Source organism: Tachysurus fulvidraco, chromosome 4 (assembly GCF_022655615.1).
Source record: "Tachysurus fulvidraco isolate hzauxx_2018 chromosome 4, HZAU_PFXX_2.0, whole genome shotgun sequence".
Taxonomy (NCBI): domain Eukaryota; kingdom Metazoa; phylum Chordata; class Actinopteri; order Siluriformes; family Bagridae; genus Tachysurus; species Tachysurus fulvidraco.
This window is the reverse complement of record NC_062521.1, coordinates 31,119,454-31,191,033: the sequence shown is the minus strand read 5'-3', so window position 1 is coordinate 31,191,033 and position 71,580 is coordinate 31,119,454. Positions and strand designations below refer to the sequence as shown.

General features: G+C 37.9%; 1 protein-coding gene across 50 annotated transcripts; it reads right to left on the bottom strand.

Annotated features, from left to right (window-relative positions):
• Positions 1-11,488: 11,488 nt before the first annotated feature.
• Positions 11,489-66,200, bottom strand: LOC113646538 (uncharacterized threonine-rich GPI-anchored glycoprotein PJ4664.02-like). Of its 50 annotated transcripts, none has more exons than XM_047812312.1 (186): positions 66,069-66,199; positions 65,511-65,563; positions 65,284-65,323; positions 64,889-65,164; positions 64,641-64,795; positions 64,388-64,506; positions 64,067-64,128; positions 63,899-63,978; positions 63,680-63,773; positions 63,171-63,343; positions 62,475-62,590; positions 62,299-62,360; positions 61,800-62,203; positions 61,594-61,715; positions 61,319-61,383; positions 61,130-61,230; positions 60,982-61,036; positions 60,475-60,653; positions 60,274-60,395; positions 60,101-60,162; positions 59,854-60,003; positions 59,547-59,698; positions 59,310-59,431; positions 57,733-57,794; positions 57,564-57,634; positions 57,367-57,433; positions 57,114-57,265; positions 56,877-56,998; positions 55,301-55,362; positions 55,132-55,202; positions 54,935-55,001; positions 54,682-54,833; positions 54,445-54,566; positions 52,870-52,931; positions 52,701-52,771; positions 52,504-52,570; positions 52,251-52,402; positions 52,014-52,135; positions 50,438-50,499; positions 50,269-50,339; positions 50,072-50,138; positions 49,819-49,970; positions 49,582-49,703; positions 48,006-48,067; positions 47,837-47,907; positions 47,640-47,706; positions 47,387-47,538; positions 47,150-47,271; positions 45,573-45,634; positions 45,404-45,474; positions 45,207-45,273; positions 44,954-45,105; positions 44,717-44,838; positions 43,140-43,201; positions 42,971-43,041; positions 42,774-42,840; positions 42,521-42,672; positions 42,284-42,405; positions 40,678-40,739; positions 40,509-40,579; positions 40,312-40,378; positions 40,059-40,210; positions 39,822-39,943; positions 38,155-38,216; positions 37,986-38,056; positions 37,788-37,860; positions 37,535-37,689; positions 37,297-37,418; positions 37,097-37,161; positions 36,927-36,997; positions 36,731-36,803; positions 36,474-36,628; positions 36,236-36,357; positions 36,047-36,111; positions 35,877-35,947; positions 35,680-35,752; positions 35,427-35,581; positions 35,189-35,310; positions 35,000-35,064; positions 34,830-34,900; positions 34,633-34,705; positions 34,378-34,532; positions 34,140-34,261; positions 33,937-34,001; positions 33,767-33,837; positions 33,571-33,643; positions 33,316-33,470; positions 33,078-33,199; positions 32,889-32,953; positions 32,719-32,789; positions 32,522-32,594; positions 32,268-32,422; positions 32,030-32,151; positions 31,827-31,891; positions 31,657-31,727; positions 31,461-31,533; positions 31,206-31,360; positions 30,968-31,089; positions 30,779-30,843; positions 30,609-30,679; positions 30,412-30,484; positions 30,158-30,312; positions 29,920-30,041; positions 29,717-29,781; positions 29,547-29,617; positions 29,351-29,423; positions 29,096-29,250; positions 28,858-28,979; positions 28,655-28,719; positions 28,485-28,555; positions 28,288-28,360; positions 28,034-28,188; positions 27,796-27,917; positions 27,607-27,671; positions 27,437-27,507; positions 27,240-27,312; positions 26,986-27,140; positions 26,749-26,870; positions 26,560-26,624; positions 26,390-26,460; positions 26,193-26,265; positions 25,938-26,092; positions 25,700-25,821; positions 25,497-25,561; positions 25,327-25,397; positions 25,131-25,203; positions 24,876-25,030; positions 24,638-24,759; positions 24,435-24,499; positions 24,265-24,335; positions 24,069-24,141; positions 23,813-23,967; positions 23,575-23,696; positions 23,386-23,450; positions 23,216-23,286; positions 23,019-23,091; positions 22,764-22,918; positions 22,526-22,647; positions 22,323-22,387; positions 22,153-22,223; positions 21,957-22,029; positions 21,701-21,855; positions 21,463-21,584; positions 21,274-21,338; positions 21,104-21,174; positions 20,907-20,979; positions 20,653-20,807; positions 20,415-20,536; positions 20,212-20,276; positions 20,042-20,112; positions 19,846-19,918; positions 19,591-19,745; positions 19,353-19,474; positions 19,164-19,228; positions 18,994-19,064; positions 18,797-18,869; positions 18,541-18,695; positions 18,303-18,424; positions 18,114-18,178; positions 17,944-18,014; positions 17,747-17,819; positions 17,493-17,647; positions 17,255-17,376; positions 17,069-17,130; positions 16,899-16,969; positions 16,708-16,774; positions 16,451-16,605; positions 16,213-16,334; positions 16,024-16,088; positions 15,854-15,924; positions 15,657-15,729; positions 15,403-15,557; positions 15,165-15,286; positions 14,979-15,040; positions 14,809-14,879; positions 14,618-14,684; positions 14,361-14,515; positions 14,123-14,244; positions 13,920-13,984; positions 13,736-13,806; positions 13,505-13,535; positions 13,091-13,269; positions 12,782-12,909; positions 12,576-12,637; positions 12,208-12,463; positions 11,489-12,085 (listed from the first exon to the last, which is right to left on the bottom strand). In XM_047812312.1, exons 1-186 carry the CDS (start codon positions 66,095-66,097, stop codon positions 11,990-11,992), a joined length of 18,630 nt encoding a protein of 6,209 aa, XP_047668268.1. In that variant the 5' UTR covers positions 66,098-66,199; the 3' UTR covers positions 11,489-11,989. The 50 variants fall into 50 exon arrangements, with proteins under 50 accessions (XP_047668268.1, XP_047668276.1, XP_047668272.1 ...); XM_047812320.1 differs by having other exon boundaries at positions 18,803-18,869; XM_047812316.1 differs by having other exon boundaries at positions 19,852-19,918.
• Positions 66,201-71,580: the final 5,380 nt, after the last annotated feature.

The following is a 71,580-nucleotide window of genomic DNA, read 5'->3' as shown; positions in this document are numbered from 1 at the left end:
GCACTCGAGTCAAAGACCACTCGGATCTGGGATGGCTTTTTTGGATGGTATATGCCAAAAGAAGATAAATACCAACACTGTTCATTGGGACCAACTGAAGGAGCTATTTCTGCATGGTCTTTCCATAAAGGATACAAAGTTCTTTTTCATCTCGGGCTTCCTTCTGAAAGATCATAGAAGTGAATTGAAATGTTCCACAGCTTGTGGACGATTGTTCAGGATATACTGCCTTGGCTGTCTGAATGGGAGTGCCCATGAGTTTTCCTCATCTTTATAGACTTCTCTGTCCATGATCTGCAGAACCTGTCTGTCCTCTATTGACAGAGCTGTTTTCTCATCACCTTTTTTTCTCTGAAATACATCCAATTATGTTAGTCCTTGAGTTTCCTCCTTGATAAGGGACTTGGTGAATGAAACGCTTTGGAACCTATTCTTTACCGTGTAATTCTTAGGACACGGGTGAAAATATGTAGACTGACCGTTTTCCATAATGTTGGTGTGGTAACTTTGGATGAAGGTAGGCTTATGAACTTTCCCGATGCACATGTCTCCAATGATAACCCATCCTATGTCCAACCATTGAGCAAATGGAGCATTTGGTGGGCTGTTCACCTACTTAAGTGCTTTGTGGACTCTGATCATATCCCTGTCTAACAGGAGAAGAATGGGAAAATGATGATCTGGCTCTGGAATGTACCTCGCAAGATGTTTTAGGTGTCTGTGGTTACTAACCACTTTTGGAATGAGGATTTAAGAGCAATTGTCTTGAATTTCATTACACTCAAGAAGCACTGGTAGGGGCAAGACTAAGCTTCCATCAAAGGATTCTACTTGAAAGCCTTGTGCTTGTCTGCCTTCTGTTTCAACTGTGCCTGCACAAGGTTTGAGAGTATAGGCTACACTACACTATTTTTGTAATGCCAAACAGATCAAAGAATTCTGATCTTGCGAGCGATCTGTTACTTTGATCATCTAATATTGCGTAGATTTTGGCTGCTTTCTCACGGTGGCTTTCAGGAAATATTTTCACAAGACAAACCTTGCAGCATGAGCATGGACATTGACTGTCTCCCCATACCTCCATACAAGCTGAGGAAACCTCGGATTCCACGGGGAAGTCCTCACTCACTTTGTGGTCTTCTGAAGTAGGAGTCATTGTGGTTCTCTGGTCCATGGTGCTGGACCTGGATGGAGTGCTGCCATGTGGGAAACGCTGCCACATTCTGAACAATTGACAGCCTAATCACAGTTCTTTGCCATGTGTGCTATGGAGCTGCAACATTTGAAGCATATGCCTTGTTGTTTAAACAATAACTTTCTCTCTTCCATAGGTTTCATCCTGAATCCTCCACATCTGGACAGAGGTTGAGGCTTATTGTGTATAAAGCACCGTTTAGCTGGGTTTACTTTATTTTTTAGTTCACTGGCAGCTGACAAACTATCAGAAGAGGCCTGAGTCTTGTGTGTGGCGATGGCTCTTCGGAAAACCGTTTTGTTTGATTGACTGTTTGGTTTGCATGATTCTTCCTGTACTGCTGTGAGAAAGAAGCTTGGATCGTTGTGCACTCTAGCTTGCTGGCACACAAAGTCTACTAGAAACTTGAATGGTGGAAAGGAGACTCTGTAGTCCTTTTTGTACTTAGATCCCACTGTGAGCCATTTTTCTTGTAACTGTATGGTCATTTTTGGGTTATCAGATTCACTCCCAGTGGTGTGTCTAGACAGGAAAGACCCATCAAATCGCCATTCTGCTTAGCTGCTTGGATTGCCGTGAGAAGATATTCCAGCTCGTGCAATGAGCCCTCCAGTTTCCCAAATAGAGCACTTTCTACCATTTTTGGCAAGCCATATGTTTCATAAAGTCTGTCCCAAATCAGACTGAGCCCATGCAGTGGATGGTTAATGTGCACAGCTCTGATCCATTTTACATGTTCAGCTGACTCGCATCCCAGCCATCCCAGCAAGTCCATCTCCTCACTAGGTGAGAGGTTAAGTTCTTTAGTGACATTTATGAAGGATGCCCTCCATGTTCTGAAAGTCTCTGGACGATCATTAAACTGTGTTAGGCCGGCGGACACTAATTCACATCTTGCAAGAAACTTCACGACATCAGATATTTTGGTTACTTGCATGAGGATTGCTACGGTCCAACTTTTAAGGGTGTAGCTGACTGGATTGGAGAATAGTCGAATGTCACTCATCGAAGAGGTTTTGTTTTACTGTTCATGCCCTTTATCTCAAACACCTTGCTTGAGTATGCAGTCAGATAACGCCCCCCAAAGACGACAAACTCAGTAATGGTTTTCAAGATTTACTGCTGTCCATGGAGAAACATAAAACTGTAAAAGTACAAAATAAATAACTCTAAGCATACATATTCAAAAATATGTTCACATAAACACAACAAAGGCTCTTCACATTCCTTGTAGCTAGCATCCACTATTTCTAAAAATAGATTGTGCCATTCACAAAAAACAAAGAGAGATAAATGAACATCTGGCATACAAAATATAACAATTTACTGTAAATATGCATGGAAACTATGATGTACCAATATCTAAATCATATCTACTTAAATCAAGGAGCAGTAGCCATGACTGCATGCTCTTCGTTGCTGCTGCTGACAACTAGACTCACGTTTTTGTGACGTCATCAGATAAGGACTTAAACAATAATATGCAATACCCAATTTGAAAAGAAGGGGTCACTCTGGAACAACATTTCAACAAATAATACAAAATGTTCGTACAGTAAATGTATTTGATTATGACAAATCACAGAAAATATATACAACTGTGAGAATAATTGTATAAAACAATCATTTCTGGTAATGAGACTTTCTGTATAGAGCACATTGTTCTTTCTCTCTCACACACACACTCTCCCCCACACCCACACATAAACATTCCTTCTCTATCTTACACATACACAGATGCCTTGACCTTAGTTTAACCCCCTCCCCACCATAGTGGGACCCCCTGCTTTGCACCTATCGCACTTGCAAGCAGGTGTAAGAAACATGGCTGGGAGGTTCCTACATTGAGATAATGGCCAAGGCTGCTTTTGTGGACACTAGCATTAAGCTTTACACACACACATTACACCATCCTTCTTCTTGTACGATGATATATTCCTGCTTTTCCTAATAAACTTTGGAACTTCTCTTTGAAAGTCTGACTCGTGTGTGTTTCATTGAGACTTCCCCAAGGCCTTGTGGAGAACATAAACCGAGCAGAGGAACGAGAGGCTGAATTTTAGGTTATCCTGCCTAGGCGGCAGATGAAAAGAGGGTTACCCTGTCCAAGCGATTCCTTACAGTTTTGGGGGCTCGTCCGGGATACCAATATTTGGGTAAGTGCTGATTTGGTATCTTGTCATACTAGTTAAAGTGTAGGCACTTACCTCGTGTACTGGTATTTATATTGGGGATATCAGAAGGACGGGCAAGTGCTGATTGGTATCTAGTCATACCGTTCAAAGTGCAGACACTACTGTGCTGATATCCATATCCGTGCATAGAATGTATGCACGATGTGTAAGGGAATTCGTCACTGGTTATTGAACCAGTGAAATAGCGTGCACAACGTCTCTAAGGTTAGAGGCTATAAATTTATTTGATTGCCTTCTCTGTCTGGATCACTGGTCTCCAATTGTGTTGTTTGTGTTGTGTCAATTGTGTTTGTCGATTGGACACCATTTGTGATTGTGTGTAATAATATTGGTTGTACCTATAGTTGGACATGAGTAATTCAAGAACACAATATCCTAAGCCAGACCATGAGGAAACTATTTGGCGTCTGTCCTAATTGGGATTATCAGTACATGACAGAGAGTTATTAGAAATGGCTAGAAATGAAACTGACCTGAGATGAATATGACTCAATGTCCTTTTGATCCTAACATTTTTTTACATCACCGATTTGTTTATATGTCAGAATGTTGCAGGCCAAATTGCAGGCATGGATGGAGTTTTACAATTTCTTCTACAACAGGGGGTAGTCAAACCATGTGTAAGTTCATACAACACTCCTGTCAATCCGGTCCCTAAACCGGATGGTTCCTGGCACTTCACACAAGATTTGAGGAAAATAAATGACATCATCATCCCTGTGGCACCTGTTGTGCTAGATGTGGCCTCAATTCTCACCTCAATTCCATGTGAACATACTTTATTCTCTGTTATTGACTTATATTCTGCGTTTTTCAGTGTTCCTGTTGAAGAGCAGATGCAGCCTCTCTTTGCCTTCACACACAGGAGGCGGCAGTATACGTGGACATGCCTACCACAAGGGTATATTGATTCTCCGGCAGTATTTTCTGGCGTTGTAAGGGATGCATTATATGATCTTGTTCTCCCACTGGTTCTGCTGTCTTACAGTATGCAGATGACCTCTTAGTCTCTGCAGCCTCTGAAAAACTCTGTGAACAAGCCTCCCATCGCCTCCTGCGCCATCTAGCTTCAAAAGGCTTCAAGGTTTCAAAACCCAAGTTGCAGTTGTGTCTTCCCAAGGTGACGTATCTGGGGTTTGAACTCTCACAAGGCACAAAAAACTCTCTCAAGACTGTATACAGGTAATCCTCAACTCACGGCATCCTGACAGAAAATACGCTCTCATGGCTTTCCTGGGGCTGATAAACTACTGCCGTCAATGGATACCTGACTGTTCTTACAATGACAAATGCCTCCGGTCCACAATCACCCACAAGGACCCAATGCAACGTCTGCTAACGTTGACTCCTGAAATGCTCGAAGCATATCAGGCTCTGCAGATGGCTCTATGTTCTGCTCCTGCTCTGGGGCTCCCGAACTATGCGAAAGAGTTCCATCTCTATGCCTGCGAGCATGAAGGCACTGCCTCTGCTGTCTTGGCCCAGGAGCATGGGGGGGCATGAGAACATGTGCATTCCTGTCTAAAACACTTGATACTGTTGCTCAGGGCTTACCAGCATGTCTCCGGGCTGTGGCCGCCTGTGCTGTGATGGTACAAGATGCTGAGAAAATTGTCTGTCTCATCCCCTGATCTTACATTCACCACATCAGGTAAAACAGGTCCTTCAGAACTTACAGATTCAACACATGATGGCACAAAGGAGGTCAGATTATGAAACTATCTTATGTTCAACCAGTAATTTAGAAATTAAAGCCACCTCCTCATTAGATATGTTAGGTCTTGAACGTCTACTTAGAATGCAGGATGCCACACTGCACGACACTCCGCATGATTGCTGTGCTGAAATCATTCACTGTACTAGCATTCGCCCTGATTTAGTATCTACTCCATTAAATACAGGCGATTTGCTATTTGTTGATAGCTCTTGTTCAAAGACACATGATGGTCACTTTCTGTGTGGGTATTCTGTGTGTGCTCTGCCTGATGTTGTTGTTGAAGCTTTAACTTTTATGACTGCTCAGGCAGCTGAACTTTTTGCTCTAGCTCATGCGTGTATTCTCTCTGAGAGTAAGGATGTAACAATCTACACTGAATCATGTTTTTGACGTCGCCCATTATTTCGGACGAATTTGGCAAACATGTGGCTTTTGCTCTGCAGAGGGGAAACATATTTCCCATTCTTCACTGGTGCAGGTAGTGCGCAAGTTTCACAGTTACACACCATGCCCGAAGAGGGGTATGGGAAGATATGAATAAACTCTTTTCTGTAGCTAATTTAATTTAGGTACAATAGACTTAATCCTATCTAGATGTCTGACCTGTGCTCAAAATAATCCTACTAATAGCACAGCTAAAAATGAAAATCTTCCAATACCAACTGCACCATTTTCTGAATGACGAATTGATTTTACACACATGCCACCACAGGGGCCTTTCAAATATCTCCTGGTGAAGGCAGATAAGTTCTCAAGGTGGGTTGAGGCTTTCCCCTTTTTACCTTACATGTATTCTGGCCAAAGAAATCTTGTCGAGGTATGGTATCCCACACACTATTGACTCAGATAAAGGAACGCCATTTACTTCTAAAATATCACAAAATCTGTGTAAGTACCTGTCTCTGTCATGGCGCTTTCATATTCCTTATCATCCCCAATCCTCAGGGATAGTGGAAAGAACTAATCGAACAATTAAGGATAAGTTGACTAAAACTATGCAGGCGACAGGTAGCGAAAATTGGGTTGATTTGTTATGCTGTTCTAGCAAAAATGAAAAAGATGTCCATTTATCACCACACAAAATTATTTTTGGTCATCCGTTTCCCACACCCTGGAAGAAGGGTAAGCCAGCTATAGGTACAACTAATCTTGATGTGCACATTGCTGAGTATTCCGCTGCCCTGATTGATACTTTATCAAAACATTATGAACGAATTTCAGCAACTATACCTGTCATTTCTAAGGCGCCTACACATCCCTTTCAAGTGGGAGATATGATCCTAATTAAATCATTACAACCTAAACCATTGGGCGAAAGTAAATATGATGGGCCAGCAGAAATAGTCGCGACTACGCGCATACTGTAGTTGTACTAACATATTTTTCCTCAGTGGATCCATGCTACCAGGGTGAAGAGATATCCTTCTGGGGTCGACTCCTCTGTGAATGTATAAAAGTGTAATCTGTGTGACACCATTTTCTTTATGTTACAGAGATACAGCCTTTTAACCCTTCCATGAGTTTTCTAAAAGGTGCTTACAATCTCCTGGCTTCTCCCATCATCACTCCACAACGCTCAGCAGTGACCCAACGGACCTTCTTGCCGGTTCTTCGGAAATCATTAAAGCTGCAGGAGGTGACAGGAAAGGCTGAAGACAACTGAACGACCACATCTAGTAGTCACACAACCAGTGACCAGTATGGTTGTCATCCTCCTCATCTTGATCATCTGCCTTGGGACAGGGTTTCCCGCATCCTCATGACAACGAATTCTGAGAAGTGACTGAGGGTCTGGCCCAGGGCAGGAACATGATTTCTTGGATAGCACGGCTTCTACAGTAGAGAAAGATAGATAATCATATATGAGTTGTTTATCCATTATAAGTTTATCATGGATAAAAGAGGGGAATTGTGAGAATAATTGTATAAAACAATCTTTTCTGGTAATGAGACTTTCTGTGTAGAGCACATTGTTCTTTCTCACACACACACTCTCCCCACACCCACACATAAACATTCCTGCTCTATCTTACACATACACACAGATGCCTTGACCTTAGTTTAACCCCCTCCCCACCACAGTGGGACCCCCTGCTTTGCACCTATCGCACTTGCAAGCAGGTGTAAGAAACATAATACTTTGGCTGGGAGGTTCCTACATTCAGATAAAGACCAAGGCTGCTTTTGTGGACACTAGCATTAAGCTCTTCACACACACATTACACCATCCTTATTCTTGTACGACTATATATTCCTGCTTTTCCTAACAAACTTTGGAAATTCTGTGTTTCATTGAGACTTCCCCAAGGCCTTGTGGAGAACAGAAACCGAACAGAGGAACGAGAGGCTGAATTTTAGGTTATCCTGCCTAGGCGGCAGATGAAAAAAGGGTTATCCTGTCCAAGCAATGGATGAGAATTCAATTCAATTCAATTCAATTTAAGTTTATTTGTATAGGCTTTTTACAATAGACATTGTCTCAAAGCAGCTTTACAGAGCATAAACTCCTTACAACATAAATTCCTTACAACAACTATATTTTTTTCTAAATAAATATTTTAATTAATTAATAATGTTGATTATGGCTTCATTAATCTATAAATAACTCAAATAAGTTATTTACAAATTATTACAAATGCTCACATGGGCAGTGACAGTGACACCTGGAGGGGCGTGATTGGGAGGAAAGGCCCCCCCGACCTGAACCCGAGTGGTGTTCTGTTATTGGACTTCTGTGCTAGTCACAGTTTGTCCATAATGAACACCATGTTCAAGCATAAGGGTGTCCATCAGTACACATGGCACCAGGACACCCTAGGTCGGAAGTCGATGATCAACTTTGTGGTTGTTTCATCTGACCTCCGGCCGTATGTCTTGGACACTCAGGTAAAGAGAGGGGCGGAGCTGTCAACTGATCACCACCTGGTGGTGAGTTGGATCCGATTGCGGGGGAGGAAGTTGGACAGACTTGGCAGACCCAAACGTACTGTGAGGGTCTGCTGGGAATGTTTGACAGAGTCTCCTGTCAGAGAGATCTTCAACTCCCACCTCCAGCAGAGCTTCAATCAGATCCCGAGGGAGGTTGGAGACATTGAGTCCGAGTGGACCATGTTCTCCACCTCCATTGTCGACGTGGCCGCTCGGAGCTGTGGCCGTAAGGTCTCCGGTGCCTGTCGTGGTGGCAATCCCCAAACCTGGTGGTGGACCCCGGAAGTAAGGGATGCCGTAAAGCTGAAGAAGGAGTCCTATCGAGCCTGGTTAGCTCGGGGGACTCCGGAGGCAGCTGATAGGTACCGAAGGGCCAAGCGAGCTTCAGCCCGGGTGGTTACGGAGGCAAAAACTCGGGTCTGGGAGTTCGGTGAGGCCATGAAGAACTATCGGTTGGCCTCGAAGAAATTCTGGCAAACCGTCCGGCGCCTCAGGAGGGGGAAACAGTGCCCTGCTCACACTGTTTACAGTGGGAGTGGGAATCTGCTGACTTCGACTGGGGACATCCTTGGACGGTGGAAGGAATACTTCGAGGTTCTCCTAAACCCCACCGACATGACTTCCACTGAGGAAGCAGAAGGCGGGGGCTCAGTTGTGGACTCGTTGATTCCCCAAGCTGAGGTCACTGAGGTAGTTGACAAGCTCCTCAGTGGCAAGGCACCGGGGGTGGATGAGATCCGCCCTGAGTACCTCAAGTCTCTGGATGTTGTGGGGCTGTCTTGGTTGACACGCCTCTGCAACATCGCATGGAGGTTGGGGACAGTGCCTCTGGACTGGCAGACTGGGGTGGTGGTCCCTCTGTTTAAGAAGGGGGACCGGAGGGTGTGTTCCAACTATAGGGGGATCACACTCCTCAGCCTCCCCGGAAAAGTCTATGCCAATTTAGTATTAAAAATTAAGTATATACGATAGCCATTTTTTTCACATTTTTAGTCTAACTTGTTTCCAACATATTAACATATATTTAGCAAAAAAAATATATCTATTTGGTATAATAAACCTTATTTATATACAAAAATGCCTCATTTTCTAGTAAAAAAAAACAAAATAAAATTTTGAATTATTTTCACTATAGAAGCACAAAAGTTGATGCACAATTACAGGCTAGTCAATTTAAAAGGCAGGAGATTGTTTTGAAACCATTTTGACCATTTTTAATGTCAGCAAATAACGAAACCTGTTTTTTTTACAGGCCAAATTGACTTGAATGCTTATAAATCAAAAATTCTACAATGATCACCATTCTGTGTGTAATATCTATTTTACACTTGTAATATCTATTTTGCCTACCAGATGTCATCTGATCAACCAACAACAGGCTACACACACACACACACACACACACACACACACACACACACACACACACACACACACACGGCATAATTTCATGTAAAAAAAAAAAAACTTATTTTACACTTATGTTTTTTTATTATACTACATTTTTGAACGATAAACCTTATGAAATTATGCCATGTTTTTGAGTAAAATAAGCAAAAATGATTAAATATTATTTTGGATACCCACTGACTGATAAATGTCAAACATTACTCAGCATATCTCCAGGCCAAAGCTCACTGATGCAACTAAATGTATAAATAATAGAGGAAACAAATATGATTTGCAAAACACATGTATTTTATTTTTGAAATTGTGTGTGTGATTGTGAAACTTTTACAAATGTGTAGCCTTTGTTTTGTCTAGAGGCCAACTGAAATGCAATGCCCAATTCTTTGAACAGTATTTGACTGTGTGTGTGTGTGTGTGTGTGTGTGTGTGTGTGTGTGTGTATGTGTGTGTGTGTGTGTCTGTGTCTGTGTGTGTGTCTGTGTCTGTGTGTGTATATGTGTGTGTGAAGCTTGTTGGTAGATCAGATTTTTCTCCCAGCTGGACAAATGCATATAACAAGTGTGAAATATGTACAAATGAGTAGCTTTTGTTTTTTCTGGAGGCCTTATGAATTGAAATGCCCCCAATGCTTGTGTGTGTGTGTGTGTGTGTGTGTGTGTGTGTGTGTGTGTGTGTGTGTGTGTGCGTGTGTGTGTGTGTGTGTGTGTGCGCGTGTGTGTGTGTGCGTGCGTGTCTGTAGCATCATTTCGGTATTTCATATTTTGCCCTCTGCTAGGCAAAGGCATATCAAAAGTGTGAAATATTTACAAATGTTTGGCTTTTTTTTTTGGAGGCCTAATGAAATGCAATGCCCAATATTTGTGTGTGTTTGTGTGTGCGCATGTGTGTGGGTGTGGTTTGTAAGTGTGTGTTTTGGGTGCCTGTGTTAGTGGACATTTTGTGTGTGCATTTTTGTGTCTGTTTGTTTGTTCATTGTGCTGAAAAGGGCAAAAGTGTGACCTATTGCCCCACTAAATGTGGCCAGGTCAAAATGACCCAATTGAATCCAAAACATAGCATATATTTTTCTGAACAAATAGTTATACAAATATATACAATAGCAAAGTTCATAATTTGGAACAATCCTGGTAAATTTCAGGCAAATATGTGGAAGAAAACCCTAGTTTTGAGTTTAATGACACATTAAACTTTCATTAAATCTTTCAGCTGGGTCAAATAGACCCAGGGAAAATAGGAAGGTTAACATGCTCATAAAATTTGGGTAGCACCGAATTGAGATTTAAATAGTAAATGTTGTATAATCTCCGGCCACAAAAAATCTGTCGGGGTGAACATTTGCAGCTTGCTAATAGTACTGTGGTGAATGTATACCCCAGCAATTAAAGTGATGGAATCTTTTGGCAAATAAAATGTCTGCAAGGCCATAAAATGGTCTGCAATGGTCAAAAGCCTGTCAATCAGGAGCGTCCTCTAGCACAATTTTGGATCTGGAGTGGTTGCTGCACGTGCCACCATCACAGGGCCAAAATTAAAGCAGGGGTTAAAGCCCTCTGTTAATACCCACAGATATGGAACCGACTTCCAATTAGTGTTCAACACGCATGCAGAGTCTCACTGTTTACACTGAGGCTAAAAACATTTGTTTAGTCCAGCCTTTTGTCAATTTTCCTTTTTCTTAGTTAAAGGCATAGAACTGGAGGGAGCATGGGCATGTTGCTGAGTGCCCCATTTCTTACATGTTTACTCAGGTTTGTTGGCAGATAGAGAGGCTGCTTTATGTCCCATTTTTAGTTATATATAATTTTTTACATAGTTTTTTTTTTGTATTTTAAGTCCAACTGTCTGCTGGGTAATTTTCCTGAATAAGATGTACTCAGGATTGTTTGTTGTTTGTGGTGACGATGCTTTATTGCACATTGTGTATTTTAAGGACATACTTTATTATTTTTTCAGAACAATAAACCAGTGTTGTGTGTTTATTTTGCATGAAATTGATTTAAATTTAAAATTTGCAAAAGGTCAGTTAAGAATATGAAGTGGTCATGATGTTAATAATTATTTTATTTGTTGGAGAGTCATTACAAGTAGCAAGTAATAGGACATACTGCACAGTGGTTACTTGTTGACATACTGATAAAGTGCATATATAAATAAATACAGTTATATAGAAATAAATTTTGAAATGTATAGTAAAATTGTTTATTTAAGAAATAATTTAATAAATTAACATAAAATACTATTTGAAAATAAATTAGACAAATAAATAAAAAATCTCTTGTGATACTATATTCTTAATTAAGTTGTATTTCATTAATTTATTATATATCCTGTATAGGTCCAGCAATACAGGTACAGGATGTAAATCAAGATAGAAAGCATAAAATGATTCGAGATACTTCACATAATTAACATACGCACAGATTTAATTTAATTCACTTTGTTACATTTATGTAGTATGAAAGAGTATGTCTAAAAGGATCTGCTTTTGTATATGAAGGCAGACAAAGACACTAAAATGAACTACAGATGAAAATATTCTGTACTTTAGAAGAGGCTGTTATGAGTTTGATACTGAACATTGTATGATTGTCGCCTGCGCCAGCGTCTTCTAATTCTTGCACAGCATCCACAAAGAAGACACTGCAGGAAAAAAAAAATTAATTAATAAAAACGTGTTAAACCCTCTGTGTATATAATGAGTAGCCCTAGATATTAAATAGTGCACTTATAAATAACTGAATAAAATAATATAGTGTACTTACACAGAGTAGAATCCAGCATGGCAGAAGAATGATGACTATACCACAGGGGATAACGATGCCTAGGATCCATGCAGCCGATGTGTTGGTGCTGTTTCCTGAATTGTGAGGCTCAATTGATACAAGTGGAGGAAGGGTGTAGTACAACAAACCACTTTCTTTGAGTAATTCAAGAAGAAAGCTACTTGGTGACTGAATATCACCCTCTTTATAGACATATATTACATTAGCCACAATCACTGCTTCAGTATCATTACACCTAGAAGGAAATGAAAAAACTCAAATTAATAATGATCTTAAAATAATTTCTCAGTGTTTACATATTTTATATATTGCAAATAAAGGAATAAATCTGAGAAATCATTACATACGTGAAATTTGCCGGTGGAAAAGTAAACAGTGGAGTCTGTGGTTTACTTAGGATTGTATTCATCTGAAACAAGAAATATTAATTAAATAAATAATAGAGGTGACATTCATAGATGTTCATATCAAAGTATATTTTTTAAAAAAACATTTGAATTTCACTTTGGGACTAAATCTAATATTATGTACCAGAAAAATAAATATAGCTCACCAGGCCGTTGATTTCATTTTGTATTATTTCATAGGTCTTGTTGTTAAATTCTGTATCACACCGATTAGATAGATTTACATTGACGTTCTTGAATGCCAGATCCAAAGAGAATGAGTTGTTACCTGTTTCTATAAGAGAGAGATGGGAGGAAATATAAAACACATTATGAAGCAAAATCAGAAGGTCATTATGTCCAATATTAAATTAGACATTTACTTTTTAAATATTTTTGGAGTATGGCCCTCCTAGACCACAGAGAATGTGTTTTTAATCAATGATAAGAATGGTCTAACAAGAAAAGAGACTCACTTGTGTAGATGATGTCTTGTATACTGACAGGTTGATCAAGTGTTTGTGTTGCAGTATCACGCTGTCTTCTGATCTTTGATTCCAGCTTTTCAACAGCAGTTTTGAGTACCAAAGTTTCAGGCGGTACAATGATCAAGTTTTGGAATATCAGTTTGATATAAATGAGTACAGTTCCAGTCCTGAAATGGGAGAAAACATTTTAACAAATTACTGAAAGAATAAAGAGAAATAATAATAATTGAAAATTTATGACAGAATAATGCTATATTTGTATTAATGGTAATATGTAGTTGATATTGTGTGACAGTATAACACAATATATTGTGTATAACAATAAAACAAAGCTGCAGCAGATTTAGAGAAAGAAATCAGAATGTATATTGATCATAATTAAAAATGAAAAATTAAACTTACTTTGTAGTTGATGAATCTTTTACAGAGGGATCTAGAAATGATTAATTGTTATTGAAATGGTAAGTTAATATGAGATACAGAGATATACAATAAAGTAATACAATAGTAATATATAAAATAGTAGTACAAGTAGTTGTGATAAAACAGATATAACAACACAAAAATGAGCTCAGAATAAATGTTACACATAGTTTACCTAAACAATAGATATGAAATTGTGGTGTAACCTACCGGTAACTGGCGGACTGGGCATGCTTGGTATATTGTATTCCATGTAACCATTAACTTCATCCTCTGAGCTCCTATTATGAAGAGAAAGCAATATTGTCAAGATACAAATAATTTCATAATCAAATAATTTCAATCAGAATTTCAAAGAGAAATTTGGACACAGCAATCTTCTGTGTGAACTTACGTGAAGTTGGAGGTACTGGGCTGTAATGGAACTGCACTAGAATAATTCTTCAGAAGTACATTTACCTGAGGAGAAACATCAAGTTATGATTAGTGTATAATGAGTTTTGTTGAGGTAAGAAATGGGTTAGAGATCAAACTAAATTCTGATCAGATAAAATCCATCTGCTCTATAAGTCTCTAAAAATGTTGAAGTTCACTCACAATTCCATTGATGATGCTCTCCACTTGGTTGTAGGTGTTGTTCATGAGGTCAGGGTTTGTAGGGATGCTGATGTTACTAACTTTGAATGTAATGATAACTGCATAGGAGGCGTTTGAGATTTCTGTGGAATAAATAAAATGTCCTTCAGTATAATTGTTGGAGTTACAGCTTTAATTACACAGGGACAATGAATAGTTTAGGTTTTAACGTACGGTACTATAAGAAAGGAGAACGTACCCTCATAGGTGATGTTCAGCACTGGCACAAGATCAGTGAGGTTTGTGAGTGTAGAGTTCAGTAGAGCTTCAATAGCACTAAGGACCTCACTCTTACTGGGAACAGGAGAAGACGAGTTGAACACCAGTCTGGTTTGAACCACAGCTGAACCATTGCTAGAGGAGAAAAATATATTTTTGATTGGTTCAAAATAGTTTCTCTGGAGGTTAATATGAACATGAATTTTCCTTAAATATCCATAAGAAAATGACTCCTACATTGTGGCTGGAGATCCTTGAGAAGTTGGCTCTGGTGTAATGAGATCAGGTACCTTTGGAGCTGGGTCTACAACAGAACAATTTTTAGCAACAGTGCAATTGGCTTGAATGGAAATGCATTCAGAAAAATTAGCAAGATAAATTACACATAGGTTTGATGAGCAATGATATGAAATTGTGGTGCAACCTACCGGTAACTGGCGGACTGGGCATGCTTGGTATATTGTATTCCATGTATCCATTAACTTCATACTCTGAGCTCCTATTATGAAGATAAAGCAATGTTGTCAAGATACAAATGATTCCACAATCAGAATTTCACAGAGAAATTTGGAAACTGCAATCTTCTGTGTGAACTTACGTGAAGTTGGAAGAATTAGGATGGAATGGACCTACAGCAAAATTATTTAGAAGTGCATTTGCCTGAGGAGAAAAATCAATATATGGTAAGACTATGATGTCTATCATTCAGATGAGAAATGGGTTAGAGATCAAAGGTCTAATCACATGAACTTTATCTATTGAAAACATGCTAAAGTTCATTCACAATTCCATTGATGATGCTCTCCACTTGGTTGTAGGTGTTGTTCATGAGGTCAGGGTTTGTCGGGATGCTGATGTTATTAACTTTGAAAGTAATGATAACTGCATTGGAGGTGTTTGAGATTTCTGTGTAAAAAATAAAATGTCCTTCAGTATAATTGTTGAAGTTACAGCTTTAATTACAAATTGACAATGAATAGTTTAGGTTTTGATGTATGGTACTATAAGAAAGGAGAACGTACCCTCATAGGTGATGTTCAGCACTGTTACAGGATCAGCGAGGTTTGTGAGTGTAGAGTTCAGCAGAGCTTCAATAAAACTAAGGACCTCACTCGTACTGGGAACAGGAGAAGGCGAGTTGAACACCAGTCTGGTTTGAACCACAGCTAAACCATTGCTAGAGGAGAAAAATATATTTTTGATAGGTTCAAAATTGTTTTTCAGGAAATTAATATGAGCGTAAAAGTTTTTTTTAAATATCCATTAATGAAATTACTTGTATATTGTGGGTGAAGGTCCTGGAGTAGTCTGCATAGGAGTGGTGCTTGCAGGAACCGTTGGAGCTGTGTCTACAACAGAACAATCTTTAGCTACAGTGCAATTTAATGGAAGATAAATGAATTCTGAATCATTAGTAAGAGAAATTGGACATCGTTTTGCTAAGCAATGATATGAAATTGTGGTGTAACCTACCGGTCCCTGGCGGACTGTGCATGCTTGGTATATTGTATACCATGTATCCATTAACTTCATCATCTGAGCTCCTATTATGAAGATAAAGCAATGTTGTCAAGATACAAATAATTTCATAATCAGAATTTCACAGAGAAATTTGGAAACTGCAATCTTCTGTGTGAACTTACATGAAGTTGGAGGTACTTGGCACTAATGGAACTGCAGTAGTATAATTCTTCAGAAGTACATTTACCTGAGGAGAAAAATCAATATATGGTAAGACTATGATGTCTATCATGCAGATGAGAAATGGATTAGAGATAAAAGGTCTAATCACATGAACTTTATCTATTAAAAACTTGCGAAATTTCACTCACAATTCCATTGATGATGCTCTCCACTTGGTTGTAGGTGTTGTTCATGAGGTCAGGGTTTGTAGGGATGCTGATGTTACTAACTTTGAATGTAATGATAACTGCATAGGAGGCGTTTGAGATTTCTGTGGAATAAATAAAATGTCCTTCAGTATAATTGTTGGAGTTACAGCTTTAATTACAAAGGGACAATGAATAGTTTAGGTTTTAACGTACGGTACTATAAGAAAGGAGAACATACCCTCATAGGTGATGTTCAGCACTGTCACAAGATCAGTGAGGTTTGTGAGTGTAGAGTTCAGTAGAGCTTCAATAGCACTAAGGACCTCACTCTTACTGGGAACAGGAGAAGACGAGTTGAACACCAGTCTGGTTTGAACCACAGCTGAACCATTGCTAGAGGAGAAAAATATATTTTTGATTGGTTCAAAATAGTTTCTCTGGAGGTTAATATGAACATGAATTTTCCTTAAATATCCATAAGAAAATGACTCCTACATTGTGGCTGGAGATCCTTGAGAAGTTGGCTCTGGTGTAATGAGATCAGGTACCTTTGGAGCTGGGTCTACAACAGAACAATTTTTAGCAACAGTGCAATTGGCTTGAATGGAAATGCATTCAGAAAAATTAGCAAGATAAATTACACATAGGTTTGATGAGCAATGATATGAAATTGTGGTGCAACCTACCGGTAACTGGCGGACTGGGCATGCTTGGTATATTGTATTCCATGTATCCATTAACTTCATCCTCTGAGCTCCTATTATGAAGATAAAGCAATGTTGTCAAAATACAAATGATTCCACAATCAGAATTTCACAGAGAAATTTGGAAACTGCAATCTTCTGTGTGAACTTACGTGAAGTTGGAAGAATTAGGATGGAATGGACCTACAGCAAAATTATTTAGAAGTGCATTTACCTGAGGAGAAAAATCAATATATGGTAAGACTATGATGTCTATCATTCAGATGAGAAATGGGTTAGAGATCAAAGGTCTAATCACATGAACTTTATCTATTGAAAACATGCTAAAGTTCACTCACAATTCCATTGATGATGCTCTCCACTTGGTTGTAGGTGTTGTTCATGAGGTCAGGGTTTGTCGGGATGCTGATGTTATTAACTTTGAAAGTAAAGATAACTGCATTGGAGGTGTTTGAGATTTCTGTGTAAAAAATAAAATGTCCTTCAGTATAATTGTTGGAGTTACAGCTTTAATTACAAAGTGACAATGAATAGTTTAGGTTTTGATGTATGGTACTATAAGAAAGGAGAACGTACCCTCATAGGTGATGTTCAGCACTGTTACAGGATCAGCGAGGTTTGTGAGTGTAGAGTTCAGCAGAGCTTCAATAAAACTAAGGACCTCACTCGTACTGGGAACAGGAGAAGGCGAGTTGAACACCAGTCTGGTTTGAACCACAGCTGAACCATTGCTAGAGGAGAAAAATATATTTTTGATAGGTTCAAAATTGTTTTTCAGGAAATTAATATGAGCGTAAAAGTTTTTTTTAAATATCCATTAATGAAATTACTTGTATATTGTGGGTGAAGGTCCTGGAGTAGTCTGCATAGGAGTGGTGCTTGCAGGAACCGTTGGAGCTGTGTCTACAACAGAACAATCTTTAGCTACAGTGCAATTTAATGGAAGATAAATGAATTCTGAATCATTAGTAAGAGAAATTGGACATCGTTTTGCTAAGCAATGATATGAAATTGTGGTGTAACCTACCGGTCCCTGGCGGACTGTGCATGCTTGGTATATTGTATACCATGTATCCATTAACTTCATCATCTGAGCTCCTATTATGAAGATAAAGCAATGTTGTCAAGATACAAATAATTTCATAATCAGAATTTCACAGAGAAATTTGGAAACTGCAATCTTCTGTGTGAACTTACATGAAGTTGGAGGTACTTGGCACTAATGGAACTGCAGTAGTATAATTCTTCAGAAGTACATTTACCTGAGGAGAAAAATCAATATATGGTAAGACTATGATGTCTATCATGCAGATGAGAAATGGATTAGAGATAAAAGGTCTAATCACATGAACTTTATCTGTTAAAAACTTGCGAAATTTCACTCACAATTCCATTGATGATGCTCTCCACTTGGTTGTAGGTGTTGTTCATGAGGTCAGGGTTTGTAGGGATGCTGATGTTACTAACTTTGAATGTAATGATAACTGCATAGGAGGCGTTTGAGATTTCTGTGGAATAAATAAAATGTCCTTCAGTATAATTGTTGGAGTTACAGCTTTAATTACAAAGGGACAATGAATAGTTTAGGTTTTAACGTACGGTACTATAAGAAAGGAGAACGTACCCTCATAGGTGATGTTCAGCACTGTCACAAGATCAGTGAGGTTTGTGAGTGTAGAGTTCAGTACAGCTTCAATAGCACTAAGGACCTCACTCTTACTGGGAACAGGAGAAGACGAGTTGAACACCAGTCTGGTTTGAACCACAGCTGAACCATTGCTAGAGGAGAAAAATATATTTTTGATAGGTTCAAAATTGTTTTTCAGGAAATTAATAGAAAAGTTAATGTTTTTTTTTTAAATATCCATTAATGAAATTACTTGTACATTGTGGGTGAAGGTCCTGGAGAAGTCTGAGTTGGAGTGGTGCTTGCGGGAACCGTTGGAGCGGTGTCTACAACAGAAAAATCTTTAGCTACAGTGCAATTTAATGGAAGATAAATGAACTCTGAATCATCAGTAAGAGAAATTGGACATCGTTTTGCTGAGCAATGATATGAAATTGTGGTGTAACCTACCGGTCCCTGGCGGACTGTGCATGCTTGGTATATTGTATACCATGTATCCATTAACTTCATCATCTGAGCTCCTATTATGAAGATAAAGCAATGTTGTCAAGATACAAATAATTTCATAATCAGAATTTCACAGAGAAATTTGGAAACTGCAATCTTCTGTGTGAACTTACATGAAGTTGGAGGTACTTGGCACTAATGGAACTGCACTAGTATAATTCTTCAGAAGTACATTTAACTGAGGAGAAAAATCAATATATGGTAAGACTATGATGTCTATCATGCAGATGAGAAATGGATTAGAGATAAAAGGTCTAATCACATGAACTTTATCTATTAAAAACTTGCGAAATTTCACTCACAATTCCATTGATGATGCTCTCCACTTGGTTGTAGGTGTTGTTCAAGAGGTCAGGGTTTGTAGGGATGCTGATGTTACTAACTTTGAATGTAATGATAACTGCATAGGAGGCGTTTGAGATTTCTGTGGAATAAATAAAATGTCCTTCAGTATAATTGTTGGAGTTACAGCTTTAATTACAAATTGACAATAAAAAGTTTAGGTTTTAACGTACGGTACTATAAGAAAGGAGAACATACCCTCATAGGTGATGTTCAGCACTGTCACAAGATCAGTGAGGTTTGTGAGTGTAGAGTTCAGTAGAGCTTCAATAGCACTAAGGACCTCACTCTTACTGGGAACAGGAGAAGACGAGTTGAACACCAGTCTGGTTTGAACCACAGCTGAACCATTGCTAGAGGAGAAAAATATATTTTTGATTGGTTCAAAATTGTTTTTCAAGAAATTAATAGAAAAGTTAATGTTTTTTTTTAAATATTCATTAATGAAATTACTTGTACATTGTGGGTGAAGGTCCTGGAGAAGTCTGCGTTGGAGTGGTGCTTGCAGGAACCGTTGGAGCGGTGTCTACAACAGAACAATCTTTAACTACAGTGCAATTTAATGGAAGATAAATGAACTCTGAATCATCAGTAAGAGCAATTGGACATCGTTTTGCTGAGAATGATATGAAATTGTGGTGTAACCTACCGGTAACTGGCGGACTGGGCATGCTTGGTATATTGTATTCCATGTATCCATTAACTTCATCCTCTGAGCTCCTATTATGAAGATAAAGCAATATTGTCAAGATACAAATGATTTCATAATCAGAATTTCACAGAGAAATTTGGAAAATGCAATCTTCTGTGTGAACTTACGTGAAGTTGGAGGTAGTGGGCTGTAATGGAACTGCACTAGTATAATTCTTCAGAAGTACACTTACCTGAGGAGAAACATCAAGTTATGATTAGTGTATAATGAGTTTTGTTGAGGTAAGAAATGGGTTAGAGATCAAAATAAATTCTGATCAGATAAAATCTATCTGCTCTATATGTCTCTAAAAATGTTGAAGTTCACTCACAATTCCATTGATGATGCTTTCCACTTGGTTGTAGGTGTTGTTCATGAGGTTAGGGTTTGTAGGGATGCTGAGGTTACTAACTTTGAATGTAATGATAACTGCGTTGGAGGAGTTTGAGATTTCTGTGGAATAAATAAAATGTCCTTCAGTATAATTGTTGGAGTTACAGCTTTAATTACAAAGTGGCTATGAATAGTTTAGGTTTTCATGTATGGTACTATAAGAAAGGAGAACGTACCCTCATAGGTGATGTTCAGCACTGTTACAAGATCAGTGAGGTTTGTGAGTGTAGAGTTCAGCAGAGCTTCAATAGCACTAAGGACCTCACACTTACTGGGAACAGGAGAAGACGAGTTGAACACCAGTCTGGTTTGAACCACAGCTGAACCATTGCTAGAGGAGAAAAATATATTTTTGATAGGTTCAAAATTGTTTTTCAGGAAATTAATAGAAAAGTTAATGTTTTATTTAAATATCCATTAATGAAATTACTTGTACATTGTGGGTGAAGGTCCTGGAGAAGTCTGAGTTGGAGTGGTGCTTGCGGGAACCGTTGGAGCGGTGTCTACAACAGAACAATCTTTAGCTACAGTGCAATTTAATGGAAGATAAATGAACTCTGAATCATCAGTAAGAGAAATTGGACATCGTTTTGCTGAGCAATGATATGAAATTGTGGTGTAACCTACCGGTCCCTGGCGGACTGTGCATGCTTGGTATATTGTATACCATGTATCCATTAACTTCATCATCTGAGCTCCTATTATGAAGATAAAGCAATGTTGTCAAGATACAAATAATTTCATAATCAGAATTTCACAGAGAAATTTGGAAACTGCAATCTTCTGTGTGAACTTACATGAAGTTGGAGGTACTTGGCACTAATGGAACTGCAGTAGTATAATTTTTCAGAAGTACATTTACCTGAGGAGAAAAATCAATATATGGTAAGACTATGATGTCTGTCATGCAGATGAGAAATGGATTAGAGATAAAAGTTCTAATCACATGAACTTTATCTATTAAAAACTTGCGAAATTTCACTCACAATTCCATTGATGATGCTCTCCACTTGGTTGTAGGTGTTGTTCATGAGGTCAGGGTTTGTAGGGATGCTGATGTTACTAACTTTGAATGTAATGATAACTGCATAGGAGGCGTTTGAGATTTCTGTGGAATAAATAAAATGTCCTTCAGTATAATTGTTGGATTTACAGCTTTAATTACAAAGGGACAATGAATAGTTTAGGTTTTAACGTACGGTACTATAAGAAAGGAGAACATACCCTCATAGGTGATGTTCAGCACTGTCACAAGATCAGTGAGGTTTGTGAGTGTAGAGTTCAGTAGAGCTTCAATAGCACTAAGGACCTCACTCTTACTGGGAACAGGAGAAGACGAGTTGAACACCAGTCTGGTTTGAACCACAGCTGAACCATTGCTAGAGGAGAAAAATATATTTTTGATTGGTTCAAAATTGTTTTTCAAGAAATTAATAGAAAAGTTAATGTTTTTTTTTTAAATATTCATTAATGAAATTACTTGTACATTGTGGGTGAAGGTCCTGGAGAAGTCTGCGTTGGAGTGGTGCTTGCAGGAACCGTTGGAGCGGTGTCTACAACAGAACAATCTTTAACTACAGTGCAATTTAATGGAAGATAAATGAACTCTGAATCATCAGTAAGAGCAATTGGACATCGTTTTGCTGAGAATGATATGAAATTGTGGTGTAACCTACCGGTAACTGGCGGACTGGGCATGCTTGGTATATTGTATTCCATGTATCCATTAACTTCATCCTCTGAGCTCCTATTATGAAGATAAAGCAATATTGTCAAGATACAAATGATTTCATAATCAGAATTTCACAGAGAAATTTGGAAAATGCAATCTTCTGTGTGAACTTACGTGAAGTTGGAGGTAGTGGGCTGTAATGGAACTGCACTAGTATAATTCTTCAGAAGTACACTTACCTGAGGAGAAACATCAAGTTATGATTAGTGTATAATGAGTTTTGTTGAGGTAAGAAATGGGTTAGAGATCAAAATAAATTCTGATCAGATAAAATCTATCTGCTCTATATGTCTCTAAAAATGTTGAAGTTCACTCACAATTCCATTGATGATGCTTTCCACTTGGTTGTAGGTGTTGTTCATGAGGTTAGGGTTTGTAGGGATGCTGAGGTTACTAACTTTGAATGTAATGATAACTGCGTTGGAGGAGTTTGAGATTTCTGTGGAATAAATAAAATGTCCTTCAGTATAATTGTTGGAGTTACAGCTTTAATTACAAAGTGGCTATGAATAGCTTAGGTTTTCATGTATGGTACTATAAGAAAGGAGAACGTACCCTCATAGGTGATGTTCAGCACTGTTACAAGATCAGTGAGGTTTGTGAGTGTAGAGTTCAGTAGAGCTTCAATAGCACTAAGGACCTCACTCTTACTGGGAACAGGAGAAGACGAGTTGAACACCAGTCTGGTTTGAACCACAGCTGAACCATTGCTAGAGGAGAAAAATATATTTTTGATAGGTTCAAAATTGTTTTTCAGGAAATTAATAGAAAAGTTAATGTTTTTTTTAAAATATCCATTAATGAAATTACTTGTACATTGTGGGTGAAGGTCCTGGAGAAGTCTGAGTTGGAGTGGTGCTTGCGGGAACCGTTGGAGCGGTGTCTACAACAGAACAATCTTTAGCTACAGTGCAATTTAATGGAAGATAAATGAACTCTGAATCATCAGTAAGAGAAATTGGACATCGTTTTGCTGAGCAATGATATGAAATTGTGGTGTAACCTACCGGTCCCTGGCGGACTGTGCATGCTTGGTATATTGTATACCATGTATCCATTAACTTCATCATCTGAGCTCCTATTATGAAGATAAAGCAATGTTGTCAAGATACAAATAATTTCATAATCAGAATTTCACAGAGAAATTTGGAAACTGCAATCTTCTGTGTGAACTTACATGAAGTTGGAGGTACTTGGCACTAATGGAACTGCAGTAGTATAATTTTTCAGAAGTACATTTACCTGAGGAGAAAAATCAATATATGGTAAGACTATGATGTCTGTCATGCAGATGAGAAATGGATTAGAGATAAAAGTTCTAATCACATGAACTTTATCTATTAAAAACTTGCGAAATTTCACTCACAATTCCATTGATGATGCTCTCCACTTGGTTGTAGGTGTTGTTCATGAGGTCAGGGTTTGTAGGGATGCTGATGTTACTAACTTTGAATGTAATGATAACTGCATAGGAGGCGTTTGAGATTTCTGTGGAATAAATAAAATGTCCTTCAGTATAATTGTTGGATTTACAGCTTTAATTACAAAGGGACAATGAATAGTTTAGGTTTTAACGTACGGTACTATAAGAAAGGAGAACATACCCTCATAGGTGATGTTCAGCACTGTCACAAGATCAGTGAGGTTTGTGAGTGTAGAGTTCAGTAGAGCTTCAATAGCACTAAGGACCTCACTCTTACTGGGAACAGGAGAAGACGAGTTGAACACCAGTCTGGTTTGAACCACAGCTGAACCATTGCTAGAGGAGAAAAATATATTTTTGATTGGTTCAAAATTGTTTTTCAAGAAATTAATAGAAAAGTTAATGTTTTTTTTTTAAATATTCATTAATGAAATTACTTGTACATTGTGGGTGAAGGTCCTGGAGAAGTCTGCGTTGGAGTGGTGCTTGCAGGAACCGTTGGAGCGGTGTCTACAACAGAACAATCTTTAACTACAGTGCAATTTAATGGAAGATAAATGAACTCTGAATCATCAGTAAGAGCAATTGGACATCGTTTTGCTGAGAATGATATGAAATTGTGGTGTAACCTACCGGTAACTGGCGGACTGGGCATGCTTGGTATATTGTATTCCATGTATCCATTAACTTCATCCTCTGAGCTCCTATTATGAAGATAAAGCAATATTGTCAAGATACAAATGATTTCATAATCAGAATTTCACAGAGAAATTTGGAAAATGCAATCTTCTGTGTGAACTTACGTGAAGTTGGAGGTAGTGGGCTGTAATGGAACTGCACTAGTATAATTCTTCAGAAGTACACTTACCTGAGGAGAAACATCAAGTTATGATTAGTGTATAATGAGTTTTGTTGAGGTAAGAAATGGGTTAGAGATCAAAATAAATTCTGATCAGATAAAATCTATCTGCTCTATATGTCTCTAAAAATGTTGAAGTTCACTCACAATTCCATTGATGATGCTTTCCACTTGGTTGTAGGTGTTGTTCATGAGGTTAGGGTTTGTAGGGATGCTGATGTTACTAACTTTGAATGTAATGATAACTGCATAGGAGGCGTTTGAGATTTCTGTGGAATAAATAAAATGTCCTTCAGTATAATTGTTGGAGTTACAGCTTTAATTACAAAGGGACAATGAATAGTTTAGGTTTTAACGTACGGTACTATAAGAAAGGAGAACATACCCTCATAGGTGATGTTCAGCACTGTCACAAGATCAGTGAGGTTTGTGAGTGTAGAGTTCAGTAGAGCTTCAATAGCACTAAGGACCTCACTCTTACTGGGAACAGGAGAAGACGAGTTGAACACCAGTCTGGTTTGAACCACAGCTGAACCATTGCTAGAGGAGAAAAATATATTTTTGATTGGTTCAAAATTGTTTTTCAAGAAATTAATAGAAAAGTTAATGTTTTTTTTTAAATATTCATTAATGAAATTACTTGTACATTGTGGGTGAAGGTCCTGGAGAAGTCTGCGTTGGAGTGGTGCTTGCAGGAACCGTTGGAGCGGTGTCTACAACAGAACAATCTTTAACTACAGTGCAATTTAATGGAAGATAAATGAACTCTGAATCATCAGTAAGAGCAATTGGACATCGTTTTGCTGAGAATGATATGAAATTGTGGTGTAACCTACCGGTAACTGGCGGACTGTGCATGCTTGGTATATTGTATTCCATGTATCCATTAACTTCATCCTCTGAGCTCCTATTATGAAGATAAAGCAATATTGTCAAGATACAAATAATTTCATAATCAGAATTTCACAGAGAAATTTGGAAAATGCAATCTTCTGTGTGAACTTACGTGAAGTTGGAGGTAGTGGGCTGTAATGGAACTGCACTAGTATAATTCTTCAGAAGTACACTTACCTGAGGAGAAACATCAAGTTATGATTAGTGTATAATGAGTTTTGTTGAGGTAAGAAATGGGTTAGAGATCAAAATAAATTCTGATCAGAAAAAATCTATCTGCTCTATATGTCTCTAAAAATGTTGAAGTTCACTCACAATTCCATTGATGATGCTTTCCACTTGGTTGTAGGTGTTGTTCATGAGGTTAGGGTTTGTAGGGATGCTGAGGTTACTAACTTTGAATGTAATGATAACTGCGTTGGAGGAGTTTGAGATTTCTGTGGAATAAATAAAATGTCCTTCAGTATAATTGTTGGAGTTACAGCTTTAATTACAAAGTGGCTATGAATAGTTTAGGTTTTCATGTATGGTACTATAAGAAAGGAGAACGTACCCTCATAGGTGATGTTCAGCACTGTTACAAGATCAGTGAGGTTTGTGAGTGTAGAGTTCAGCAGAGCTTCAATAGCACTAAGGACCTCACTCTTACTGGGAACAGGAGAAGACGAGTTGAACACCAGTCTGGTTTGAACCACAGCTGAACCATTGCTAGAGGAGAAAAATATATTTTTGATAGATTCAAAATTGTTTTTCAGGAAATTAATAGAAAAGTTAATGTTTTTTTTTAAATATCCATTAATGAAATTACTTGTACATTGTGGGTGAAGGTCCTGGAGAAGTCTGAGTTGGAGTGGTGCTTGCGGGAACCGTTGGAGCGGTGTCTACAACAGAACAATCTTTAGCTACAGTGCAATTTAATGGAAGATAAATGAACTCTGAATCATCAGTAAGAGAAATTGGACATCGTTTTGCTGAGCAATGATATGAAATTGTGGTGTAACCTACCGGTCCCTGGTGGACTGTGCATGCTTGGTATATTGTATACCATGTATCCATTAACTTCATCATCTGAGCTCCTATTATGAAGATAAAGCAATGTTGTCAAGATAAAAATAATTTCATAATCAGAATTTCACAGAGAAATTTGGAAACTGCAATCTTCTGTGTGAACTTACATGAAGTTGGAGGTACTTGGCACTAATGGAACTGCAGTAGTATAATTTTTCAGAAGTACATTTACCTGAGGAGAAAAATCAATATATGGTAAGACTATGATGTTTGTCATGCAGATGAGAAATGGATTAGAGATAAAAGTTCTAATCACATGAACTTTATCTATTAAAAACTTGCGAAATTTCACTCACAATTCCATTGATGATGCTCTCCACTTGGTTGTAGGTGTTGTTCATGAGGTCAGGGTTTGTAGGGATGCTGATGTTACTAACTTTGAATGTAATGATAACTGCATAGGAGGCGTTTGAGATTTCTGTGGAATAAATAAATGTCCTTCAGTATAATTGTTGGAGTTACAGCTTTAATTACAAAGTGGCTATGAATAGTTTAGGTTTTAACGTACGGTACTATAAGAAAGGAGAACGTACCCTCATAGGTGATGTTCAGCACTGTCACAAGATCAGTGAGGTTTGTGAGTGTAGAGTTCAGTACAGCTTCAATAGCACTAAGGACCTCACTCTTACTGGGAACAGGAGAAGACGAGTTGAACACCAGTCTGGTTTGAACCACAGCTGAACCATTGCTAGAGGAGAAAAATATATTTTTGATTGGTTCAAAATTGTTTTTCAAGAAATTAATAGAAAAGTTAATGTTTTTTTTAAATATCCATTAATGAAATTACTTGTACATTGTGGGTGAAGGTCCTGGAGAAGTCTGAGTTGGAGTGGTGCTTGAGGGAACCGTTGGAGCGGTGTCTACAACAGAACAATCTTTAACTACAGTGCAATTTAATGGAAGATAAATGAACTCTGAATCATCAGTAAGAGCAATTGGACATCGTTTTGCTGAGCAATGATATGAAATTGTGGTGTAACCTACCGGTAACTGGCGGACTGGGCATGCTTGGTATATTGTATTCCAGGTATCCATTAACTTCATCGTCTGAGCTCCTATTATGAAGATAAAGCAATGTTGTCAAGAGACAAAAAATTTCATAATCAGAATTTCACAGAGAAATTTGGAAACTGCAATCTTCTGTGTGAACTTACGTGAAGTTGGAGGTACTTGGCACTAATGGAACTGCACTAGTATAATTCTTCAGAAGTACATTTACCTGAGGAGAAAAATCAATATATGGTAAGACTATGATGTCTATCATGCAGATGAGAAATGGATTAGAGATAAAAGGTCTAATCACATGAACTTTATCTATTAAAAACTTGCGAAATTTCACTCACAATTCCATTGATGATGCTCTCCACTTGGTTGTAGGTGTTGTTCATGAGGTCAGGGTTTGTAGGGATGCTGATGTTACTAACTTTGAATGTAATGATAACTGTGTTGGAGGCGTTTGAGATTTCTGTGGAATAAATAAAATGTCCTTCAGTATAATTGTTGGAGTTACAGCTTTAATTACAAAGGGACAATGAATAGTTTAGGTTTTAACGTACGGTACTATAAGAAAGGAGAACATACCCTCATAGGTGATGTTCAGCACTGTCACAAGATCAGTGAGGTTTGTGAGTGTAGAGTTCAGTAGAGCTTCAATAGCACTAAGGACCTCACTCTTACTGGGAACAGGAGAAGATGAGTTGAACACCAGTCTGGTTTGAACCACAGCTGAACCATTGCTAGAGGAGAAAAATATATTTTTGATTGGTTCAAAATTGTTTTTCAGGAAATTAATAGAAAAGGTAAAGCTTTTTTTAAATATCCATTAATGAAATTACTTGTACATTGTGGGTGAAGGTCCTGGAGAAGTCTGCGTTGGAGTGGTGCTTGCGGGAACCGTTGGAGCAGTGTCTACAACAGAACAATCTTTAGCTACAGTGCAATTTAATGGAAGATAAATGAATTCTGAATCATTAGTAAGAGAAATTGGACATCGTTTTGCTGAGCAATGATATGAAATTGTGGTGTAACCTACCGGTCCCTGGCGGACTGTGCATGCTTGATATATTGTATACCATGTATCCATTAACTTCATCATCTGAGCTCCTATTATGAAGATAAAGCAATGTTGTCAAGATACAAATAATTTCATAATCAGAATTTCACAGAGAAATTTGGAAACTGCAATCTTCTGTGTGAACTTACGTGAAGTTGGAGGTACTTGGCACTAATGGAACTGCACTAGTATAATTCTTCAGAAGTACATTTACCTGAGGAGAAACATCAAGTTATGATTAGTGTATAATGAGTTTTGTTGAGGTAAGAAATGGGATAGAGATCAAACTAAATTCTGATCAGATAAAATCTATCTGCTCTAAATGTCTCTAAAAATGTTGAAGTTCACTCACAATTCCATTGATGATGCTCTCCACTTGGTTGTAGGTGTTGTTCATGAGGTTAGGGTTTGTAGGGATGCTGAGGTTACTAACTTTGAATGTAATGATAACTGCGTTGGAAGAGTTTGAGATTTCTGTGGAATAAATAAAATGTCCTTCAGTATAATTGTTGGAGTTACAGCTTTAATTACAAAGTGCCAATGAATAGTTTAGGTTTTCATGTATGGTACTATAAGAAAGGAGAACGTACCCTCATAGGTGATGTTGAGCACTGTTACAAGATCAGTGAGGTTTGTGAGTGTAGAGTTCAGCAGAGCTTCAATAGCACTAAGGACCTCACTCTTACTGGGAACAGGAGAAGACGAGTTGAAAACCAGTCTGGTTTGAACCACAGCTGAACCATTGCTAAAGGAGAAAAATATATTTTTGATTGGTTCAAAACTGTTTTTCAGGAAATTAATAGAAAAGTTAATGTTTTTTTTAAAATATTCATTAATGAAATTACTTGTACATTGTGGGTGAAGGTCCTGGAGAAGTCTGCGTTGGAGTGGTGCTTGCAGGAACCGTTGGAGCGGTGTCTACAACAGAACAATCTTTAACTACAGTGCAATTTAATGGAAGATAAATGAACTCTGAATCATCAGTAAGAGCAATTGGACATCGTTTTGCTGAGAATGATATGAAATTGTGGTGTAACCTACCGTTAACTGGCGGACTGGGCATGCTTGGTATATTGTATTCCATGTATCCATTAACTTCATCCTCTGAGCTCCTATTATGAAGATAAAGCAATATTGTCAAGATACAAATGATTTCATAATCAGAATTTCACAGAGAAATTTGGAAAATGCAATCTTCTGTGTGAACTTACGTGAAGTTGGAGGTAGTGGGCTGTAATGGAACTGCACTAGTATAATTCTTCAGAAGTACATTTACCTGAGGAGAAACATCAAGTTATGATTAGTGTATAATGAGTTTTGTTGAGGTAAGAAATGGGTTAGAGATCAAACTAAATTCTGATCAGATAAAATCTATCTGCTCTATATGTCTCTAAAAATGTTGAAGTTCACTCACAATTCCATTGATGATGCTCTCCACTTGGTTGTAGGTGTTGTTCATGACTTTAGGGTTTGTAGGGATGCTGAGGTTACTAACTTTGAATGTAATGATAACTGCGTTGGAGGAGTTTGAGATTTCTGTGGAATAAATAAAATGTCCTTCAGTATAATTGTTGGAGTTACAGCTTTAATTACAAAGTGGCTATGAATAGTTTAGGTTTTCATGTATGGTACTATAAGAAAGGAGAACGTACCCTCATAGGTGATGTTGAGCACTGTTACAAGATCAGTGAGGTTTGTGAGTGTAGAGTTCAGCAGAGCTTCAATAGCACTAAGGACCTCACTCTTACTGGGAACAGGAGAAGACGAGTTGAACACCAGTCTGGTTTGAACCACAGCTGAACCATTGCTTGAGGAGAAAAATATATTTTTGATAGGTTCAAAATTGTTTTTCAGGAAATTAATAGAAAAGTTAATGTTTTTTTTAAATATCCATTAATGAAATTACTTGTACATTGTGGGTGAAGGTCCTGGAGAAGTCTGAGTTGGAGTGGTGCTTGCGGGAACCGTTGGAGCGGTGTCTACAACAGAACAATCTTTAGCTACAGTGCAATTTAATGGAAGATAAATGAACTCTGATTCATCAGTAAGAGAAATTGGACATCGTTTTGCTGAGCAATGATATGAAATTGTGGTGTAACCTACCGGTAACTGGCGGACTGGGCATGCTTGGTATATTGTATTCCATGTATCCATTAACTTCATCGTCTGAGCTCCTATTATGAAGATAAAGCAGTGTTGTCAAGAGACAAATAATTTCATAATCAGAATTTCACAGAGAAATTTGGAAACTGCAATCTTCTGTGTGAACTTACGTGAAGTTGGAGGTACTTGGCACTAATGGAACTGCACTAGTATAATTCTTCAGAAGTACATTTACCTGAGGAGAAAAATCAATATATGGTAAGACTATGATGTCTATCGTTCAGATGAGAAATGGATTAGAGATAAAAGGTCTAATCACATGAACTTTATCTATTAAAAACTTGCGAAATTTCACTCACAATTCCATTGATGATGCTCTCCACTTGGTTGTAGATGTTGTTCATGAGGTCAGGGTTTGTAGGGATGCTGATGTTACTAACTTTGAATGTAATGATAACTGCATAGGAGGCGTTTGAGATTTCTGTGGAATAAATAAAATGTCCTTCAGTATAATTGTTGGAGTTACAGCTTTAATTACAAAGGGACAATGAATAGTTTAGGTTTTAACGTACGGTACTATAAGAAAGGAGAACATACCCTCATAGGTGATGTTCAGCACTGTCACAAGATCAGTGAGGTTTGTGAGTGTAGAGTTCAGTAGAGCTTCAATAACACTAAGGACCTCACTCTTACTGGGAACAGGAGAAGACGAGTTGAACACCAGTCTGGTTTGAACCACAGCTGAACCATTGCTAGAGGAGAAAAATATATTTTTGATTGGTTCAAAATTGTTTTTCAAGAAATTAATAGAAAAGTTAATGTTTTTTTTTAAATATTCATTAATGAAATTACTTGTACATTGTGGGTGAAGGTCCTGGAGAAGTCTGCGTTGGAGTGGTGCTTGCAGGAACCGTTGGAGCGGTGTCTACAACAGAACAATCTTTAACTACAGTGCAATTTAATGGAAGATAAATGAACTCTGAATCATCAGTAAGAGCAATTGGACATCGTTTTGCTGAGAATGATATGAAATTGTGGTGTAACCTACCGGTAACTGGCGGACTGGGCATGCTTGGTATATTGTATTCCATGTATCCATTAACTTCATCCTCTGAGCTCCTATTATGAAGATAAAGCAATATTGTCAAGATACAAATGATTTCATAATCAGAATTTCACAGAGAAATTTGGAAAATGCAATCTTCTGTGTGAACTTACGTGAAGTTGGAGGTAGTGGGCTGTAATGGAACTGCACTAGTATAATTCTTCAGAAGTACATTTACCTGAGGAGAAACATCAAGTTATGATTAGTGTATAATGAGTTTTGTTGAGGTAAGAAATGGGTTAGAGATCAAACTAAATTCTGATCAGATAAAATCTATCTGCTCTATATGTCTCTAAAAATGTTGAAGTTCACTCACAATTCCATTGATGATGCTCTCCACTTGGTTGTAGGTGTTGTTCATGACTTTAGGGTTTGTAGGGATGCTGAGGTTACTAACTTTGAATGTAATGATAACTGCGTTGGAGGAGTTTGAGATTTCTGTGGAATAAATAAAATGTCCTTCAGTATAATTGTTGGAGTTACAGCTTTAATTACAAAGTGGCTATGAATAGTTTAGGTTTTCATGTATGGTACTATAAGAAAGGAGAACGTACCCTCATAGGTGATGTTGAGCACTGTTACAAGATCAGTGAGGTTTGTGAGTGTAGAGTTCAGCAGAGCTTCAATAGCACTAAGGACCTCACTCTTACTGGGAACAGGAGAAGACGAGTTGAACACCAGTCTGGTTTGAACCACAGCTGAACCATTGCTTGAGGAGAAAAATATATTTTTGATAGGTTCAAAATTGTTTTTCAGGAAATTAATAGAAAAGTTAATGTTTTTTTTAAATATCCATTAATGAAATTACTTGTACATTGTGGGTGAAGGTCCTGGAGAAGTCTGAGTTGGAGTGGTGCTTGCGGGAACCGTTGGAGCGGTGTCTACAACAGAACAATCTTTAGCTACAGTGCAATTTAATGGAAGATAAATGAACTCTGATTCATCAGTAAGAGAAATTGGACATCGTTTTGCTGAGCAATGATATGAAATTGTGGTGTAACCTACCGGTAACTGGCGGACTGGGCATGCTTGGTATATTGTATTCCATGTATCCATTAACTTCATCGTCTGAGCTCCTATTATGAAGATAAAGCAGTGTTGTCAAGAGACAAATAATTTCATAATCAGAATTTCACAGAGAAATTTGGAAACTGCAATCTTCTGTGTGAACTTACGTGAAGTTGGAGGTACTTGGCACTAATGGAACTGCACTAGTATAATTCTTCAGAAGTACATTTACCTGAGGAGAAAAATCAATATATGGTAAGACTATGATGTCTATCGTTCAGATGAGAAATGGATTAGAGATAAAAGGTCTAATCACATGAACTTTATCTATTAAAAACTTGCGAAATTTCACTCACAATTCCATTGATGATGCTCTCCACTTGGTTGTAGATGTTGTTCATGAGGTCAGGGTTTGTAGGGATGCTGATGTTACTAACTTTGAATGTAATGATAACTGCATAGGAGGCGTTTGAGATTTCTGTGGAATAAATAAAATGTCCTTCAGTATAATTGTTGGAGTTACAGCTTTAATTACAAAGGGACAATGAATAGTTTAGGTTTTAACGTACGGTACTATAAGAAAGGAGAACATACCCTCATAGGTGATGTTCAGCACTGTCACAAGATCAGTGAGGTTTGTGAGTGTAGAGTTCAGTAGAGCTTCAATAACACTAAGGACCTCACTCTTACTGGGAACAGGAGAAGACGAGTTGAACACCAGTCTGGTTTGAACCACAGCTGAACCATTGCTAGAGGAGAAAAATATATTTTTGATTGGTTCAAAATTGTTTTTCAAGAAATTAATAGAAAAGTTAATGTTTTTTTTTAAATATTCATTAATGAAATTACTTGTACATTGTGGGTGAAGGTCCTGGAGAAGTCTGCGTTGGAGTGGTGCTTGCAGGAACCGTTGGAGCGGTGTCTACAACAGAACAATCTTTAACTACAGTGCAATTTAATGGAAGATAAATGAACTCTGAATCATCAGTAAGAGCAATTGGACATCGTTTTGCTGAGAATGATATGAAATTGTGGTGTAACCTACCGGTAACTGGCGGACTGGGCATGCTTGGTATATTGTATTCCATGTATCCATTAACTTCATCCTCTGAGCTCCTATTATGAAGATAAAGCAATATTGTCAAGATACAAATGATTTCATAATCAGAATTTCACAGAGAAATTTGGAAAATGCAATCTTCTGTGTGAACTTACGTGAAGTTGGAGGTAGTGGGCTGTAATGGAACTGCACTAGTATAATTCTTCAGAAGTACACTTACCTGAGGAGAAACATCAAGTTATGATTAGTGTATAATGAGTTTTGTTGAGGTAAGAAATGGGTTAGAGATCAAACTAAATTCTGATCAGATCAAATCTATCTGCTCTATATGTCTCTAAAAATGTTGAAGTTCACTCACAATTCCATTGATGATGCTTTCCACTTGGTTGTAGGTGTTGTTCATGAGGTTAGGGTTTGTAGGGATGCTGAGGTTACTAACTTTGAATGTAATGATAACTGCGTTGGAGGAGTTTGAGATTTCTGTGGAATAAATAAAATGTCCTTCAGTATAATTGTTGGAGTTACAGCTTTAATTACAAAGTGGCTATGAATAGTTTAGGTTTTCATGTATGGTACTATAAGAAAGGAGAACGTACCCTCATAGGTGATGTTCAGCACTGTTACAAGATCAGTGAGGTTTGTGAGTGTAGAGTTCAGCAGAGCTTCAATAGCACTAAGGACCTCACTCTTACTGGGAACAGGAGAAGACGAGTTGAACACCAGTCTGGTTTGAACCACAGCTGAACCATTGCTAGAGGAGAAAAATATATTTTTGATAGGTTCAAAATTGTTTTTCAAGAAATTAATAGAAAAGTTAATGTTTTTTTTTAAATATCCATTAATGAAATTACTTGTACATTGTGGGTGAAGGTCCTGGAGAAGTCTGAGTTGGAGTGGTGCTTGCGGGAACCGTTGGAGCGGTGTCTACAACAGAACAATCTTTAGCTACAGTGCAATTTAATGGAAGATAAATGAACTCTGAATCATCAGTAAGAGAAATTGGACATCGTTTTGCTGAGCAATGATATGAAATTGTGGTGTAACCTACCGGTCCCTGGCGGACTGTGCATGCTTGGTATATTGTATACCATGTATCCATTAACTTCATCATCTGAGCTCCTATTATGAAGATAAAGCAATGTTGTCAAGATACAAATAATTTCATAATCAGAATTTCACAGAGAAATTTGGAAACTGCAATCTTCTGTGTGAACTTACATGAAGTTGGAGGTACTTGGCACTAATGGAACTGCAGTAGTATAATTTTTCAGAAGTACATTTACCTGAGGAGAAAAATCAATATATGGTAAGACTATGATGTTTGTCATGCAGATGAGAAATGGATTAGAGATAAAAGTTCTAATCACATGAACTTTATCTATTAAAAACTTGCGAAATTTCACTCACAATTCCATTGATGATGCTCTCCACTTGGTTGTAGGTGTTGTTCATGAGGTCAGGGTTTGTAGGGATGCTGATGTTACTAACTTTGAATGTAATGATAACTGCATAGGAGGCGTTTGAGATTTCTGTGGAATAAATAAAATGTCCTTCAGTATAATTGTTGGAGTTACAGCTTTAATTACAAAGGGACAATGAATAGTTTAGGTTTTAACGTACGGTACTATAAGAAAGGAGAACATACCCTCATAGGTGATGTTCAGCACTGTCACAAGATCAGTGAGGTTTGTGAGTGTAGAGTTCAGTAGAGCTTCAATAGCACTAAGGACCTCACTCTTACTGGGAACAGGAGAAGACGAGTTGAACACCAGTCTGGTTTGAACCACAGCTGAACCATTGCTAGAGGAGAAAAATATATTTTTGATAGGTTCAAAATTGTTTTTCAGGAAATTAATAGAAAAGTTAATGTTTTTTTAAATATCCATTAATGAAATTACTTGTACATTGTGGGTGAAGGTCCTGGAGAAGTCTGAGTTGGAGTGGTGCTTGCGGGAACCGTTGGAGCGGTGTCTACAACAGAACAATCTTTAGCTACAGTGCAATTTAATGGAAGATAAATGAACTCTGAATCATCAGTAAGAGAAATTGGACATCGTTTTGCTGAGCAATGATATGAAATTGTGGTGTAACCTACCGGTAACTGGCGGACTGGGCATGCTTGGTATATTGTATTCCAGGTATCCATTAACTTCATCGTCTGAGCTCCTAATATGAAGATAAAGCAATGTTGTCAAGATACAAATAATTTCATAATCAGAATTTCACAGAGAAATTTGGAAACTGCAATCTTCTGTGTGAACTTACGTGAAGTTGGAGGTACTTGGCACTAATGGAACTGCAGTAGTATAATTCTTCAGAAGTACATTTACCTGAGGAGAAAAATCAATATATTAGGTACTAATGATGTCTATCGTTCAGATGAGAAATGGATTAGAGATAAAAGTTCTAATCACATGAACTTTATCTATTAAAAACTTGCGAAATTTCACTCACAATTCCATTGATGATGCTCTCCACTTGGTTGTAGGTGTTGTTCATGAGGTCAGGGTTCGTAGGGATGCTGATGTTACTAACTTTGAATGTAATGATAACTGCATAGGAGGCGTTTGAGATTTCTGTGGAATAAATAAAATGTCCTTCAGTATAATTGTTGGAGTTACAGCTTTAATTACAAAGGGACAATGAATAGTTTAGGTTTTAACGTACGGTACTATAAGAAAGGAGAACATACCCTCATAGGTGATGTTCAGCACTGTCACAAGATCAGTGAGGTTTGTGAGTGTAGAGTTCAGTAGAGCTTCAATAACACTAAGGACCTCACTCTTACTGGGAACAGGAGAAGACGAGTTGAACACCAGTCTGGTTTGAACCACAGCTGAACCATTGCTAGAGGAGAAAAATATATTTTTGATTGGTTCAAAATTGTTTTTCAGGAAATTAATAGAAAAGTTAATGTTTTTTTTTTTAAATATTCATTAATGAAATTACTTGTACATTGTGGGTGAAGGTCCTGGAGAAGTCTGCGTTGGAGTGGTGCTTGCAGGAACCATTGGAGCGGTGTCTACAACAGAACAATCTTTAACTACAGTGCAATTTAATGGAAGATAAATGAACTCTGAATCATCAGTAAGAGCAATTGGACATCGTTTTGCTGAGAATGATATGAAATTGTGGTGTAACCTACCGGTAACTGGCGGACTGGGCATGCTTGGTATATTGTATTCCATGTATCCATTAACTTCATCCTCTGAGCTCCTATTATGAAGATAAAGCAATATTGTCAAGATACAAATGATTTCATAATCAGAATTTCACAGAGAAATTTGGAAAATGCAATCTTCTGTGTGAACTTACGTGAAGTTGGAGGTAGTGGGCTGTAATGGAACTGCACTAGTATAATTCTTCAGAAGTATATTTACCTGAGGAGAAACATCAAGTTATGATTAGTGTATAATGAGTTTTGTTGAGGTAAGAAATGGGTTAGAGATCAAACTAAATTCTGATCAGATCAAATCTATCTGCTCTATATGTCTCTAAAAATGAAGTTCACTCACAATTCCATTGATGATGCTCTCCACTTGGTTGTAGGTGTTGTTCATGAGGTCAGGGTTTGTAGGGATGCTGATGTTACTAACTTTGAATGTAATGATAACTGCGTTGGAGGCATTTGAGATTTCTGTGGAATAAATAAAATGTCCTTCAGTAAAATTGTTGGAATTACAGCTTTAATTACAAAGTGACAATGAATAGTTTAGGTTTTAATGTACGGTACTATAAGAAAGGAAAACATACCCTCATAGGCGATGTTCAGCACTGTTACAGGATCAGCGAAGTTTGTGAGTGTAGAGTTCAGCTTAGCTTCAATAAAACTAAGGACCTCACTCTTACTGGGAAAGGGAGAAGGCGAGTTGAACACCAGTCTGGTTTGAACCACAGCTGAACCATTGCTAAAGGAGAAAAATATATTTTTGATGAGTTCAAAATTGTTTTTCAGGAAATTAATAGAAAAGTTAATGTTTTTTTAAATATCCATTAATGAAATTACTTATACATTGTGGGTGAAGGTCCTGGAGAAGTCTGAGTTGGAGTGGTGCTTGCAGGAACCGTTGGAGCGGTGTCTACAACAGAACAATCTTTAGCTACAGTGCAATTTAATGGAAGATAAATGAACTCTGAATCATCAGTAAGAGAAAATAGACATCATTTTGCTGAGCAATGATATGAAATTGTGGTTGTAACCTACCGGTCCCTGGCTTAGCTGGGATGCTTGGTATATTGTATTCCATGTAGCCATCAACTTTATTCTTTGAGCTCCTATTTTGAAGAGTAAGCATTAATGTAAACATACAAATGATTCCACAATCAGAATTTCACAGAGAAATTTGGAAGTGCAATCGTCTGCAAGAACTTACGTAAAGTTGGTGAAACTGGGCTGTAATGGACCTGCACCAGTATCATTTAGAAGTGTGTTTACCTGGGGAGAAAATTGAGATATTGATTTCTTAATATGAACTCCTTTGACAAATGTTATCGGACAGCATCAGGATTTAAACTGTGAGAAAATGAAAGTTTAGTCAGATTTTGATGAGTTGCTCAAACTTAAACAGCTTTCAAGTTCTTTTTCTGAAGACATGAAATAAAATTTATTATGATTATTACTGAGCAAAATGAGCTAAACAATGGCCAGTATAGTATATTTGCATGGCCTGGTGTCTAAACTTAACATTTCCTTATTCCAAATGTAAGAGCAGGGTGTGAAGGTCGAATTACTAGAGAAGTAGTATAGCTGTACAAAAAGTATTGTCAGTATTGTATGCCTATCTCAGGCGTCATCGGGCATCAAGGCAGGATACACCCTGGACGGAGTGCCAACCCATCTCAGGGTCTAATCTTAGCTGTACAAAAAGTATTGCAATCTGCACAACATATTGGGAGACATATCAGAGTTCAAAAGAGGACAAATTGTTGGTGTGTGCCTTGTTGGTACTCGTGACCAGCATAGCTAGTCTTTGTGGTGAATCGAGAGGCACGTTGTCCACGGTAACGAGTGATACCTCCGCAAAAGTCAGATCACACCCAACAGGAGTAACTGTCCATGCAAGAGGAAGCTGTTTGAAAAGGATGCCTGGGTACAAACCCTGATTGTATCCATAAAACTTCAAACCACACCTGCCCAACTCTCTGCAGATTTCAATGCACACCTCCACCCTTCTGTTTCCACCAAAACTGTTTGTCAGAAGCCCTACAGGGTCAAAATTCATGTCTGGGCTTCTCTAGCCAAACCTTTGGTCAGTCGTGTCAGTGCCAAATGTCTGTTTCAGAGGTGACACCAACAGACATCTTGGGTGGTGTACAAGGTGAAACATGTATTGTTTTCTGATGTCTTCACTGTCTTTCCCAAATCCAGGATTTTTACTATGTGGAGAATCCCAAAAGAATCTTTTCAACCTGACTGCTGCATACCCAAAGTCAAGCACAGCAGTGAATCAGTGGTGGTTCAGGCTCCGATATCATGGCATTCCCTAAACCCACTACTTGGACTAGATGGAGGATCATGTGCAACCAGAGGTTCAAACATCGAACCTAGAAGAAAGTATCTTGTATGTTGATGATAATGCACTAATGGACAGATCAAGACTGGTGACAAAGTGGTCTGATGAAAACGAAAGTGATGTCAAAACTCTCCTGTGGCCTGCACAGTCAACAGATCTGAATATTGTTGAGCCACTTTGGTGTGTTTTGGAGGAGCGAGTCAGAAATCTTTTTTTTTTTTACCCGCATCATGGCCACTGTTCTGCACGAGGATTGGGTAAGAACCCTTCTAACCAGTGTATGATTGTTATTTGTTTTTACAAGATGAGTCAGTGCTGTATCACTGCAAAATGAGTCTTTACACCGTACTATTAATCTTTTGTTGACGTAAACCAAGGTTATCGGTTTCATTGTACAAGCCTTGTAATGTTCCACACCACATCTGAGACTACGATGAGTTTCGTTCAGGTATGAAATGGATTAGAGGAAAAAATAAATTCTGATAAGATGAACGCGATATAATAAACACATGCTGAAAGTCACTCACGATGTCATTGATGGTGCTCCCCACTGGGTTGTAGGTTGTATTCTTGTGGTCCTGGCCTGTGGGCTTGTCGATATCACAGACTTTGAATAGAATGGTAACTGTGGTGGAGTTGTTTGAAATTCCTGTGGAATAAAAGAAATGTTCTTCAGTACAATTGTTGGAGTTACAGATTTTATTAGAAAGTGAAAATGAATATTGAGATTTAAATGTATAGTACTATAAGAACGGAGAACATACCCTCATAGGTGATGTTCAGCACTGTAACATGCTCAGTGATGTTTTTGAGTGTAGAGTTCAGAGCTGCAATTTTACTGAAGACCTCACTCACATTGAGGGCAGAAGAGGACAAGTTGAACACCAGTCTGGTTTGAACCACACCTGAACAATCACTAAAGGGGGAACAAAAACATCATTTTAATTTTGTCAAATTTGTTTTTCTGGAAATTAATAAAAAGGTAAATGTTATTTAAATATTAAAGAAATGACTCACTCGTACGTTGTGGGAGAAGATCCTGGAGTAGTCTGCATAGGAGTGGTGCTTGTAGCAACCGTTGGAGCTGTGTGTACAACAGAACAATCTTTAGCTACAGTGCAATTTAATGGAAGATAAATGAATTCAGAAACATTAGCAAGAGAAATTACACATAGTTTTGCTAAGCAATGATATGAAATTGTGGTGTAACCTACCGTTCTCTGTCTTAGCCGGGATGCTTGGTATATGGTATTCCATGTAACCATCAACTTTATTCTTTGAGTTCCTATTATGAAGAGACAGCATTATTGTAAAGATACAACTTATTCCACAATCAGAATTTCACAGAGAAATTTGGAAGTGCAATCTTCTGCAAGAACTTACTTGAAGTTGGTGATACTGGGCTGTAATGGACCTGCACCAGTATCATTTAGAAGTGTGTTTACCTGGGGAGAAAATGAAGATATTGATTTTTTAATATGAACTCCTTTGACAAATGTAATCGGACAGCATCAGGGTTTCAACTGTGAGCAGATGACGGTTCAGTCAGAATTCGATGGGTTGGTCAAACTTAAAAAGCTTTCAAGTTCTTTTTCTGAAGACATGAAATAAAATTTATTATGATTATTACTGAGCAAAATGGGCTGGACAATGGCCAGTATAGTGTTGGAGGATTCTCGCCTATATTTGCATGGCCCGGTGTCTAATCTTCACCAATTCCTCATTCCAAAAGTAAGAGCAGGGTGTGAAGGTCGAATTACTAGAGCAGTAATACAGCTGTACAAAAAGTATTGCAATCTGCACAACATATTGGGAGACATATCAGAGTTCAAAAGAGGACAAATTGTTGGTGTGTTCCTTGTTGGTACTCGTGACCAGCATAGCTAGTCTTTGTGGTGTATTGAGAGGCACGTTGTCCACGGTAACGAGTGATACCTCCGCAAAAGACAGATCACACCCAACAGGAGTAACTGTCCATGCAAAAGGAAGCTGTTTGAAACGGATGCCTGGGAACAAACCCTGATAGTATCCATAAAACTTCAAACCACAACTGAACAACTCTCTGCGGATTTCAAAACGCATCTCCAACCTTCTGTTTCCACCAAAACTGTTCGTCAGAAGCTCTACAGGGTCAAAATTTATGTCTGGGCTTCTCTAGCCAAACCTTTGGTCAGTCGTGTCAGTGCCAAATGTCTATTTCAGTGGTGACACCAACAGACATTTTGGGTGGTGGACAAGGTGAAACATGTATTGTTTTCTGATGTCTTCATTGTCTTTTCCACATCCAGGATTGTTACTGTGTGGAGAATCCCAAAAGAAGCTTTTCAGCCTGACTGCCGCATACCCAAAGTCAAGAACAGCAGTGAATCAGTGGTGGTTTGGGCTCCGATATCATGGCATTCCCTAAGCCCAATACTTGGACTAGATGGGAGAGCCAAGGACTACCGAACCAATTTGGAGGATCACGTGCAACCAGAGGTTCAAACAATGAACCTAGAAGAAGGTATCTTGTATGTTGATGATAATGCACTAATGGACAGATCAAGACTGGTGACAAAGTGGTCTGATGAAAACGAAAGTGATGTCAAAACTCTCCTGTGGCCTGCACAGTCAACAGATCTGAATATTGTTGAGCCACTTTGGTGTGTTTTGGAGGAGCGAGTCAGAAATCTTTTTTTTTTTTACCCGCATCATGGCCACTGTTCTGCACGAGGATTGGGTAAGAACCCTTCTAACCAGTGTATGATTGTTATTTGTTTTTACAAGATGAGTCAGTGCTGTATCACTGCAAAATGAGTCTTTACACCGTACTATTAATCTTTTGTTGACGTAAACCAAGGTTATCGGTTTCATTGTACAAGCCTTGTAATGTTCCACACCACATCTGAGACTACGATGAGTTTCGTTCAGGTATGAAATGGATTAGAGGAAAAAATAAATTCTGATAAGATGAACGCGATATAATAAACACATGCTGAAAGTCACTCACGATGTCATTGATGGTGCTCCCCACTGGGTTGTAGGTTGTATTCTTGTGGTCCTGGCCTGTGGGCTTGTCGATATCACAGACTTTGAATAGAATGGTAACTGTGGTGGAGTTGTTTGAAATTCCTGTGGAATAAAAGAAATGTTCTTCAGTACAATTGTTGGAGTTACAGATTTTATTAGAAAGTGAAAATGAATATTGAGATTTAAATGTATAGTACTATAAGAACGGAGAACATACCCTCATAGGTGATGTTCAGCACTGTAACATGCTCAGTGATGTTTTTGAGTGTAGAGTTCAGAGCTGCAATTTTACTGAAGACCTCACTCACATTGAGGGCAGAAGAGGACAAGTTGAACACCAGTCTGGTTTGAACCACACCTGAACAATCACTAAAGGGGGAACAAAAACATCATTTTAATTTTGTCAAATTTGTTTTTCTGGAAATTAATAAAAAGGTAAATGTTATTTAAATATTAAAGAAATGACTCACTCATACGTTGTGGGAGAAGATCCTGGAGTAGTCTGCATAGGAGTGGTGCTTGTAGCAACCGTTGGAGCTGTGTGTACAACAGAACAATCTTTAGCTACAGTGCAATTTAATGGAAGATAAATGAATTCAGAAACATTAGCAAGAGAAATTACACATAGTTTTGCTAAGCAATGATATGAAATTGTGGTGTAACCTACCGTTCTCTGTCTTAGCCGGGATGCTTGGTATATGGTATTCCATGTAACCATCAACTTTATTCTTTGAGTTCCTATTATGAAGAGACAGCATTATTGTAAAGATACAACTTATTCCACAATCAGAATTTCACAGAGAAATTTGGAAGTGCAATCTTCTGCAAGAACTTACTTGAAGTTGGTGATACTGGGCTGTAATGGACCTGCACCAGTATCATTTAGAAGTGTGTTTACCTGGGGAGAAAATGAAGATATTGATTTTTTAATATGAACTCCTTTGACAAATGTAATCGGACAGCATCAGGGTTTCAACTGTGAGCAGATGACGGTTCAGTCAGAATTCGATGGGTTGGTCAAACTTAAAAAGCTTTCAAGTTCTTTTTCTGAAGACATGAAATAAAATTTATTATGATTATTGCTGAGCAAAATGGGCTGGACAATGGCCAGTATAGTGTTGGAGGATTCTCGCCTATATTTGCATGGCCCGGTGTCTAATCTTCACCAATTCCTCATTCCAAAAGTAAGAGCAGGGTGTGAAGGTCAAATTACTAGAGCAGTAATACAGCTGTACAAAAAGTATTGCAATCTGCACAACATATTGGGAGACATATCAGAGTTCAAAAGAGGACAAATTGTTGGTGTGTGCCTTGTTGGTACTCGTGACCAGCATAGCTAGTCTTTGTGGTGAATCGAGAGGCACGTTGTCCACGGTAACGAGTGATACCTCCGCAAAAGTCCGATCACACCCAACAGGAGTAACTGTCCATGCAAGAGGAAGCTGTTTGAAAAGGATGCCTGGGTACAAACCCTGATTGTATCCATAAAACTTCAAACCACACCTGCCCAACTCTCTGCAGATTTCAATGCACACCTCCACCCTTCTGTTTCCACCAAAACTGTTTGTCAGAAGCCCTACAGGGTCAAAATTCATGTCTGGGCTTCTCTAGCCAAACCTTTGGTCAGTCGTGTCAGTGCCAAATGTCTGTTTCAGAGGTGACACCAACAGACATCTTGGGTGGTGTACAAGGTGAAACATGTATTGTTTTCTGATGTCTTCACTGTCTTTCCCAAATCCAGGATTTTTACTATGTGGAGAATCCCAAAAGAATCTTTTCAACCTGACTGCTGCATACCCAAAGTCAAGCACAGCAGTGAATCAGTGGTGGTTCAGGCTCCGATATCATGGCATTCCCTAAACCCACTACTTGGACTAGATGGAGGATCATGTGCAACCAGAGGTTCAAACATCAAACCTAGAAGAAAGTATCTTGTATGTTGATGATAATGCACTAATGGACAGATCAAGACTGGTGACAAAGTGGTCTGATGAAAACGAAAGTGATGTCGAAACTCTCCTGTGGCCTGCACAGTCAACAGATCTGAATATTGTTGAGCCACTTTGGTGTGTTTTGGAGGAGCGAGTCAGAAATCTTTTTTTTTTTTACCCGCATCATGGCCACTGTTCTGCACGAGGATTGGGTAAGAACCCTTCTAACCAGTGTATGATTGTTATTTGTTTTTACAAGATGAGTCAGTGCTGTATCACTGCAAAATGAGGCTTTACACCGTACTATTAATCTTTTGTTGACGTAAACCAAGGTTATCGGTTTCATTGTACAAGCCTTGTAATGTTCCACACCACATCTGAGACTACGATGAGTTTCGTTCAGGTATGAAATGGATTAGAGGAAAAAATAAATTCTGATAAGATGAACGCGATATAATAAACACATGCTGAAAGTCACTCACGATGTCATTGATGGTGCTCCCCACTGGGTTGTAGGTTGTATTCTTGTGGTCCTGGCCTGTGGGCTTGTCGATATCACAGACTTTGAATAGAATGGTAACTGTGGTGGAGATGTTTGAAATTCCTGTGGAATAAAAGAAATGTTCTTCAGTACAATTGTTGGAGTTACAGATTTTATTAGAAAGTGAAAATGAATATTGAGATTTAAATGTATAGTACTATAAGAACGGAGAACATACCCTCATAGGTGATGTTCAGCACTGTAACATGCTCAGTGATGTTTTTGAGTGTAGAGTTCAGAGCTGCAATTTTACTGAAGACCTCACTCACATTGAGGGCAGAAGAGGACAAGTTGAACACCAGTCTGGTTTGAACCACACCTGAACAATCACTAAAGGGGGAACAAAAACATCATTTTAATTGTGTCAAATTTGTTTTTCTGGAAATTAATAAAAAGGTAAATGTTATTTAAATATTAAAGAAATGACTCACTCGTACGTTGTGGGAGAAGATCCTGGAGTAGTCTGCATAGGAGTGGTGCTTGTAGCAACCGTTGGAGCTGTGTGTACAACAGAACAATCTTTAGCTACAGTGCAATTTAATGGAAGATAAATGAATTCAGAAACATTAGCAAGAGAAATTACACATAGTTTTGCTAAGCAATGATATGAAATTGTGGTGTAACCTACCGTTCTCTGTCTTAGCTGGGATGCTTGGTATATGGTATTCCATGTAACCATCAACTTTATTCTTTGAGTTCCTATTATGAAGAGACAGCATTATTGTAAAGATACAACTTATTCCACAATCAGAATTTCACAGAGACATTTGGAAGTGCAATCTTCTGCAAGAACTTACTTGAAGTTGGTGATACTGGGCTGTAATGGACCTGCACCAGTATCATTTAGAAGTGTGTTTACCTGGGGAGAAAATGAAGATATTGATTTTTTAATATGAACTCCTTTGACAAATGTAATCGGACAGCATCAGGGTTTCAACTGTGAGCAGATGACGGTTCAGTCAGAATTCGATGGGTTGGTCAAACTTAAAAAGCTTTCAAGTTCTTTTTCTGAAGACATGAAATAAAATTTATTATGATTATTACTGAGCAAAATGGGCTGGACAATGGCCAGTATAGTGTTGGAGGATTCTCGCCTATATTTGCATGGCCCGGTGTCTAATCTTCACCAATTCCTCATTCCAAAAGTAAGAGCAGGGTGTGAAGGTCGAATTACTAGAGCAGTAATACAGCTGTACAAAAAGTATTGCAATCTGCACAACATATTGGGAGACATATCAGAGTTCAAAAGAGGACAAATTGTTGGTGTGTGCCTTGTTGGTACTCGTGACCAGCATAGCTAGTCTTTGTGGTGAATCGAGAGGCACGTTGTCCACGGTAACGAGTGATACCTCCGCAAAAGTCAGATCACACCCAACAGGAGTAACTGTCCATGCAAGAGGAAGCTGTTTGAAAAGGATGCCTGGGTACAAACCCTGATTGTATCCATAAAACTTCAAACCACACCTGCCCAACTCTCTGCAGATTTCAATGCACACCTCCACCCTTCTGTTTCCACCAAAACTGTTTGTCAGAAGCCCTACAGGGTCAAAATTCATGTCTGGGCTTCTCTAGCCAAACCTTTGGTCAGTCGTGTCAGTGCCAAATGTCTGTTTCAGAGGTGACACCAACAGACATCTTGGGTGGTGTACAAGGTGAAACATGTATTGTTTTCTGATGTCTTCACTGTCTTTCCCAAATCCAGGATTTTTACTATGTGGAGAATCCCAAAAGAATCTTTTCAACCTGACTGCTGCATACCCAAAGTCAAGCACAGCAGTGAATCAGTGGTGGTTCAGGCTCCGATATCATGGCATTCCCTAAACCCACTACTTGGACTAGATGGAGGATCATGTGCAACCAGAGGTTCAAACATCGAACCTAGAAGAAAGTATCTTGTATGTTGATGATAATGCACTAATGGACAGATCAAGACTGGTGACAAAGTGGTCTGATGAAAACGAAAGTGATGTCAAAACTCTCCTGTGGCCTGCACAGTCAACAGATCTGAATATTATTGAGCCACTTTGGTGTGTTTTGGAGGAGCGAGTCAGAAATCTTTTTTTTTTTTACCCGCATCATGGCCACTGTTCTGCACGAGGATTGGGTAAGAACCCTTCTAACCAGTGTATGATTGTTATTTGTTTTTACAAGATGAGTCAGTGCTGTATCACTGCAAAATGAGTCTTTACACCGTACTATTAATCTTTTGTTGACGTAAACCAAGGTTATCGGTTTCATTGTACAAGCCTTGTAATGTTCCACACCACATCTGAGACTACGATGAGTTTCGTTCAGGTATGAAATGGATTAGAGGAAAAAATAAATTCTGATAAGATGAACGCGATATAATAAACACATGCTGAAAGTCACTCACGATGTCATTGATGGTGCTCCCCACTGGGTTGTAGGTTGTATTCTTGTGGTCCTGGCCTGTGGGCTTGTCGATATCACAGACTTTGAATAGAATGGTAACTGTGGTGGAGTTGTTTGAAATTCCTGTGGAATAAAAGAAATGTTCTTCAGTACAATTGTTGGAGTTACAGATTTTATTAGAAAGTGAAAATGAATATTGAGATTTAAATGTATAGTACTATAAGAACGGAGAACATACCCTCATAGGTGATGTTCAGCACTGTAACATGCTCAGTGATGTTTTTGAGTGTAGAGTTCAGAGCTGCAATTTTACTGAAGACCTCACTCACATTGAGGGCAGAAGAGGACAAGTTGAACACCAGTCTGGTTTGAACCACACCTGAACAATCACTAAAGGGGGAACAAAAACATCATTTTAATTGTGTCAAATTTGTTTTTCTGGAAATTAATAAAAAGGTAAATGTTATTTAAATATTAAAGAAATGACTCACTCGTACGTTGTGGGAGAAGATCCTGGAGTAGTCTGCATAGGAGTGGTGCTTGTAGCAACCGTTGGAGCTGTGTGTACAACAGAACAATCTTTAGCTACAGTGCAATTTAATGGAAGATAAATGAATTCAGAAACATTAGCAAGAGAAATTACACATAGTTTTGCTAAGCAATGATATGAAATTGTGGTGTAACCTACCGTTCTCTGTCTTAGCCGGGATGCTTGGTATATGGTATTCCATGTAACCATCAACTTTATTCTTTGAGTTCCTATTATGAAGAGACAGCATTATTGTAAAGATACAACTTATTCCACAATCAGAATTTCACAGAGAAATTTGGAAGTGCAATCTTCTGCAAGAACTTACTTGAAGTTGGTGATACTGGGCTGTAATGGACCTGCACCAGTATCATTTAGAAGTGTGTTTACCTGGGGAGAAAATGAAGATATTGATTTTTTAATATGAACTCCTTTGACAAATGTAATCGGACAGCATCAGGGTTTCAACTGTGAGCAGATGACGGTTCAGTCAGAATTCGATGGGTTGGTCAAACTTAAAAAGCTTTCAAGTTCTTTTTCTGAAGACATGAAATAAAATTTATTATGATTATTACTGAGCAAAATGGGCTGGACAATGGCCAGTATAGTGTTGGAGGATTCTCGCCTATATTTGCATGGCCCGGTGTCTAATCTTCACCAATTCCTCATTCCAAAAGTAAGAGCAGGGTGTGAAGGTCAAATTACTAGAGCAGTAATACAGCTGTACAAAAAGTATTGCAATCTGCACAACATATTGGGAGACATATCAGAGTTCAAAAGAGGACAAATTGTTGGTGTGTGCCTTGTTGGTACTCGTGACCAGCATAGCTAGTCTTTGTGGTGAATCGAGAGGCACGTTGTCCACGGTAACGAGTGATACCTCCGCAAAAGTCCGATCACACCCAACAGGAGTAACTGTCCATGCAAGAGGAAGCTGTTTGAAAAGGATGCCTGGGTACAAACCCTGATTGTATCCATAAAACTTCAAACCACACCTGCCCAACTCTCTGCAGATTTCAATGCACACCTCCACCCTTCTGTTTCCACCAAAACTGTTTGTCAGAAGCCCTACAGGGTCAAAATTCATGTCTGGGCTTCTCTAGCCAAACCTTTGGTCAGTCGTGTCAGTGCCAAATGTCTGTTTCAGAGGTGACACCAACAGACATCTTGGGTGGTGTACAAGGTGAAACATGTATTGTTTTCTGATGTCTTCACTGTCTTTCCCAAATCCAGGATTTTTACTATGTGGAGAATCCCAAAAGAATCTTTTCAACCTGACTGCTGCATACCCAAAGTCAAGCACAGCAGTGAATCAGTGGTGGTTCAGGCTCCGATATCATGGCATTCCCTAAACCCACTACTTGGACTAGATGGAGGATCATGTGCAACCAGAGGTTCAAACATCGAACCTAGAAGAAAGTATCTTGTATGTTGATGATAATGCACTAATGGACAGATCAAGACTGGTGACAAAGTGGTCTGATGAAAACGAAAGTGATGTCGAAACTCTCCTGTGGCCTGCACAGTCAACAGATCTGAATATTATTGAGCCACTTTGGTGTGTTTTGGAGGAGCGAGTCAGAAATCTTTTTTTTTTTACCCGCATCATGGCCACTGTTCTGCACGAGGATTGGGTAAGAACCCTTCTAACCAGTGTATGATTGTTATTTCTATTTACAAGATGAGTCAGTGCTGTATCACTGCAAAATGAGTCTTTACACCGTACTATTAATCTTTTGTTGACGTAAACCAAGGTTATCGGTTTCATTGTACAAGCCTTGTAATGTTCCACACCACATCTGAGACTACGATGAGTTTCGGTCAGGTATGAAATGGATTAGAGGAAAAAATAAATTCTGATATGATGAACGCGATATAATAAACACATGCTGAAAGTCACTCACGATGTCATTGATGGTGCTCCCCACTGGGTTGTAGGTTGTATTCTTGTGGTCCTGGCCTGTGGGCTTGTCGATATCACAGACTTTGAATAGAATGGTAACTGTGGTGGAGATGTTTGAAATTCCTGTGGAATAAAAGAAATGTTCTTCAGTACAATTGTTGGAGTTACAGATTTTATTAGAAAGTGAAAATGAATATTGAGATTTAAATGTATAGTACTATAAGAACGGAGAACATACCCTCATAGGTGATGTTCAGCACTGTAACATGCTCAGTGATGTTTTTGAGTGTAGAGTTCAGAGCTGCAATTTTACTGAAGACCTCACTCACATTGAGGGCAGAAGAGGACAAGTTGAACACCAGTCTGGTTTGAACCACACCTGAACAATCACTAAAGGGGGAACAAAAACATCATTTTAATTGTGTCAAATTTGTTTTTCTGGAAATTAATAAAAAGGTAAATGTTATTTAAATATTAAAGAAATGACTCACTCGTACGTTGTGGGAGAAGATCCTGGAGTAGTCTGCATAGGAGTGGTGCTTGTAGCAACCGTTGGAGCTGTGTGTACAACAGAACAATCTTTAGCTACAGTGCAATTTAATGGAAGATAAATGAATTCAGAAACATTAGCAAGAGAAATTACACATAGTTTTGCTAAGCAATGATATGAAATTGTGGTGTAACCTACCGTTCTCTGTCTTAGCCGGGATGCTTGGTATATGGTATTCCATGTAACCATCAACTTTATTCTTTGAGTTCCTATTATGAAGAGACAGCATTATTGTAAAGATACAACTTATTCCACAATCAGAATTTCACAGAGAAATTTGGAAGTGCAATCTTCTGCAAGAACTTACTTGAAGTTGGTGATACTGGGCTGTAATGGACCTGCACCAGTATCATTTAGAAGTGTGTTTACCTGGGGAGAAAATGAAGATATTGATTTTTTAATATGAACTCCTTTGACAAATGTAATCGGACAGCATCAGGGTTTCAACTGTGAGCAGATGACGGTTCAGTCAGAATTCGATGGGTTGGTCAAACTTAAAAAGCTTTCAAGTTCTTTTTCTGAAGACATGAAATAAAATTTATTATGATTATTACTGAGCAAAATGGGCTGGACAATGGCCAGTATAGTGTTGGAGGATTCTCGCCTATATTTGCATGGCCCGGTGTCTAATCTTCACCAATTCCTCATTCCAAAAGTAAGAGCAGGGTGTGAAGGTCGAATTACTAGAGCAGTAATACAGCTGTACAAAAAGTATTGCAATCTGCACAACATATTGGGAGACATATCAGAGTTCAAAAGAGGACAAATTGTTGGTGTGTGCCTTGTTGGTACTCGTGACCAGCATAGCTAGTCTTTGTGGTGAATCGAGAGGCACGTTGTCCACGGTAACGAGTGATACCTCCGCAAAAGTCCGATCACACCCAACAGGAGTAACTGTCCATGCAAGAGGAAGCTGTTTGAAAAGGATGCCTGGGTACAAACCCTGATTGTATCCATAAAACTTCAAACCACACCTGCCCAACTCTCTGCAGATTTCAATGCACACCTCCACCCTTCTGTTTCCACCAAAACTGTTTGTCAGAAGCCCTACAGGGTCAAAATTCATGTCTGGGCTTCTCTAGCCAAACCTTTGGTCAGTCGTGTCAGTGCCAAATGTCTGTTTCAGTGGTGACACCAACAGACATCTTGGGTGGTGTACAAGGTGAAACATGTATTGTTTTCTGATGTCTTCACTGTCTTTCCCAAATCCAGGATTTTTACTATGTGGAGAATCCCAAAAGAATCTTTTCAACCTGACTGCTGCATACCCAAAGTCAAGCACAGCAGTGAATCAGTGGTGGTTCAGGCTCCGATATCATGGCATTCCCTAAACCCACTACTTGGACTAGATGGAGGATCATGTGCAACCAGAGGTTCAAACATCGAACCTAGAAGAAAGTATCTTGTATGTTGATGATAATGCACTAATGGACAGATCAAGACTGGTGACAAAGTGGTCTGATGAAAACGAAAGTGATGTCGAAACTCTCCTGTGGCCTGCACAGTCAACAGATCTGAATATTATTGAGCCACTTTGGTGTGTTTTGGAGGAGCGAGTCAGAAATCTTTTTTTTTTTACCCGCATCATGGCCACTGTTCTGCATGAGGATTGGGTAAGAACCCTTCTAACCAGTGTATGATTGTTATTTCTATTTACAAGATGAGTCAGTGCTGTATCACTGCAAAATGAGTCTTTACACCGTACTATTAATCTTTTGTTGACGTAAACCAAGGTTATCGGTTTCATTGTACAAGCCTTGTAATGTTCCACACCACATCTGAGACTACGATGAGTTTCGTTCAGGTATGAAATGGATTAGAGGAAAAAATAAATTCTGATATGATGAACGCGATATAATAAACACATGCTGAAAGTCACTCACGATGTCATTGATGGTGCTCCCCACTGGGTTGTAGGTTGTATTCTTGTGGTCCTGGCCTGTGGGCTTGTCGATATCACAGACTTTGAATAGAATGGTAACTGTGGTGGAGATGTTTGAAATTCCTGTGGAATAAAAGAAATGTTCTTCAGTACAATTGTTGGAGTTACAGATTTTATTAGAAAGTGAAAATGAATATTGAGATTTAAATGTATAGTACTATAAGAACGGAGAACATACCCTCATAGGTGATGTTCAGCACTGTAACATGCTCAGTGATGTTTTTGAGTGTAGAGTTCAGAGCTGCAATTTTACTGAAGACCTCACTCACATTGAGGGCAGAAGAGGACAAGTTGAACACCAGTCTGGTTTGAACCACACCTGAACAATCACTAAAGGGGGAACAAAAACATCATTTTAATTGTGTCAAATTTGTTTTTCTGGAAATTAATAAAAAGGTAAATGTTATTTAAATATTAAAGAAATGACTCACTCGTACGTTGTGGGAGAAGATCCTGGAGTAGTCTGCATAGGAGTGGTGCTTGTAGCAACCGTTGGAGCTGTGTGTACAACAGAACAATCTTTAGCTACAGTGCAATTTAATGGAAGATAAATGAATTCAGAAACATTAGCAAGAGAAATTACACATAGTTTTGCTAAGCAATGATATGAAATTGTGGTGTAACCTACCGTTCTCTGTCTTAGCCGGGATGCTTGGTATATGGTATTCCATGTAACCATCAACTTTATTCTTTGAGTTCCTATTATGAAGAGACAGCATTATTGTAAAGATACAACTTATTCCACAATCAGAATTTCACAGAGAAATTTGGAAGTGCAATCTTCTGCAAGAACTTACTTGAAGTTGGTGATACTGGGCTGTAATGGACCTGCACCAGTATCATTTAGAAGTGTGTTTACCTGGGGAGAAAATGAAGATATTGATTTTTTAATATGAACTCCTTTGACAAATGTAATCGGACAGCATCAGGGTTTCAACTGTGAGCAGATGACGGTTCAGTCAGAATTCGATGGGTTGGTCAAACTTAAAAAGCTTTCAAGTTCTTTTTCTGAAGACATGAAATAAAATTTATTATGATTATTACTGAGCAAAATGGGCTGGACAATGGCCAGTATAGTGTTGGAGGATTCTCGCCTATATTTGCATGGCCCGGTGTCTAATCTTCACCAATTCCTCATTCCAAAAGTAAGAGCAGGGTGTGAAGGTCGAATTACTAGAGCAGTAATACAGCTGTACAAAAAGTATTGCAATCTGCACAACATATTGGGAGACATATCAGAGTTCAAAAGAGGACAAATTGTTGGTGTGTGCCTTGTTGGTACTCGTGACCAGCATAGCTAGTCTTTGTGGTGAATCGAGAGGCACGTTGTCCACGGTAACGAGTGATACCTCCGCAAAAGTCCGATCACACCCAACAGGAGTAACTGTCCATGCAAGAGGAAGCTGTTTGAAAAGGATGCCTGGGTACAAACCCTGATTGTATCCATAAAACTTCAAACCACAACTGCCCAACTCTCTGCAGATTTCAATGCACACCTCCACCCTTCTGTTTCCACCAAAACTGTTTGTCAGAAGCCCTACAGGGTCAAAATTCATGTCTGGGCTTCTCTAGCCAAACCTTTGGTCAGTCGTGTCAGTGCCAAGTGTCTGTTTCAGTGGTGACACCAACAGACATCTTGGGTGGTGTACAAGGTGAAACATGTATTGTTTTCTGATGTCTTCACTGTCTTTCCCAAATCCAGGATTTTTACTATGTGGAGAATCCCAAAAGAATCTTTTCAACCTGACTGCTGCATACCCAAAGTCAAGCACAGCAGTGAATCAGTGGTGGTTCAGGCTCCGATATCATGGCATTCCCTAAACCCACTACTTGGACTAGATGGAGGATCATGTGCAACCAGAGGTTCAAACATCGAACCTAGAAGAAAGTATCTTGTATGTTGATGATAATGCACTAATGGACAGATCAAGACTGGTGACAAAGTGGTCTGATGAAAACGAAAGTGATGTCGAAACTCTCCTGTGGCCTGCACAGTCAACAGATCTGAATATTATTGAGCCACTTTGGTGTGTTTTGGAGGAGCGAGTCAGAAATCTTTTTTTTTTACCCGCATCATGGCCACTGTTCTGCACGAGGATTGGGTAAGAACCCTTCTAACCAGTGTATGATTGTTATTTCTATTTACAAGATGAGTCAGTGCTGTATCACTGCAAAATGAGTCTTTACACCGTACTATTAATCTTTTGTTGACGTAAACCAAGGTTATCGGTTTCATTGTACAAGCCTTGTAATGTTCCACACCACATCTGAGACTACGATGAGTTTCGGTCAGGTATGAAATGGATTAGAGGAAAAAATAAATTCTGATATGATGAACGCGATATAATAAACACATGCTGAAAGTCACTCACGATGTCATTGATGGTGCTCCCCACTGGGTTGTAGGTTGTATTCTTGTGGTCCTGGCCTGTGGGCTTGTCGATATCACAGACTTTGAATAGAATGGTAACTGTGGTGGAGATGTTTGAAATTCCTGTGGAATAAAAGAAATGTTCTTCAGTACAATTGTTGGAGTTACAGATTTTATTAGAAAGTGAAAATGAATATTGAGATTTAAATGTATAGTACTATAAGAACGGAGAACATACCCTCATAGGTGATGTTCAGCACTGTAACATGCTCAGTGATGTTTTTGAGTGTAGAGTTCAGAGCTGCAATTTTACTGAAGACCTCACTCACATTGAGGGCAGAAGAGGACAAGTTGAACACCAGTCTGGTTTGAACCACACCTGAACAATCACTAAAGGGGGAACAAAAACATCATTTTAATTGTGTCAAATTTGTTTTTCTGGAAATTAATAAAAAGGTAAATGTTATTTAAATATTAAAGAAATGACTCACTCGTACGTTGTGGGAGAAGATCCTGGAGTAGTCTGCATAGGAGTGGTGCTTGTAGCAACCGTTGGAGCTGTGTGTACAACAGAACAATCTTTAGCTACAGTGCAATTTAATGGAAGATAAATGAATTCAGAAACATTAGCAAGAGAAATTACACATAGTTTTGCTAAGCAATGATATGAAATTGTGGTGTAACCTACCGTTCTCTGTCTTAGCCGGGATGCTTGGTATATGGTATTCCATGTAACCATCAACTTTATTCTTTGAGTTCCTATTATGAAGAGACAGCATTATTGTAAAGATACAACTTATTCCACAATCAGAATTTCACAGAGAAATTTGGAAGTGCAATCTTCTGCAAGAACTTACTTGAAGTTGGTGATACTGGGCTGTAATGGACCTGCACCAGTATCATTTAGAAGTGTGTTTACCTGGGGAGAAAATGAAGATATTGATTTTTTAATATGAACTCCTTTGACAAATGTAATCGGACAGCATCAGGGTTTCAACTGTGAGCAGATGACGGTTCAGTCAGAATTCGATGGGTTGGTCAAACTTAAAAAGCTTTCAAGTTCTTTTTCTGAAGACATGAAATAAAATTTATTATGATTATTACTGAGCAAAATGGGCTGGACAATGGCCAGTATAGTGTTGGAGGATTCTCGCCTATATTTGCATGGCCCGGTGTCTAATCTTCACCAATTCCTCATTCCAAAAGTAAGAGCAGGGTGTGAAGGTCGAATTACTAGAGCAGTAATACAGCTGTACAAAAAGTATTGCAATCTGCACAACATATTGGGAGACATATCAGAGTTCAAAAGAGGACAAATTGTTGGTGTGTGCCTTGTTGGTACTCGTGACCAGCATAGCTAGTCTTTGTGGTGAATCGAGAGGCACGTTGTCCACGGTAACGAGTGATACCTCCGCAAAAGTCCGATCACACCCAACAGGAGTAACTGTCCATGCAAGAGGAAGCTGTTTGAAAAGGATGCCTGGGTACAAACCCTGATTGTATCCATAAAACTTCAAACCACACCTGCCCAACTCTCTGCAGATTTCAATGCACACCTCCACCCTTCTGTTTCCACCAAAACTGTTTGTCAGAAGCCCTACAGGGTCAAAATTCATGTCTGGGCTTCTCTAGCCAAACCTTTGGTCAGTCGTGTCAGTGCCAAATGTCTGTTTCAGTGGTGACACCAACAGACATCTTGGGTGGTGTACAAGGTGAAACATGTATTGTTTTCTGATGTCTTCACTGTCTTTCCCAAATCCAGGATTTTTACTATGTGGAGAATCCCAAAAGAATCTTTTCAACCTGACTGCTGCATACCCAAAGTCAAGCACAGCAGTGAATCAGTGGTGGTTCAGGCTCCGATATCATGGCATTCCCTAAACCCACTACTTGGACTAGATGGAGGATCATGTGCAACCAGAGGTTCAAACATCTAACCTAGAAGAAAGTATCTTGTATGTTGATGATAATGCACTAATGGACAGATCAAGACTGGTGACAAAGTGGTCTGATGAAAACGAAAGTGATGTCGAAACTCTCCTGTGGCCTGCACAGTCAACAGATCTGAATATTATTGAGCCACTTTGGTGTGTTTTGGAGGAGCGAGTCAGAAATCTTTTTTTTTTTACCCGCATCATGGCCACTGTTCTGCACGAGGATTGGGTAAGAACCCTTCTAACCAGTGTATGATTGTTATTTCTATTTACAAGATGAGTCAGTGCTGTATCACTGCAAAATGAGTCTTTACACCGTACTATTAATCTTTTGTTGACGTAAACCAAGGTTATCGGTTTCATTGTACAAGCCTTGTAATGTTCCACACCACATCTGAGACTACGATGAGTTTCGTTCAGGTATGAAATGGATTAGAGGAAAAAATAAATTCTGATATGATGAACGCGATATAATAAACACATGCTGAAAGTCACTCACGATGTCATTGATGGTGCTCCCCACTGGGTTGTAGGTTGTATTCTTGTGGTCCTGGCCTGTGGGCTTGTCGATATCACAGACTTTGAATAGAATGGTAACTGTGGTGGAGATGTTTGAAATTCCTGTGGAATAAAAGAAATGTTCTTCAGTACAATTGTTGGAGTTACAGATTTTATTAGAAAGTGAAAATGAATATTGAGATTTAAATGTATAGTACTATAAGAACGGAGAACATACCCTCATAGGTGATGTTCAGCACTGTAACATGCTCAGTGATGTTTTTGAGTGTAGAGTTCAGAGCTGCAATTTTACTGAAGACCTCACTCACATTGAGGGCAGAAGAGGACAAGTTGAACACCAGTCTGGTTTGAACCACACCTGAACAATCACTAAAGGGGGAACAAAAACATCATTTTAATTGTGTCAAATTTGTTTTTCTGGAAATTAATAAAAAGGTAAATGTTATTTAAATATTAAAGAAATGACTCACTCGTACGTTGTGGGAGAAGATCCTGGAGTAGTCTGCATAGGAGTGGTGCTTGTAGCAACCGTTGGAGCTGTGTGTACAACAGAACAATCTTTAGCTACAGTGCAATTTAATGGAAGATAAATGAATTCAGAAACATTAGCAAGAGAAATTACACATAGTTTTGCTAAGCAATGATATGAAATTGTGGTGTAACCTACCGTTCTCTGTCTTAGCCGGGATGCTTGGTATATGGTATTCCATGTAACCATCAACTTTATTCTTTGAGTTCCTATTATGAAGAGACAGCATTATTGTAAAGATACAACTTATTCCACAATCAGAATTTCACAGAGAAATTTGGAAGTGCAATCTTCTGCAAGAACTTACTTGAAGTTGGTGATACTGGGCTGTAATGGACCTGCACCAGTATCATTTAGAAGTGTGTTTACCTGGGGAGAAAATGAAGATATTGATTTTTTAATATGAACTCCTTTGACAAATGTAATCGGACAGCATCAGGGTTTCAACTGTGAGCAGATGACGGTTCAGTCAGAATTCGATGGGTTGGTCAAACTTAAAAAGCTTTCAAGTTCTTTTTCTGAAGACATGAAATAAAATTTATTATGATTATTACTGAGCAAAATGGGCTGGACAATGGCCAGTATAGTGTTGGAGGATTCTCGCCTATATTTGCATGGCCCGGTGTCTAATCTTCACCAATTCCTCATTCCAAAAGTAAGAGCAGGGTGTGAAGGTCGAATTACTAGAGCAGTAATACAGCTGTACAAAAAGTATTGCAATCTGCACAACATATTGGGAGACATATCAGAGTTCAAAAGAGGACAAATTGTTGGTGTGTGCCTTGTTGGTACTCGTGACCAGCATAGCTAGTCTTTGTGGTGAATCGAGAGGCACGTTGTCCACGGTAACGAGTGATACCTCCGCAAAAGTCCGATCACACCCAACAGGAGTAACTGTCCATGCAAGAGGAAGCTGTTTGAAAAGGATGCCTGGGTACAAACCCTGATTGTATCCATAAAACTTCAAACCACAACTGCCCAACTCTCTGCAGATTTCAATGCACACCTCCACCCTTCTGTTTCCACCAAAACTGTTTGTCAGAAGCCCTACAGGGTCAAAATTCATGTCTGGGCTTCTCTAGCCAAACCTTTGGTCAGTCGTGTCAGTGCCAAGTGTCTGTTTCAGTGGTGACACCAACAGACATCTTGGGTGGTGTACAAGGTGAAACATGTATTGTTTTCTGATGTCTTCACTGTCTTTCCCAAATCCAGGATTTTTACTATGTGGAGAATCCCAAAAGAATCTTTTCAACCTGACTGCTGCATACCCAAAGTCAAGCACAGCAGTGAATCAGTGGTGGTTCAGGCTCCGATATCATGGCATTCCCTAAACCCACTACTTGGACTAGATGGAGGATCATGTGCAACCAGAGGTTCAAACATCGAACCTAGAAGAAAGTATCTTGTATGTTGATGATAATGCACTAATGGACAGATCAAGACCGGTGACAAAGTGGTCTGATGAAAACGAAAGTGATGTCGAAACTCTCCTGTGGCCTGCACAGTCAACAGATCTGAATATTGTTGAGCCACTTTGGTGTGTTTTGGAGGAGCGAGTCAGAAATCTTTTTTTTTTTTACCCGCATCATGGCCACTGTTCTGCACGAGGATTGGGTAAGAACCCTTCTAACCAGTGTATGATTGTTATTTCTATTTACAAGATGAGTCGGTGCTGTATCACTGCAAAATGAGTCTTTACACCGTACTATTAATCTTTTGTTGACGTAAACCAAGGTTATCGGTTTCATTGTACAAGCCTTGTAATGTTCCACACCACATCTGAGACTACGATGAGTTTCGTTCAGGTATGAAATGGATTAGAGGAAAAAATAAATTCTGATAAGATGAACGCGATATAATAAACACATGCTGAAAGTCACTCACGATGTCATTGATGGTGCTCCCCACTGGGTTGTAGGTTGTATTCTTGTGGTCCTGGCCTGTGGGCTTGTCGATATCACAGACTTTGAATAGAATGGTAACTGTGGTGGAGATGTTTGAAATTCCTGTGGAATAAAAGAAATGTTCTTCAGTACAATTGTTGGAGTTACAGATTTTATTAGAAAGTGAAAATGAATATTGAGATTTAAATGTATAGTACTATAAGAACGGAGAACATACCCTCATAGGTGATGTTCAGCACTGTAACATGCTCAGTGATGTTTTTGAGTGTAGAGTTCAGAGCTGCAATTTTACTGAAGACCTCACTCACATTGAGGGCAGAAGAGGACAAGTTGAACACCAGTCTGGTTTGAACCACACCTGAACAATCACTAAAGGGGGAACAAAAACATCATTTTAATTGTGTCAAATTTGTTTTTCTGGAGAAATTTGGAAGTGCAATCTTCTCAAGAACATTGTTGGTGGAGAGCTCTATGAAAAATTTCACACAGAAATTTGGGCATTAATCTCTTCTGCATGTACTTACATAGGAATCAAATGTGATCCAGTTGTGGTTGTGGCAGGAGGTGTCTTGTTATGAAGTATGAGTAGTTGATGAAGAAACATACTTGGTGAATTGATATCACCTTCCTTATAGATATATGTTTGAAATGCATTTATTACTGAACCATTACCCCTGAAATGTAGGAAATTAAAATCTGAATTAATACAGTTCAAGTTTTATTATGTAGAAATATGCATAAAAATCAAAGAAAGTTTCTGTCATCAGTTACTGGTAGTTTGCTTGTGTGAAGTTAACTGATGCGGCAGTTGCGTAATTCAAGATTGTATTCATCTGAAAATAATAGAATTTTTTTATTTAATAACTATCTGTTGCATTAGCTGTATTCAAGTTTTATTGTAACATGAAATTACTTTCTGACACACAACAATATATTTTACTCACCAGGCTGTTGATTTTGTATTGTATTAAGTCATATGTTTGGTTCCTCTGATCTAGCAGTATAGCTATGCTCACATTGCTAATTTGAAATGCAAAGTCGATACTGTACGAGTTGCTTCCCGTTTCTAAAAGGAGAGATTGATTGAAGTTTTTCTGCTAAAAAAGTTTTTACTTCATGGATGACTAATCAGAAAAGAGACTTACTTTGATAAGTGATGTTCTTTATGCTGACAGGTTCATTCAGTATTTGTGTGTCAAGATCTCTCTTTGTTCTGATTTTGGACTCCAGGAGAGCATTAGCAGCACTGACAACCTCAGCTTCAGTAGGTACATTAGTCAAGTTCTCAAATATAACTGTTATAAAAATGTATACGTCTCCAATTCTGAAAGAGGAGTGAACATAAGAAGTAATGAGAAGTTACTATTAAAATGCCTGGAGAATGATATGATATGATCAATGGAACAGAGAACTACTACTGTTTCAGTAACCAATACTCACACACACACACACACACACACACACACATATATATATATAGTCCGTCGTGTTAATCATAATTCGTTCAGATTTACAGCAATACAGCTTTATGTAGACTGTCTGTGAAATTCTTCTGAACTTAAAAATATTATATATATTGTTATTGTTTTTAGTTAAATCAATGATCAATATGTAGACCATAATTATATATAGACTGGAGAATTTACACCTACATTGTTGAAGGATGGTCAGTGGGTATAACTGGATTGCTTTTAGGACAAGCTGAATCTAGAAGAAAAACAATGCATAATAATAGACCAGGGGCTTTCACAGGCACTGCATAGGATCAACAATTAAAAAAATAGTTGTGCTGTAACCTACCACTCTGTGTCCCAAGCTCTTTGATGAACCTGGCTGGTGTTAAATTAGTTCCATCATGGAAACTGTATTCCATATAAGTATGAATTGGTTTTTGTGAGCAGCTGTTAAGAACAGAATAAAGACATTATGTCATGATGCTGATTTGAATACAATAAGATTCACAGCGTAAAATACATTTTTTGAACTTACCCGCTGAAATCGAAATTCACTTCTTCAAATGGTTTTGCAACAGGCTTGTTTAGAAGTTCATTAATCTGAAGAGAAAAAAAATGTGTTAAAATCTATTATGATATACATATAACTGTACAACGTAAGATATTCCAAAGTCAGCAAAAATGTATTCAAATTGAATGAACTAATTACTCTGTGATGTGGGAATCATTAGTGTGGTGTCTGTGATGTGGGATTCGATGCTAACAGTGTAAAAAAAGAAAATATTGAACATATTGCTTATGTATACTCACTGCATTGTTGACAGAGCTCTTGATGTTGTCTCCTAATTCTTTCCTGCAGGCATCATTCCCATGCATTCTGATATTAGTCATATTAAATGTGATATTGATAGCATAGGAAGTGTCAGAAATTTCTGTGGAAGATAGTAAATTCTTAGTTTCTCTTGCTCAGGCATTATTCAGTGACAACATATTATTGAATAGAAAGAAAAGCTTACTCTCATAGGTGTAGTTCATCACTATTACTTTGTCAGGAAATGTTATGCCTTGATTCTTCAACAGAGTTTGGATAGCACTGATGACCATACTCTCACAGGGTAAGGGAGACGAATTGCTGAACACCAGTCTGGTGAGAATCTCAGCTGATGTAGTTGTGGAGGGGGTTTGCCGATGTAGTGAAATGGTAGCTGGAACAGTTGTAGTTGTAGTTGTAGCTGTAGTTGTAGGTGTAGTTGTAGCTGTAGTTGTAGGTGTAGTTGTAGTTGTAGCTGTAGTTGTAGGTGCAGTTGTAGGTGCATGACCATTGATTATGAGAAGCGGAACAAGAAGTCCACTTGGTGTCTTGATATCGTTCTCATTAAACACATACACTTGAAAGGCTACAATTGTGGTGGAGTTGCCACTAAAATTAAGAAAAATCAAATTTAACAGAATAATCATGTGCACAATTTTTATTTGTACTGAAAAAGTAACAGTGAGTGGTGACTTATCACATACCTGAACGTTACTTGTGGGTAGGTAAATTGTCCAGGATTTGGGCCATTTAAGATTGAGCTCAGCTGTATATAAGTGTCAAATGTTACTTAAATACCTTGTTACAATTGTTTTAAATTAAAAGTGAGAATTTTTCAACATTTTGTAACCGTGTGACCAGAAGAGTATCTTTTACTCACCAGAAGGTTCGTGGTGTTTTGTATTGAGTTGTAGGTTTCAAACGCCTGATTAATGTTTTCTGGAACCTTACTGATCCTGTACTCAAAGTCTATACTGTACGAGTTGCTGCCTGTTTCTAAAAAAAGAAGGTTATATATAATGTAGGGTTAAAAAATAGAACATATACTATAAAGAAAAAATACTATAAGCCCATTATCCAAGATGGAGTCGAAAAGACATTTTGTTCTTTTAACTAAATGAGCTATTTTTTTCAGATCAGTCATACAACATTTCACTACATTTTGTACTGTGTACTGTACGATTGTGTATGTTACTAATAAAATTTACAATTCATTGTAAAATTCAAATAGATTTTTGCAGACATTACCCTGGTAAAATATATTAATGATGGGCCCAAATGGAACCTGGAAATTCAATTATTTGTACATATTAAGTAAGAGCTTAATCCATGGCAGGGTGGCAGTTTATCCTAGGAATATATGGTGTGAAGCAGGAGTACACAATTTAATTCATGCCAGTTGAAATGTTTTGTGGAGATGTGAGAGAACCCAGAGGTAACCCACACTGATATAAGAATAATATCCAAAACATAACACAGACAGGAGGCCCTTGATCTGTGAGGTGGCAATGCAACCTGTACCACTATGTTGCTGGAATATGGATTTATTTTATTACATCATAAGCAAGAAACTTACTCTCATAGGAGATGCCCTGTATGCTGACAGCATTTTCTGGTATTTGTGTTCCAAGCTCTCTAGTTTTTCTAATGTTCCATTCAGCATCAATAGTTGTAAGAACCTCATCCTCACTTGGTACAATGGTCAGGTCCGTGAACTCAATTTTAATGTGAATCACAATAGCTTTGGGTCTAAAAGAGGAGACAACATGAGAAGTGATTACTAAAATAATAATATTAATAGTCAATAAAAATAGTCCTAATGAAAATAGTTCTAATAAAATCCACTATTATTAAACTGTTTTACAAAGACAATTCAGAATATATTAAAAAACATCCATTAAATAACTGTATGACCTAAAATATGTCGACCTCTCACCACCACACCCATGTGTGGTTCTTTGTAATTCAAGCTTATTGTAACAGCAAAGGGGGAATAAATCTAGAATGGGATGATTCACACAGACATGGGTGTGAAGATCAGGTGTGCACAAAGTTTTGGCCACATTTAAATGAGCTTGAGCATACATGTTTGTATTTCCTGTAGGTGTTGGAGTAAATGTTGTGTGTTCTTTTGTTGTTGGGTTGTTGTTCTCCACCTGTGTTGTAGTTGTTTCAGAAGCTGTTGTAGGACACATTACAAGGAACCAGCTTTAATAATTGGTACAATTAATGGAACAATTGTTTTTATTATATATTTTATTTGTGTTCTCCATTTATAAAGTATGAATCTGTGGTATAACATACCACTGAGTTCATTTAGGAAGCTGACTGGAGGTTTGTAATGCCCACATCCAAAGCTGTACTCTATATCAATTTCCAAATCCCTGTAAGAACAGAGCAAACTGTAAATATGACAATCATACAATTTACTTCACAGTTTGGTTTATTTAATCAATGCCTTCTTGAACTCACCTGAAGGAGGTGCTCTGGGATTCAAACGATTCTGCTTTTGGTTCATTTAATAACCTGTTCAGCTGGAGATGAAAATAAATTAATTCTACAAGTAGTTGCCATAGCACATAAAAGTACACCTGTCTGATTAAAATGGTCTACGTATTGTGTGAAAAGTGAAAAACATTTCTTTTCTTTTTAGAAAACCAAAAATATTCTTCTGGTAATGTGAATTTTAAATCCAATTGATTTTACAAATCACTGGTGAGTCTACATTTTTGTATCTAATGTTTATTTAATACAGCAGATCAACATCTTACACAGGTAGCTACGTTTACTTACTGTGTTGTCGATAGATTTTTGGATTTGCTTGTTGATATTTTTCCTGTGTCCAAAGTCGTCTGGCATGGTGACATTGACAGACATTATGAAAACAACTTCATAGGAGTCGCCTGAAGTGTCTGTGGAGCAAAACGATTATCATTTTCTTTCTGCTTTGCCTTCAGTATGGTTGACACAGACATAAGTTTCATATGGAAATGACAGAGAAATAGATGTTTGTCGATGCAGGGTACCATTAGAAATGAGAACATACTGGTATAGAAGAAGCCTAGCACTTTCACAGTATTCGAGATGCTGGAAGATCGAGAGTTTAGCAGAGTTGCAATAGCATTGAGGACCAAACTCTCACTGGGAACAGGAAATGAGCAGTTGAACACCAGCTTTGCGATGACTGTAGGTAAATCAGGTCTGGAAACACAAATTGTTATATCGAGTGTTATCCGATGTTGATAATCGTCTATTTCAATTATCTATTAAATACATAACAGATGTTGAACATACTTTGAGGGAGTGTTGTTCAATGATGAATTACTATTAGGTCTTGTAGTCCTTGTTGTTCTACTGCTTGTTGCTTGTGTTGTTGCTGCAGTACTGACTGATGATACAGTTGTTTTTCTATGAGAATTAGATCCAGTAGTTCCAGCATTTGCAAAATATGAAGGATGATGTGAATTTTCTTCATGCGTTTCTTTCCGTACATTTTTGTTTTGTGTAACAGGATCCTTCGTCCTCATGTCTTCCATTTCAGAAGTCTCAGGATTCTGCCATTTTCTTGTCCTGCAGAGGGATTTGTTATAGGAAATACTGTTTATTGATATACTTTAACCACTGACATTTCACTCCCATTTTTACCAGTATTCAAGCAATAAGTTCACATGCAACAAAAAAGTACTTACGCTTGGGCACCAGTCCAGGTAAGCACCCACCATACACACACTGTCACACAAAGAATGTTAATATATATATGTTTATATATATATTATTGATATATTGAAGCTTGAGTTTACACTCATTGTCACACAAACATAATGAATCCAGAAGAAATTATCAAGAAAACCATGAAACTAAACCATTAATTCAAAAAGTGGTGTACAGGATTTGTAACTAATGTTAAATGACTTACATATGGTGAGAAGTGTTGTTTTTCTGGTGCCATGATTTTTAGAGAAGGCAAACCTATTGATATAACAACAATATTAAACTTTATTTTAATATGAAACTTTATTTAAACTTTTCTGCTTTTTCATTGTTAAATCATCTATCACTGAAACTTAATTTTCTAATTATGATTTTAAATTGAATGATGACAAAAATTTCCACTATAATATATGTGCTATAGAATATACATTTTTTTATTTACATTTAATATGCTAGAGCATGCTGGACTCGTTTAAGCAAATTTAAGCAGATTTAAGCAAACGAGAATTCAGTAGTCAAAAAAATTTAAATTTATTTTTTACTTTGTAATTCATTGTGAATCTTAAATATGTTTCTATCAATTTCAAATAAAAACAAATGTCAAACCAATAGCTGTTGTGACGCAGAAAACACAAGCCACTTTACAGTGAATAATCTATGATTTTGATGTGCTACATATTGGGAAATGAATACCACATCTAAATAAATTAAAACATCAGAATTAACTGCAACAGTAATCTAAAAGACAGCAAAATTGTGTTACCTTCGTTTATTCTCCAAAGTCATAACCATCCACTTTTGAGCAATAATTTGTCCACTGTATAACACTCAGCGAATTGTCGTAAAGATAACACACTCTGTCTTGAAAGGTGTTTTAACAAAATTGGTGGTTGTAGCTGTAACGTCAACAAGGGGTTGGTCGCTTCCTCAATTGCGTTAATGAAACAAATTAGCTGGGTTTGCTCACCTGAACAATAACAGGTGTAAGTCCAGATAGTGAAGATCAAAAGGCAAGATCAAAAGATGACGAAGACAATGTGAAGTATGTGAAGTATGCGGAATTATATTAAAGAGATTACTACCTAGTAACAAATTCTATACAATTTAATTTTGCACGCCCTGAGATGATGTCTTATTTGTGAGTCATTTTGAAATTAGAACAAAAGAAGAAATCTAAAAAGTCTTATATTCTTAATATCTAAATATGTAATAGAAATACACTTTCTTCATACTTAAAATTTGAAAAGTTGTCAACATGGCAGATATACCTAGAAACTCTGCAGATATTTTCTTTTTTGAGAAATTGAATAATCTTAAAATTAGCTCCACACTTTATCTTATTATCTCCATCTGGCATATTTGTTGCCACTCCTCAACTATCTCTTTAGGGTGGAGTACATATCATAAATCAAAGATGTTTTGTTTTCTTAAAAAAAAAAGATATATAATTTTTCCCTATACTATATTTCAGTCACATGGAATATAGTGATTATAATGAGTATTTGAATAAAAATTTTTTTAACTAAACCTTGTTTTATCTAATGTATCATATTTAGTACACATTCCACTGTGGATGAACTGTAATTTTTTTTTTTTGTACTTTTTATTGTTCTGAACAATACAATTATATGGATTTGAAGTTATTTCTTTAAGACACAAAGACTGGGTAGGTTTCCATTGGGGCAAATAGGTGCTTTAAGGTGTGTGTACAGTATATTGAAAAGATCAAATTTAATAGATCTAATTACAGTGTGCTTAAATTAGACTGTTGACGCTTTGGAAGTAGAATCTTTTGTTACACACAAATTTGCTGAAAAAAAGCTGCATGTCATTCATGTAACACATTTACACAAATTATTTAAACGATAAAGGTATATACATGTAAAGGTGATCGTTTTACACAACAACGTCTTCCTTTTTATTTCCACAGTTTTTGTTTACAGCCATAGTTAATATCAAAGTATTTTGTTCTGTTTGCAATGTCAGTGTCTTCTATATAAATCAGTATAAGTTCCCATGTATTTTTCTCACATACCATTCTTACTTACCCTAATTGATAGTTAATTAGCATTTTATCTCAAGCACAGCTTGTAATTGTAGTAGGTTTTATTGAAATCTTCAATCTTGGTAACTTATGAAGAATCATAGTGAGCATTTCTAGCAACAGTCTGCAATATATCTCACTTTAAACTATATTTATGAATATTAAAAAGTGCTGGCTCTTGATAAGGGTGTCTGAAAAATGAAGTCATATCGAGGAGGCAGAATTTAAATAATTATTTTTGTTCATGTGATGTATTTTTTCTAATTCTTTTATTTAGGGTTCAGCAATATATTCAAATAGTACTAGAGCCTGCAGGATGAAGAAGAACAACTAACAAATGGTCAAAACTGTCTTAAGAAAAACAAAAAAACCTGTCATGTCACTGTCAGAGAATATGCAGCAGCACTCCCAGAATTATAATTATGCCCCACCCGCTCAAGTAATTACTCTGTCAGTCTTAGCAAATAATTGAATAATTAACATAATAATTGGAAAATATGAAAAACATGTGCCACCACCCGATAGATCTTGCGTCAATATTTATTTGAATAGATGCTGCTAATACTTGATAGGAAGGACGCAGGTCACCATTCACATATTGTATGAAAGAAAAAAGATCTGTTGACCTCTAATGACGTTGCTCACTGGAAGTGCCAGTGTATGTATTGTTCAGTAACATGACTTTAGTGTTATTTCACCATGAGTGCTTTTTTTCCTCCCAGTACTACCTAGCTGTGTGTGCAAATCACAGAGGTTAAGACAGCACATTATACTTAGCGTTAATGCTGAAAAATAAAGAACTATTCCCAACATCTGTAACCTTTAATTTATATACACTTGCATGAGCTGAAGCAGAAAAACAGGTCTCGGTGAGGACCAATAAGACCTCTCCATCAAAGCATGTTAACAATTAAAGAATGGTCACGTGGGCAAATCATTTGGTGAACTGATCCAAAGGAAAAATCGAAACAAAAAATGCCACAGAAATTTAGCTCTTGTATGGAATTTAGCAAACAAACTATGGGAATTTTTTGAGTTTTGTCTTTTAGTGTTATGCATATATAATGTGTAAATTTTTATGTTTTGTAGTCATTATTGCTCTCTTATGCAAAAATGTATTTTTTTTATGGTATACTCATTAGACTTGCATTTAATCATATGAAATGCAACTTTCAGAATTACCTTGCTCTCAAAACAGGTTTTGAACATTGCCTTTTTGTTGTTGTTTTAATAACATTAATATTTACTGTGATTTTTCAAGGAGGACGAGGGGAAAGATGCGGACAAATGACAGCTTGGTTGATTTAGCAGCACTTAGTTTCTCATTGACAACCAAAAATGCAGTCTCTGTGAAATGTTCTGCTTTTAAGCCATTCTGGTTGGAATCTTGAAAGTTTTTCTGTGAGAGACAAAGACACAAATGATAATAAAAAGCATGTTCAAGAATTTTAGAAAGAATTAGAATGAGAGTTGACCTTTAACATTGGTGGTAAATTTACATTCATATACAGAGTGACTTTTATACAACTCAGGGTTAAGACCTTTGCTGATGGGCCCAGAAGGGGCAGTTTGGTAGTCTTTGGATTTGAAATCTTACCCTTCTAAACAGAAGTCCAATACCTTAACCACTAAGCTATCACATCCCTAACTAAAGCACAAGTGAAGTAAAAGGATTAATTATGAGGATTAATTTGTTATTGCCTTATATAATACAGCATATTATTCTTGCAGTTCTTTAACTTAACTAAAATGAAAATAAATATATTTATACAGTGTTGCCTTTACATGGTTATTAAAACAGCAATTGTTGTTGAGCTACATCTTATGTTGATAGCAACAAGCACCTAAAGCATTTAAAATGTTATCCAGTCATACCTAAATTGAACAGACTGACATCAAATTGTAGCTACCATAAAAATTGTAATCTTATTATAACAACAGTGCCTGTAAAATGATGTGATATATTAGAGATTTTTTGGAAGCAGGAAAAATGAGCAAGCAGAAATATCTGAGTGACTTTGACAAGGACCAAATTGTGATGTCTATATCACATAGGTCAGACCATCTCCAAAAACAGCAGGTATTGTGCAGTGTTTCCAGTATGCAGTCGTTAGTACCCACCATTAGTAAAGTACCACAGATTTAAAAAATAGCCTTTCTGCCTTTCTGCAGGTAAAAACAACATGAACTGGCCCTGATGTTTAAACATGTTACATGTAAGTGGAACAGTTTATTTTCCTTGTAACATTATACAACTCAGAAATGTTTTGCCTAGGTTCAAAGATCTCATGTTACAAATTTATATTTAAAAAGATTTTTAATTTGTAATTCCAATCATTCAAAGGGCACTTAAGAGTCAGAAGTCTTGTTTATCCTGTACTTTCAGATCACAATTTTCACATGTGGGAGAGACTTTGGAAACAGCAAATGGTTGTGTATACAGACAGACCACTGCCAACGCATGATGTTTGCACACTGATATATATTAATGTAATTAATAAATTGTATTTAATTTAGATGTGTTAGATACATGATAATGTGCAAAAAATAATGTAACTCATGGGATTGTTGTGAATAACAAACCCTATTCTTACATTGTTTACACATACACATTTCAATTTTCACATTTTTCCACTGTACATACAACTGTCAATTATATATGTGTTCATTTCTTATCATTGCCATTCTGTTTACACTGTGGAGCTCCTGTACTACAACAAATTCCTCGTATGTGAAAACGTACTTGGCAATAAAGACCTTTCTGATTCTGATTCTGATAAATAAACTTGGAGACGATCACAGTGTCTTTGAACAGCCATTACGTCATCAGAGAACATTTAAAGTGTTAAGTCCATAATGATCCTAGAAATTACACTGACCTACTCTGACCTATTAGTTCCTCATATGCTCTTGGTTGAATAATTCTACTTGACTATAAACTGTTTTAGAAAGGACATTTACATTATTTACTGTCCAGTGTCACCCAAATGAGAATGGGATCTCTTGGGACCTGGTTCCTCTCAGAGAGTTTTTCCTTCCCACAGTTACCTCAGGCTAAAGTAACTATAGTAATTAGTTAATTTTAAACTTTCAATTGTATTCTATGTTTCAATACTTCGGTACAAATGCTCACAAAGAAAACTCAATTGAATTAAATTAAAGAAAGGTTTCATATAATCTTCTATAATTTGTATGGTTTGCATTTCTGCATTGCAATCTTGGGTCCCATGTTAAAGAATGTGACCTGTCTTGCTTGGTTGTCTTTCAAAAACATCAAAGGGACAGCTCAGGTTGTCTGTTTTTGGGGCCAAGGTCAGGGAGGCTAGATCAAGATGGTTTGGACATGTACAGAGGAGGGAGATGGTTATATTGGTAAAAGGATGTTGGAGATGGATTTGCCAGGTAAGAGGTCAAGAGGAAGGACAAAGAGGAGATATATGGATGTGTTAAATGAGGACATGAAGATAATTGGTGCTCTGTAGTAAATGCCAAGAATAAAGATAGGTGGAAACAGATGATTCGCTGTGGTGATCAATAATGAAAAAAGCCGAAAGATTTAATCTCCTCTAGGTAGGCCTTTCTCATACTTGTTGGAAATCAGGCCCACCACAAATGTGTAGTCAGCAAACTTGACGATGCTGCTGGAGTTGGATGTGGCCATGCAGTTGTCGGTGTACAGTGAGTACAGCAGGGGGCTCAGAACACAACCCTGGGGTCACCAGTGCTGAGAGTGAGAGAGGATGAGACATGCTTTCCCACCCATACTGTTTGTGGTCTGTTAGTCAGGAAGATTCACCGAAATATTGTTCTGTTAGGTCCCAGGACTTACAACTTAGAGGTATCGCACCAACTGTTGTTTACCATCAGACACACTCTACCACCCCTTCATGTCTCAACACAATTGTTCTGTGCATGTGGAAAACCAAAAAGAAATTGCCCGGTTGGATGGCATGGTAATGTACAGCTTGGTTCAGCCATGTATTGTTGAAGCAGAGGAGGCTACAGTCCCGAATGTCCCTCTGTAAAGTTACCCTTCTTGCTTCTAATCTAGAGACTGGATATTGGCTAATATTAGCTTATTTCCCATGTTCAGGTCACGTCCTTTTCTTTTGTTCAGGTCACGTCCTTTATTGCTCCTCAGGATTTCACTTCCATGTTTAAAAAACTGCAGTAAGTGAGCAGATTGTAGACAAATAGAAATAAGAGTATGGGTGTCATACTGTATGTGATG

Coding starts and splice junctions, on each gene's coding strand:
- LOC113646538 (XM_047812312.1), bottom strand. CDS start 66,097: ATGGTTATGACTTTGGAGAATAAACGAAG. Junction 64,507..64,640: donor GCTAGGCTTCTTCTATACCA/GTATGTTCTCAT, acceptor TTTGCTCCACAG/ACACTTCAGGCGACTCCTAT. Junction 23,092..23,215: donor GCACAGTCCGCCAGGGACCG/GTAGGTTACACC, acceptor GTTCTGTTGTAG/ACACCGCTCCAACGGTTCCC.